Here is a 72,089-nt window from a genome sequence, read left to right as displayed (position 1 = left end):
CTACATAATCTAGTGATTAACTTGGCTGATATAAACAGTGCCAAAATAAATTTGTTCATTTCCAAATAAATCGATTTATTTTTTGTGTACTGTGATAAATACTGATTCTGCGAGAAACTTTTGAAAGGTCAATTCACCCCCCCCCCCCCTCTTAAACTTTGACACTATTAAACCCAACAATTGGTATCAGAGCTAGAACTTGTATTTTAATCAAGTTTGTTTGCAATAATGTATGAGTTCAAAGTGCTTTTTGCTGAGGGATCTGCTATTAATAGACCACCTATGTTCAATGGAATGAATTATGCGTTTTGGAAAATTAGAATATGAATTTTCATGGAATCTATTGATGCATTAATTTGGGAAGCTGTGGTCCATGGACCCTATGTGCCAATGCAGGTTGTCAAGGATGAAGAAGTGGTAAAGCCAAGATCTGAATGGAATGAGACCGAAAGGAGGAAGGCTCAATATGATCTTGTGGCCAAGAACATCATAACCTCTGCATTAACAATGTATGATTTCTTCAGGATATCCCAATGTAATTCAGCTAAGGAGATGTGGGAAGTCCTAGAAGTCACTCATGAGGGTACTGAAGATGTGAAGAGGTCAAGAAAACATTTTCTCATTCAAGAATATGAATTGTTTAGAATGCAACCCGAGGAGAGTGTGCAAAAAAGGTTCACTCATATTGCGAATCACCTTACTGGTTTGGGAAAGGAATTTGACAGAGAGGAACTCAACATAAAGGTATTGAAGTGCCTCGACAGAAGCTGGCAACCAAAGGTGACTGCCATATCGGAAAGCCGTGATCTGTCAAAGCTGGGAACTGCTGCACTATTTGGAAAGCTAATGGAGCATGAGCTAGAGCTCAAGAGAGTGAATAACATATATCTTTTGAATATCATGGAAACTAACTCTTCAAATGAGTGTTTGCTATCTAGAAGTGATGAGTCTTGGCTGTGGCACAGGAGATTAGCTCACATACACACTAATCACTTATAAAGATCTAGTTTTTGGTTTACCTAACATTAAATTTCAGGATAACAGGCTCTGTGATGCTTGTGTGAAAGGTAAACAAATCAGATCCTCTTTCAATTCAAAAGATATTGTTTCTACAAAAAATCCATTGGATGTATTACATATGGACTTATTTGAACCATCTAGAGTTGCTAGCTTGGTTGGAAATTTGTATGCTTTAGTTGTTGTGGATGACTACTCTAGATTTACATGGACTTTGTTTCTTGCACATAAAAATGATGCTTACATTGCTTTTAAGAAATTAGCAAAGGTTCTGCAAAATGAAAATGGTTGCTGCATAAAATCAATTTGAAGTGATCATGGGGGAGAGTTTCAGAATGCTAGATTTGAGAGGTTCTGTGAGAAGCATGGGATATCACACACCCTTTCAGCCCTTAGGACTCCCTAACAAAATGGTGTAGTTGAAAGGAAAAACAGGTCATTAGAAGAACTAGCTAGAACCATGTGAAATGAATCTAAGCTTCCTAAGTATTTTTTAGCAGATGCAGTCTATACTGCAGCTTATGTGTTAAACACAACCTTAATTAGACCAATTCTTAAGAAAACTCCATATGAATTGTATAAGGGCAGGAAACCTAGTGTGAGCCACCTTAGGGTATTTGGGTGTAAATGCTTTGTATTGAATAATGGCAAAGAAAATCTAGGTAAATTTGATGCTAAATCTGATGAAGGTGTGCACATTGGTTATGCTTTGAATGGTCATGCATATAGAGTCTTCAATAAAAGGTTGCTCATAGTATAAGAACCAATGCATGTTGTATTTGATGAAGCTGATCATAGCATAACTAAAACTACTGCTGATGACCTTGACAGTAATGAATTTAAATCTGTTTTAAATCAAAATGAATCGATTCATATTGATACTGTTGATGCACATGCTATGCAAGAACCTACTGTGTCTGCAGGTTTGCCAAAAGAGTGGAAAACCCCAAGAGACCTAACCCTTGATAATGTCATTGGGAACATTGAGAAAGGAGTATCAACTAGAAAGTCCTTGAATAACTTCTGTGAAACAATGGCCTTTGTATCTCAAGTAGAACCCAAAAACTTGAATGAGGCTCTCAAGGACAGCAACTGGATTTTGGCCATGCAAGAGGAACTGAATCAATTTACTCTAAATGAGGTCTGGACTCTTGTTCCTAGGATACCTGAGATGAATATAATTGGAACAAAATGGGTATTCAGAAACAAAATGGATGAGCATGGGGTGATTACCAGAAATAAGGCTAGGTTAGTGGCTAAAAGGTATAATCAAGAAGAAGGAATAGACTATGATGAGACATATGCACTAGTGGCTCGGCTAGAAGTTGTCAGATTGTTACTTGCCTTCTCCTGCATCAAAGGGTTCAAGCTATTTCAAATGGATGTGAAGAGTGCCTTCTTGAATGGTTATATAAATGAAGAGGTATTTGTTTCACAACCACCAGGTTTTGAAGACCATCAGCATCCAGGACACGTGTTCAAACTCAAAAAGGCTCTCTATGCAAGCTCCTAGGCAATGGTATGAGAGGCTAAGTGATTTCCTCACCTCACAAGGCTATAACAGAGGCACATCAGATAAGACCTTGTTCATCAAGAAGAAAGGGGATGACACAATTCTAGTATAAGTATATGTGGATGATATCATTTTAGGATCAAACAATGAAGAATTGTGTGAAACTTTTGTGGAAATCATGAAAAGTGAGTTTGAAATGTCAATGATGGGTGAGTTGAACTATTTTCTAGGCTTGCAGGTCAAACAACTCAAGGATGGAATTTTCTTGAATCAAGTTAAGTATTGCAAACATCTGCTGAGGAAATTTGAAATGGACAAGTGCAAACCAATCAGCACACCCTTCTCAACTAACTGTCACTTGGATCATGATGAAGATGGAATTCCTGTTGATGAAACCAAATACAGAGGACTCATAGGATCACTACTGTATCTCACTGCCAGCAGGCCTGACATAATGTTTGCAATGTGCATGTGTGCTCGGTTTCAATCTGCTCCTAAAGAATCACACTACAATGCTGCGAAAAGGATTTTGAAGTATTTGCAAGGAACTAAAGAAGTTGGCTTGTGGTATCCAGGTAACATCTTATTAAGTTTAACTGGATATTCTGATTCAGACTTTGCAGGTTGTAAAATTGATAGGCAATGCAAAAAATAGGCTTGTGTTGCTCTCTCCACTGCTGAAGCAGAGTACATTGCAGCAGGGAGTTGTTGTGCTCAAACCATATGGCTAAGACAACAATTGAATGACTTTGGTATCTTACTTAACCATATACCTCTGTTGTGTGATAACACAAGTGCAATCAACTTAACCAAAAATCCTGTCATGCATTCAAGAACCAAACACATTGAAATTAGGCATCATTTCCTAAGGGAACACATTTCAAATGGAACATGTGAGATTAAGTTCATTGGTACAGATTTACAACTTGCGGATTTGTTCACAAAACCATTGGTTAAAGATAGGTTTAATTTTCTGCTTAATGAATTGGGAATTATAAATGTCAATTGTACCTCGCAGTGAAAAATTAAATGTGTTTATTTTTGGTACTGATATGCTTTGATGACTAGGAAAGAGAAATTCTGATCTTTGACGGATTGACTGACTTAGTGGGCATTAACCACTGTACCTTTGACGGTTTTGGTCATGGTTATGTAACCGATTTGATGGTTTAGGTGCTCAATCAAGGTGTGGTATGTGTGCTTCGTGACCCTAAATATTTGCTGCATATTTTCAAATATTCTCTGCACAATTTCAGAGCATAAAATCTTCATGCATATCCATTCATAACTGCCACATCAACTCATTCATTTTACAATATAAATCTGTGTAAAAATCTGCTACCCACATTGGTTGTCCATTTTCGGTTCTCACCACTTGAAATAAAGAGAAAATTCTGGTTCAACCATGGCTTCTTCTTCAAGACAAAAAAAGAAGAACCAGGACAGGCAAAGCACATTTCAAGGAGTGCTTGAAGGCTGGTTAGCTGGAGATGAAGAGGGTATCAATGCCTACATCCACGAAATGACCAGAAAGCAGATTAACATACCCAAGGTGTTGGATTTCAACTGGCTGAAATCAGAAAAACTGGCAGAAACAAGGGTTGCATTGAAGCTCCAGAAACTGAAAAAGCTGCTGGAATTAACGGGTAATGTGTATCCTGATTTAGTCAAAGTGTTTTACACTAACCTAACCTTGGATGGAAAGAACATTGTCTCCTATGTGAAAGGGATCAAAATGAAGGTCACCAGTGATGTCTGAAATTCAGTGGCTGGAATCAAATATTTTGGTCTAAAGGTTGGAAAAGGGAACACAAGTGGGATTCAGGAGTTCAACAAACTTCAGTATTACAAAAGCTGTATGAGGAACCCTGCCCAGAGCATAAGCAGATTCCATGCAGGTCATTTGAACCTTACACCACGTCTTGTTGCCTACATTATAGCATGGCAACTCATCCCAAGAGGTACAAATCATGTTGTTTTACATGAAGAGGATTTAATCCTTTTATACTGCATTAGGAATCTGATCAAGGTAAACTGGGTGTATATAATCAATGAGCACATGCTGAAATCTAAAAGGTTAACTGATTATCGCTTTCCCTATGTTATACTTGTTTCAAAATTGATTGACCATTTTGTTATTGACACTTCCAATGAGCGAAATGAACCCATCAAAGCTGTGAGTGAGATTGACAACTCAACTCTCACAAAAATGGGGTTTCACAAAGTAGAGGACAGTTGGGTGATTCTCAAAGGTAAGGATCCTCAAGAAGAACGTCGAGCCTCAAACCTCAACAATGAAGATGGAGATGAGGTTGTTCCCATGGAAGATGACACGGTTCAAGCTGCAGAACACTCATGTTATGTTATCCATCATTCCTACGGGCAAGAGCCATCTGCTGGTCATGCTGGAAGTCATAGGACAAGCTCTCCATCTGTAGAAATCAGAGGAGATTCACCAGCTCCCCAATCAGTGCATGAAGAGGCTGCTGCAACTCATCAGAATGCTATTGTTGCCTATCAAACTCCATAATACCGAGGTGAACCATTATCCATGTTTGAAAGGCAAGTTCTGTATCGCCTTGATGTCATGACAACAGAACAGAGGGCATATTTTGAGATCACTTAAGCAAGGTTTCAACACCTTAATGATCAAATTGAAGGAGTTCAGGTGCAGCTTGCAGAGTTATACTACAAAGATTAGAAGTATCTTGCTTTCCATGCTTTCTTTTATCAGTTCTTAATTTTTGTAATGCTGAACAATTTGTGTTTGTTTCCTGGACTGTTATGGTTATGTTTCTATTTTATCTTTCCCTATGCTTAAATGCTTTTTAATGAATCCAAAGGGGGAGAAAAATAGCTCACCATGGTAGCTGAAGCTAGCTGAAACAGGAAGTTACATTTTGCACCTTAAAACTGATTCACATGTTATGCAATGGTTCAATTTTTTGGTTTAGTATTTGGTGCAGTACAGGTTCTTAAAGCAACAGAGCTATGGGCTTGATGGTTGCTGCTCCTTCAAGACATGTGTTTGATGAAGCCATTTATGTCCATTTCATGTATATTTACATTTGCTTTAAGAATGTCTTAGGTAGAGTTTAGAGGTTGTTTAAGAGTAGGTTTTTTGCTGAGTAACTCACCTCTTAACCCTTGACCATGTGATGAGAGCAAGCACAAAATTTCTTAAACATTTTTTCACATGTTTTACAAAAAACACGTTTACTGCATAAAAATAAATCTTTTCTTTTCTAAATAAACAGATTCTTTTTTAAACTCATGCTTTGGCTAAGTCTTGTGAAAATTAGATTTTGTGCATCAAGTATTTTGACTAAATCTTCTACCTTTCAAAACGACTGTGTTTCAATAGTTATGTTTTTTCTATTATCGTTTTGAAAAATAAATTTGTTCATCTGTAAATGAATAGATTCTTTTTAGTCTGGTGCAATGTTTATCTTAAACGATTTTTCGTTTTGTCCCTGCACCAGAAAGGTTGACTGAGTCACCTTCACATAACAAATTCTCTAACTGCTTTTTGAAAATAAATCTGTTCATTTTATTTTCAATCTGTTCTTTTTATAACAGCTTTAATTGTTTTTCAGAAATATGTTATAAGTTGTTTTTCTATAAAAAGAAAACTTGTTCCTGTGTTTAAGAATCAATCAGACAATTGAGAAAACAAGTTTTACATCAGAGAATTAAGGATTTACAGAGAATTAGCATGTGTTTTTGAAAGATTTCAAAAATCAAAGGTGTGCTTGTTCTTGTTTGGTTCCAAAGCTTGGTAAGAGGTGCTGCTACTGTTTAAGCGATCTGTTCTACAGGGTGAAGGCAGATTTCTGCATCCTCTATCAGGTGTATTCGTTTCACATTTCAATTCTTGTAAAAGTGTGGTTTTAAACTCTTCTTGATAGGGTTTCTTGAAGAGTGTGTATGCTGAAATAGTTTTTTTCAGCAAGTGTACCAAAGTTCTTGTAGGGTTCAAGAACAGTGGTGTTTGTGGTTGTTTGAATTGTGATTTAGTGAATTTCACCTTGGTTTAGGTGAAGACTGGATGTAGCTCATTGGAGTGAACCAATATAATTGCTTTATGTTCATTTTCCCTTAATCTCTGCACTCTAATTCACGCTTATCTGTTAATCTGCCAGAAATTGAATCTGTTCAATTAAAAATATATCTGTTCTTTCTGGGCTTGTTCATACAGTTCTTATTTTCTAGAAAATCAGCATGGTTCTGTGAAGAAGATATATGATCTGTTAAATACAACTGAAACAGGTTGATTGTGATAGGTTACCCAATTGATTGTCAAGCTAATAATTGAACCTTTATCACTTGCCTATAAAATTGAAGGTCACTGATTTGGGTGTTTCATAATATACTCCTAAAATAAGTGTGTGTGTGTGCATCTGGAAAATCAATCTGCATAATCTAGTGATTAACTTGGCTGATATAATGGTTTTCAAACATAAACAGTGCCAAAATAAATCTGTTCATTTCCAAATAAATCGATTTATTTTCTGTGTACTGTGATAAATACTGATTCTGCGAGAAACTTTTAAAAGGTCAATTCACCCCTCCCCCCCTCTTGAACTTTGACACTATTAAACCCAACAATTGGTATCAGACCTAGGACTTGTATTTTAATCAAGTTTGTTTGCAATAATGTCTGAAGACTTATAGAAAAAGGAGTTAGATCACTGATATTAAAAGTATGACTACCAAGAAAAGTATCAGGCATATCTAACTCACAAGCATTATCATTAATCCTCTTGATGACCTGAAAAGGACCACCTCCACAAGGCATAAGCTTTGACTTACTTTGAGTAGGAAAACGATCCTTTCTCAAATGAAGCGAAACCCAATAAACAATTTCAAAAACTAATGCCTTTCTCCTTTTGTTGGCATTTTCAGCATATTTGTCAACTTTCTTCTCAATTTGTAACTTGATGTGATTATGCAAATCTTTTATAAAATAAGCTTTTTCAAAACCATCTTTGTATAGAACATCATCAAGTATTGGAATTCGAAGAAGATCTAGAGGTGTTAAAGGATTAAATCCATACACAACCTCAAAAGGAGAATGGGAAGTGGTAGAATTTACTACTCTATTATAAGCAAACTCAACATGAGGTAGTAAATTCTCCCATACCCTAGGGTTCCCAGAAATAAAGCATCTTAGCATTTGATCCAAAGTTCTATTAACCACCTCAGTTTGGCCATCAGTTTGGGGGTGGCATGTAGTAGAAAACAAAAGTTTTGTGCCAAGTTTGCCCCATAAGGTCCTCCAAAAGTGGCTTAAGAACTTAGAATCTCTATCAGAAACAATGCTTCGAGGAATCCCATGTAATCTAACAATTTCCTTAAAGAAAAGATTTGCAATAAAGCACGCATCATCTACTTTGTGGCATGGTATAAAATGAGCCATTTTATAAAATCGATCCACAACCACAAAGATAGAATCCATTCCTTTTGATGTCTTGGGAAGTCCTAAAATAAAATCCATGGAAATATCTGCCCAAGGCATTGTTGGAATTGGAATAGGGGTATACAAGCCATGGGGTTGCACTTTAGATTTAGCCCTTCTACATGCTATACACTTATCACAAAAGCTATGTACGGATTTTCGCATGTGAGGCCAAAAGAAATGCTCATGCAAAGTATCTAAAGTTTTTGCTACCCCAAAATGTCCCATTAATCCACCCTCGTGTGCTTCTCTAACAAGAGATTGTCTAATAGAGCTTTGGGGAACACGAATTCGTTTACCTTTAAAAAGAAATCCATTTTGTAAGAAAAAATCTTTGTGTCCACCTTTAGCACACTTTTGAAAGATGAGAGAAAAATTAAGGTCATCATGATAAAGTTCCTTGATGTGATCAAACCCAAGAAATTGGACATCTAAAAGGTTTAACAAGGTATAACGTATAGAAAGCGCATCGGCAACAACATTAATTTTACCTTGCTTGTGTTTGATCACATAAGAGAATTGCTCAAGGAATTCCACCCACTTAGCATGCCTCTTATTAAGCTTGTTTTGGATTTTCAAATATTTAAGAGATTCATGATCACTATGAATCAAAAATTCTTTAGGAAAAAGATAATGTTGCCAATTATACAAAGCTCTAACAAGTGCATATAACTCCTTATCATAAGTGGAATAATTTAGATGACTTCCTTTCAATTTCTCACTAAAAATCCAAGGAATTCTATATGATCAAGCGCAAACATACATTTAGCAAGGTTAACATACAAATCTTCTTTCCTAAGGGTTTCCAAAACTAGTCTAACATGCATTTCATGATCACCCAAAGACAAGCTATAAATGAGAATGTCATCAATATAAACTACCACAAACTTGCCAATGAATGGTCTTAAGACATGATGCATGAGACGCATGAATGTACTTGGTGCATTAGTCAAACCAAATGGCATAACTAACCACTCACACAAGCCAAAGTTGGTCTTAAAAGCAGTTTTCCGTTCATCTCCCGGTTTAATACGAATTTGGTTATAACCATTCTTAATATCAATTTTGGTATCTCTTTTGTTTCACTTGGGTTGGTCCTATATGCAGGACGATTTGGCAAAGATGCTCCCGAAATTAAATCAATTTGATGTTCAATCCCTCTTAAAGGTGGTAAACCCTTAGGAGGATCTTGAAACACATCTTGAAATTCCTTTACCAATCTATTTAAACATGTTGGACTAACCTCATCCTTTTCTAACGCAAAAGTCCTAGGAATAGCTAAAAAAATCGGTTTGTGAGAAGCTATTACCTTATTTTCATTCTTCGAACACATCCTCCATGACCCATCCTTTTTAGGGACAAGTATGATAGGCATGGCACAAGGGCTCATATTATCTTGTACCCACCCTTTGGCAATTAACTCCTCAACTTGTTGGCGTATATCTTTTGTTTCACTTGGGTTGGTCCTATATGCAGGACGATTTGGCAAAGATGCTCCCGAAATTAAATCAATTTGATGTTCAATCCCTCTTAAAGGTGGTAAACCCTTAGGAGGATCTTGAAACACATCTTGAAATTCCTTTACCAATCTATCTAAACATGTTGGACTAACCTCACCCTTTTCTAACGCAAGAGTCCTAGGAATAGCTAAAAAAATAGGCTTGTGAGAAGCTATTACCTTATTGACCGCATGGCCAGAAATAAGAAGGTTCTTCTTAGAACTTTTTTTATTTTCATTCTCCCTTTTTTGCTTCATTTGAACTTGGTCCTCATGGACCTCTCTTGGAGAGAGAGACTTTAGTATGATCTTGTGTCCATGGAAGTCAAAATAAAGTTTATTGGTAAAGCCATCATGAAAAACTTTTCTATCAAATTGCCATGGCCTACCCAATAGAACATGTGTAGCTTCCATTGGAACAACATCACACAAGACCTCATCTTTGTATTTACCAATAGTGAAATTAATGAGGACTTGCTTGTTAACAATGATCTCTCCTACTTCACTTAACCATTGTAATTTGTAGGGCTTTGTATGAGAGATAGTAGACAATCCAAGATTATCTACCACTCTTGTACTAGCCACATTAGCACAACTACCCCATCCACAATCAAAGAACATAGCTTGTCATTAATGAGACATCTTGTATGAAAAATATTTTCTCTTTGACTTTCATCAAAGGGCTTTAAAACTTGACCAAGAAGACGTCTCACTACCAACAAGTTACCCTCAAGTGGACTTTCGCTTTAATGCTCACTTGGTGTTCTAGAAGGGGAAGAATGCCTAGAGGATGCAGAATCATGCCCACTAACCACTACCCCATCATGTATAAACATATTTCTTTTAGAAGGGAAATTAGAAGCTATGTGACCATATCCCAAACATTTAAAACACTTCTTACTAGACGATTTGGTTGGAGACTTATGATTAGACGTTGAAGGCTTATAATCTCTAGCTTTGGAATATGACTCTTTAGGAGGATACTTTGAAAAATATTTGTTTTTATTTTTCCAAGAGTTGTTGTAGAAGCCATCATTATGAGTGTTTTTGAAAGCATTTTTCTTTGAAATTTAAGTTTCAACCTTGATGGCAAGGTGAAGTAAAGTTTTTAAAGATGAATACTCATGAAGTTCCACAACATCTTGGATATCCCTCCTAAGAACACTTACAAACCTAGCCATTTTAGCTTCAACCCTAAACCCTAAACCTTAATTAAAAGCATATCTAATTCCTTGAAATATGCATCCACACTTAGCGTGCCTTGGTGAAGCCTTTGGAGCTTCAACAATAGGTCTTTCCTAAAGTGTGGTGGAACAAATCTATCACGCATACACTCTTTTAAATTGTCCCAAGAAACCACGTGAGCTCTCTTGTTTAGCCCAATGTTCATAAGAGTCTTATGCCACCATGACATGGCATAGTCTAAAATTTCTAAAGAGGCTAATCTAACCCTTTGGTCTTCTTGGAACTCATGTACATGAAAGATTTGTTCAAATTTAGGCTCCCAACCTAAATACAATTAGGATCACTATCCCTACTAAAACTAGACAATTTTACAATTGGAAAATAAGGCTTTGCCACATTTTGCCGCCCATCTTCATGATGATGCCTATCTCCATGATGGTGGTGATGCCTCCTCCTTCTATGTTATTTTTCATTGTCGTGAGCATTGGAAGAACTCCTTGAAGAATGTCTATGAGCATGGTGGCTTCCATGGGTGGAATTGGTTGATCTATCATGATTCATTTCAAGTCTTTGTAATCTTTCCTCCAACTTTTTTATAGCTTCATCCTTTTGTGCAAGGGAATGTTTTTACTCTTTCAATTCACCAAGAATAAATGCTCTATGAGGAGAGTGTGGTTTGGAAGAGTCACCACTTGAATATGCAGCCATTAGAAAAAAGAAAACAGCAAACACAAAGAACAAAGAACAAACAATTTCAAGAAAAAACAAGGTTAGAAAATGGAACAATTATGATGCTGTAATGAAAATTAAAAAGATAATCAAATCACTCCAAGAAAGAATACTTCCCTCAACCAATATGCTCTTGGGCTTTTGTTAACTCTAAAATGAAATATGTCAAAGCAAAGCACTCTCTCTTAAAGCCAATACACCACAAAACTTAAAGAACAATAAAAGACAAGCAGAAAAGGTGTAAACAAGAAAGGGCTATATCAAAAGGAATACAAGATATATAACAAACTCAAAGAATAGTGAAGAAAATACAAGCAAGAAAAATAAGGTACTCAATTAAAAGATGGCACACAAAAGAAACCTAAAGAAAAGCACTAGAGTAGATGAAGAAAACAAAAAAATAGAACTACTAGAATTTTATGTAAATTGTGCGTGACTTTACAGATTTATCTGGAACTGAAGAAATCAAACTGGATTATGAAATTTAAAACAAATAAAGTTCAAGATCTTATCTCAACAATGAAACTGGAATCACACAAAAATAGTGCACCAATTAATTGTGATAAATTTTGTAAAATTACTGCCACTTTACTGTATTTTTTTTGTGCCAGAATTACAAATTGGACGTATTTGATTTATCATTTTTTTTTTCTGTTTAGAATTTTGACTCACTTCTTTTTTTCTACTTTTTTGTAACACTCTCAAAAACTCAAATCCAGAATTTCAGAATTTTAGAGTAATCAATGAAATTTTAACAAACCCAAACAGTCAACACATTTTCAAGAAAACAGAGGAAACCTAATGGAAAATGAAAAAAACAGAATTGAGAACTTCAAAAGACATAATAGAATTGATATTTCAAGAACTTGTATAGATCTAAAATACAAGTAAGAACTCAAATCTAAAAAGAAAAGGCACAAAAGGATCAAGAAAACAAATACATAAAACTATACTCAATTAAAAAAAATCAAGAAACCAAAATTATAAACAAAAGGACTACATAGAATTGATAACTTTTTGGGAGAAACATGACTTTGACAAAACTTATAGAGATTCAAAAATCAAAATGACACAAAAACAATGTATTAAGAACAAGAAAACAGCAAGAAATACCCAAAAACAGTAAAAAACAGAATGCTAATGACAATAAAGGCAAGGTATATGAAATTAAAGAACAAGAATGTAAAATTCTTGAATTAAAAGTGCAAAAAACAACTCAAACACACAAGAACACACCTAAGACTCATGATACCACATGATATGAACATGTTATGAATTCAATATGAGTTGGAACATGAATAGGCACCTTTAGAATTGGATCAAGATTCTTTACCCATTCAAGAACTTAATCAAGAACACAATAACCAAGCCAATCTCACATAGAAACCCATTTTTCAACATATGAACTGCATGAAACAAGGAAAGAAAGCTAATGCACCGATTAAAACTTCAACAAACACATTTAGAACCACAAGAACAACGAACCCATGCAAACCACCGAACATAATCACAAACTAAACAAGGTCTACTGATTGAAAACAAGAAACAACAAAGACATGCTTTAGAGTTTGATTTGGAATGGGTATGGAAGAACAAGATGAAAAGGACAAGGAAACTTATGTGGTTGGAGCTCTTGGAATTGTGCACGCCACTTGAAGGATGGTTGGCTTCAAGATGAGTGTTGTTATCGCCACTTGAGAGCCCAAGAGATCTCCCAAGATAAGACTATAAGAGGAGAAGACACAAGCCTCTCACACCCACTCACCAATTCGGTAGAGATTTCTTTCTAAAAACTCAATTTCAAACTTTTTTTTTCAAAGACCCATGCACCCCTTTTATAATAGAGAGGGTTGGTCGCAAATTTACAAATGAGAAGGAGCTTGAAGGTTTACTTTCTAGTTCCTTCTAAACTAGCGCCTAAGCCATAAAGGAATAGAAAGAGTCATTTCTTCTATCCTTTTCCTAAACTAACGCCTAAGGTGCTACACAAATGGAGGTGTCTTTTTGGTTTCCCTTTTAGCACCTTCCTAAACACTACTCTTATATGTTTTACAATTTTATACAAGTGTAATTACAAAAAAGGGGAAAACATTTGCACCCTATTACCCAAAACTTTAGCTTTGCTCCTTGTAATCCTTTGAGGTATGAAGGGTGATGAGCTAATTTTCCTTTGAGAATCTTGAACTTGAGCCTTAGTCTCTTCTTCTACTTGATCTCCATTAGGTAGTGTGTAGTTTGAAGATCAATAGTCTAACCTTGAGAGGTTTTTGACAAGAAGTGAAATTGACTCAAATTTGGCAGCAATTCACTAGTATATTAATCTTGTGAAAACATGAACCAAGCCACTCCTTATATAGCAAGTGAGGGCCGATTTACATAAAAGCAAAAGGAGGGAAATTCAAACTTACTCTAATTGAAATTGGCCCAAAAAATGGGAGCACATGGAAGGCATGTTCAAGGATCTAGAATGTGCAAGGATTCTAGAACTTGCACTCCAATTGGGGTTGCTTTGGACCGGCCTAGGTTTAATTAGAAGTTTAAGAAACTCTAATTAAACCTAGGTTGGTATTTTAGGTACCAATCTTCATTTTAACAAAAATTACAAAAGAAATTTCCTATGCTAATTTTGACAAGAATTTAAATGCTACCTACACTAGAGTCTATGGCGTCTTGAACATGTATAAGAAAGTTTCTCGACCATCAGTAGCAGTATTCCAGTCTTCTTGAAGCTTCTTAGCCATGGCTCTAGTGGTTGGCCTAATTCTACACTTTGGTGGGCTTTCATTTGAGTTGCTGCTTGGGCCTCTTCCATCATCCCCTCCCTCTTGAAAAGGATTTGTCCTCAAATCTAATGCTTCTTCGTCTTCATTATTACCTACAAAAGGAGACAAATCAATGACATTAAAAGTATCATGCACTCCATATTCCACAGGTAAATCAAGTTTATATGCATTGTTATTGATTTTCTTGAGGACTTGGAAAGGTCCATCACCTCGGGGACTAAGTTTAGACTTTCTCTTAGTTGGAAATCTATCCTTCCTAAGATGAAGACAAACTAGATCTCCTTCCTCAAAAATGATTTTTCTCTTTCCCTTATTGTTATGTTTAATATATTTCTCAGTTTGTTGTTGTATTTGTTCTTTAACCCTCTCATGCATTTTCTTAACAAATTCAGCTTTTGTAGCTCCTTCCTTATGCACAAAAGTTTGTGGATTAGGAAGGGGTAACAAATCTAAAAGAGTAAGAGGATTAAATCCATATACAACTTCAAATGGAGAAATATTAGTAGTCTTGTGAACTACTCTATTATATGCAAATTCAATATGGGGAAGGTACTCATCCCAAGATTTGTGGCTACCCTTCATGACCGCCCTAAGCATAGTAGAAAGAGATCTATTGACTACTTCTGTTTGTCCATCCGTTTGAGGATGACAAGATGTTGAAAATTGAAGTTTAGTGCCAAGTTTCCCCCAAAGGGTTTTCTAAAAATGACTTATGAATTTTGGATCTCTATCCGATACTATGCTTCTAGGTAATCCATGAAGTCTTACCACTTCTCTAAAGAAGTGTTTGGAAACATTTTGAGCATCATCCACTTTGTGGCATGGAATAAAATGTCCCATTTTGCTAAAACGGTCCACAACCACAAAAATGGAGTCAAAACCTCTTGCCGTCCTAAGGAGCCCTAGAATAAAATCCATGTTAATGTCTTCCCATGGAGCACTTGCAATAGGTAAAGGAGTATAGAGTCCATGAGGCATTGTTTTAGATTTAGCTTTTAAACATGAAATACATCTAAAATAATGTCTTTGAACATCTCGTCTTATATGAGGCCAAAAGAATTTTCCTTTTAAAAGATTAAGAGTCTTATATACTCCAAAATGGCCCATGAGACCTCCTTCATGAGATTCCTTTACAAGAAGTTTTCTATGTGTTCCTTGGGGTATACAAAGTTATCCTTTCTTAAAAAGATACCCCTCAGACACATTAAATCCTCCTTGAGCTCTATGTTCACACTTAGCGAAGATGGATGCAAAATCATGATCTTCTTTGTAAAGTTCTTTCATGTTGTCAAATCCAAGAATTTGGGCTCTAGGTTTTGAAAAGCTTGTCATCTACCTGTGGAGATCGAGCAAAGCTTATTGGGCAATAAAGGCATGCAACATGAATTATGACAAGACAGGAGAGCAGCGAAAACTCCAGATGCAAGAGTTGGATGAGATCAGTTTGGAGGCATATGAGAACTCAAAATTTTACAAGGAGAGGACCAAGCGTCTCCATGACCACTTCATCACTAGCAAGGAGCTTGTTGCAGGACAACGTGTGTTAATGTTCAACTCCAGATTAAAGCTTATGCCTGGAAAGTTGCGCTCAAGATGGATTGGTCCATTTTTTATCACCCATGTCCATCCTCATGGTGTTGTGGAATTGCAGAGTCTAACGTCTACAAAGATATTTAAGGTGAATGGACATTGTCTAAAGCTCTTTCATGAGATTCCTCAAGAAGAGACGGTGGAAGAGATTACCTTGTGATCCAGTCGGTCATCGGTAGTCGATGACGTCAGCATCAGATAACCACGTGGACCACTCGCAGGGTGACACGTGGATCAGGTGGCAGAGAAATCAGGGAGGAGATCACCCAGAACGGTGATCAGTGGGTAGTAACCGAGTGGCCACCGACAGATCAGTTCCAAGATAAACACCTGGGGGGAGAACGCGAGAAGCAATAGAGCACAGATCATTCATCGGGTGCATGGTCATCGGGGTTTCGTGTTACACGCAGTTAAACTGGGACTGAGATTCCCAGCGAGAGCGTTACGCATGGACCTCGCATGATCATATCTCAGAGAAAGAGGAGCTGCTCGCCGGTAGAATCGTGCCCGAGAGTGGCCTGAGGGAGTTAGTAAACCGGTCAGTGATTGGTGACTCTCTTAACCCATTACGTGCATGACATCGTGAAGGGGAAATCGTTTATGCAGAGAGCAATGCTTGGTGAGTGTGCCTAGTCCAGCCACACCTGGCGTTCTCCTGGGAGTGTGCGATTCACCCAGATGGAAGAAATGCGCTAAGTTACTCCGCAAGGGAATAACTTAGGCGCACAAAGAGATGCGCTAGAGCCCTTCAGGTAGTGTCACGTGTACGGTTAGATGTGAGTTGCATGCCTCCACGTGTCACCATCTGAGAGAGGCGCGGCCAAGATAAAGGTGCACTCCGCGTCGTGAAAGGTACACCCCCACGTTTTTACTCATTTTGGTACGTTTTCGCACAATAGCGTAACAAAATTCTGACACACGCAGAGGATAGCGTAACAAAATTCTGTTAGGCACAGACACAGAGAGAGAGAGAGAAAAAAGAGAATCAAAGAGAGATTCAGTGACACTTTTGTTGGTGGTTCTGTGACCTAACTTGAGCGTCGGAGTGCAAACGGCCGCTAGAGGCGCCGTCTGTGTGTTTTGCAGGTTGCGTTTGATGTTCCCGGAGAAGGTTCTAAGAGCATTCTTGCGGATAACACAATTGCATAGGCGGGGTAAGGAAGCGACAAAGCAATTCCTCCACGCTTGAGTTGACGACAGGATCATTTGGTGCCCACCGTGGGGCCCTGTGAATGGTGGTCCCATCCACACCAAAGTTTCTGAAGTTTCTCAAAGTTTTTGCTGAGTTTTTTGCTGAGAAAATGAGGAGAACCAGACAAACATCACCTGCGCCATCTGCTGAGGAAGGAGCTGTGACAATGGCGCAGGTCCTGGAGATGATGCGTGCGCTGCAGGACAAAGTCGCAGCGTCGAGAGCTGAACAAGAGAAGATGCAGGCGGAGTTGGCTGCATCGCAGAGCAAGAATGATGAGCTGAATCGCGTTAATGAGGAGCTGAGAAGGACGTTACAGGCGCAGAAGGAACACGCAGTTGAAGAAAGGATGTCGATGCCACCATCGCCTCCGAGAGCGTTCCCTATGCCATTCTCCCCTGAAATCATGAAAACCGTGGTGCCTCCCAACCTGGTGGGAGTGAAGGCGTCGTTCAGGGGGGTAGAAGATCCAGAAGCGCATCTGACGGCGTTCCACACTCAGATGATGCTGTCTGGGGGCTCAGATGCCGTGTACTGCAAGATGTTCATGAGTACACTGAGTGGAATCGCCATGGAATGGTTCGTGAGTCTGCCAGAGGGTCAGATCACGTCCTTTCATCAGTTTTCGAAGCTTTTCACTGAGCAGTACATCGTTAACAGAGCACCTTCAGTGGTGTCGTACGATCTGTTCGATGTACGCCAATATCAAGGTGAGTCGCTGAAAGACTACCTCAACCGCTTCGGAGCACAAGTGGTTAGATTGCCCAGCAAGGACGAGGATATGCTAGTGCATGCGTTTAAGAAGGGAGTGCTGCCTGGTCCTTTCAGTGATTCGCTCATCAGGAGCCATCCCAGCACCTTTCGGAGATCCGGCGGCGCGCGGTGGCGCACATAGTGGCAGAGACAGAGGTTTCTGAGAAAAGAGGAAGTGTTGCACCACCGAAGCCGCGTGGAGGACAGGGGAAGCAACAGCAGCAAGCGAGGGTGCATGAGGCAAAGGAGGGAAAGAAGGTGCAGGGGAAACCTCGTCCTTATGCACCCAGGAAGGACCAGGGTAGGGGGCGTGCAAGGGAGAATAATGCACCCCCAAGATACGATTTCATGGTAGAGTTGGCGGATCTGATCGCCCTTCCTGCCATAGCTGCAAGGCTCCGAGTACCAGAGAAGACAGATAAGGTACTTGGGAGGAAGAAGAACGAGTGGTGTGAGTTTCACCAAGCCTTTGGCCACACACTCCACTCCTGCTTGGCGTTGGGACACTAGCTGGCGGAGTTGGTAAAGTCTAGGTTCCTGGCAGATTACCTGCGGGAGGCGCAGGGTGATCGCGCATCGGGGGCCTAGGCAGGAGAACAGCAGCATTAAATCCCTGTGCACGGAGAGGTGCGAACAATTGCAGGAGGCTTCTCCGGTGGGGGGTGCACCGCATCACAAAGAAGAAGGCATGCTCGATCGGTTATGGCCGTGCACTTGGTAGACGAGGGCCATTTCCCCGAGGTAGACATCACTTTCAAGAAAGCTGATCTACAGGACGTTGTACCGCACGACAACGATCCTGTGGTCATCTCCCTCATCACAGTAGGAAGGCGAGTGCACAGAGTGCTCGTAGACCAAGGCAGCTCGGCAGACGTCATGTTCTGGCCGACGTTCAACAAGTTGCAGCTGTCCCCCGATCAACTAAGGCCGTATACCGGGTGTCTTTACGGCTTTGCAGGGGATCAGGTATAGGTAAGGGGGTACATTGAGCTGAGGACGACGTTCACCGATGGAACAACAGCCCGCACCGAAAAGATAAAGTACTTGGTGGTGAATGCCCCTTCTGCGTACAACATCTTGCTGGGTAGGCCAACACTCAATAGGTTGGGTGCAGTGCCATCGACAAGGCACATGAAGCTGAAGCTGCCGTCGATGGAGGGGACCGTAATAACCATCAAGTCAGATCAGGCTGAGGCTAGACGCTGTTATGAGAACAGCCTCAGGCAGAAGAGAAGCATATGCCATGTCACCTCAACACCACCACCAGGTGTGCTCGAAGAGCGATCGGTGGTTAGGGGAACGCATGGCGATCAGGAGATGGAGGATGCTACGCTGGGGGGCTCTCAGGTAGCTCAGGTGGAAGTGGAGGAGGAGGGCATGATCACTCCTCGCGAGTCAGGGATCGCGAGGGCGGTCATCGCCAACGAGAGAAGACCCCACCCAGCTGAGGGGTGGGTAGAAGTAGATATAATGAGGAAAAGGTTCAAGTTGGGAGGATCGCTCGGCGAAGAAGAACGAAGGCTGATCGCCGGGGTGATCGAGAAGCACATGGGCGTGTTCGCATGGTCAGCATCTGACATGCTAGGAATCGACCCTGACTTCCTTTGCCATCGCCTATCGATGGATCCTAAAGTTCGACCTATGCGTCAGAGGCGAAGGAAATTCAACGAAGAAAGGAGGAAAGTGATCCACGACGAAGCGCAAAAGCTCCTTGCCGCAGGGACATCAGGGAGATCCAGTACCCTGAGTGGGTAGCGAACGTGGTACTGGTGCAGAAGCCAAACGGCAAGTGGAGGATGTGCGTGGACTTCACTGACCTCAACAAGGCATGCCCCAATAATTCTTACCCTCTGCCCAGTATAGACACTCTAGTGGATAGCGCATCAGGGGGGAAGCTACTCAGCTTCTTGGATGCATTCTCAGGATACAACCAGATCAGAATGCACCCCAGGGATGAATGCAAGACCGCATTCATGACTGAACGGTCTTGCTACTGCTACAAGGTAATGTCGTTCGGGCTGAAGAATGCGGGGGCTACCTACCAGCGACTTATGGATAGGGTGCTCTCGCCCATGCTTGGAAGGAACGTGCATGCATATGTAGATGACATGGTGGTCACATCCCGAGAGAAGGAGCATCATGTGGCCGATCTGGAGGAATTATTCACCACCATCGCCAAGTACAGGTTGAAGCTCAACCCTGAGAAATGTATTTTTGGCGTGGAGGGTGGGAAGTTCTTGGGTTTCGTCCTGACAGAGCGTGGAATCGAAGCTAATCCAGAGAAGTGCGCAGCAATCGTGGCGATGAGGAGTCCAACGACGGTGAAGGAGGTGCAGCAACTCACCGGTCGGTTGGCAGCATTATCCCGGTTTATGTCCGCTGGAGGGGAGAAAGGTCATCCGTACTTCCAGTGTCTTAAGCGCAACAACAGATTCCTTTGGACACAGGAGTGCGAGGAGGCCTTCATCAAGTTGAAGGAGTACCTGGCAAGCCCACCGGTCTTGCGTAAACCACAAGTGGGCACCCCTCTTCGTCTATACTTTGTTGTGACGGAGAGAGCAGTCAGTTCAGTCCTGGTGCAAGAGCAAGATCAGGTTCAGAAGCCTGTGTACTTTGTGAGTAAGGTACTGCAAGGCCCTGAAACAAGGTACCAAGCCCTCGAGAAGGCTGCCCTGGCGGTGGTATTTTCAGCGAGAAGACTCAGAAATTATTTCCACTGCTTCACAGTAGTGGTAATGACAGATTTGCCCATCCAAAAGGTGCTAAAGAAACCAGACGTAGCGGGAAGGATGGTCAAGTGGGCGGTGGAATTGTCAGAGTTCGACATTCAGTACGAGCCCCGAGGACCGATAAAGGGGCAGGTGTTCGCCGACTTTGTGGTCGAGCTGTCGTCGGTCGCGACACCTTCAGAAGGTTTAGACTTTCGATGGGTATTATCAGTGGATGGCTCCTCCAATCAGCAGGGGAGCGGCGCTGGGGTCATTTTGGAAGGCCCGAACGGAGTGCTGATCGAGCAGTCCCTCCGCTTTGCCTTCAAGGCTAGCAACAATCAGGCGGAGTATGAAGCCCTGATCGCAGGAATGTTGCTAGCAAGAGAAATGGGAGCAAGAAGTCTGGTTGTTAAGAGTGACTCTTTGCTAGTCACCGGGCAAGTTACAGGGGAGTTCCAGGCGAAAGATCCCCAGATGGCAGCTTACCCGGAATACGTACAGCTTCTGAAGACGTCCTTCACCGAGTTTGAACTAGTTCATGTGCCGAGAGAGCAAAATGCCAGAGCAGACCTGCTTGCCAAGCTGGCCAACTCAGGCAAGGGGGGAAAACAGAGGACCGTCATTCAGGAGACCTTGAAGGTACCGCGAGCGTTCGTGTCAGACAACCAGGTACTTCAAGTGTACAAATCGATGGAGCGTCTAACGATCGGTCATCGTTCACTGACTCAAGAAACGTTGAAAACGCCGAGGGTTAGAGCGCGACCGGCAAAGACCGATGAGGCGATGGAAGTCTGCGCTGTTAGGGAGCCCGACACGTGGATAACACCGTCCCAGTTGTACTTAGAAGATGGTGTACTCCCACTTGACCCGAAAGAGGCAAAAAGAATAAAGAGGAGCTCGAGTAAGTTTACTTTGATTGATGGGAACCTGTTTAGATTTGGGTTTTCTCATCCTGTGCAGATCTGCGTGTATGGCGAGCAATGCACTAGACTTATGTCAGAGCTACACGATGGGGTATGCGGAAGTCATGTAGGTGGTCGCGCTTTGGCAAGTAGGATCCTCCGCGCGGGGTACTACTAGCCAACGCTGAAGGAAGACTGCGTGAGGTATGCTCAACGTTGCAAACAGTGTCAACTTCACGCAGACTGGCATAAGGCACCTCCCGAGGAGTTGAAGTCCATCCATAGCCCGTGGCCATTTCACACATGGGGAATCGACATCCTAGGACCTTTTCCCCTGGCGATAAGGCAGATGAACTTCCTCATCGTGGCCATCGAGTATTTCACCAAGTGGGTGGAGGCAGAACCAGTCGCGCACATCACCGCACAGAAAGTCGAGCACTTTGTCTAGAAGAACATTGTCTGTCGTTTCGGAGTACCCAAGAGGCTGGTCTCCGACAATGGCACCCAGTTCACAAGTCATCAGCTAAGGAAGATGTGCGAGGAGTTAAAGATACAGCAGGTTTTCGCCTCGGTGGAACACCCACAAATCAATGGGCAGGTGGAGTCAGCCAACCGAGTACTGCTCAGGGGGCTGAAGCGAAGACTAGAGAAAGCTAAAGGAAACTAGGCAGAGGAGGTCCCCAGAATCGTATGGTCCTACCGTACCACTCCACAGTCCAGCACCCATGAGACACCCTTTAGCCTTGTCTACGGGACAGATGCCATGATTCCCGTGGAGATACAGGAAAGCTCCCCCAGGTTTTTGAATTTCATTGCCGAAGAATCCAACGAAGAACGAAAGGTGAATCTCGACCTACTGGACGAAGTGCGAGAAGAAGCCAGAGTTAGTGCTGAAGCCGTCAAGAGAAGAGTAGAACGGAGGCACAACTCCAAGGTGAGGCTCAGGCGTTTCCAGGAAGGTGATCTGGTGATGAGAAAGGCGCATCAGAATGAGATGGAAAACAAGTTGTCTCCAAAGTGGACAGGTCCATACAGAGTGGTTAAGGCATCGGAGAATGGAGCTTATCGGCTGGAAACTCTGGATGGAGGAGCAATCCCCAGAACGTGGAACGCCACCCACTTGAAATTTTATTTCAGTTAAGTTGTAAAGTAGTTGCGTTCTCGCGCTAAAGATACACTCAATGTATATACTGAAAACAGTTGAACAGATAAGGGGGCACTCTTTTCCCTAAGGAGGGTTTTTAATGAGGCCACCCAATGAAGAGATTATCAGCATATCAAGTGTGCGAGAGTTTTCAAGGTAAAATCCTCCTCGCCCCAGGTGCGAGTGCAGGTGATCGGTTACGCCTTATTCACCCTAGGCGCGAGTATGGGCGCTAATCTAAGTCCTCCTCACCCCAGGCGTGAGTGCAGGCAACTAGGGTTTGAAAAGCCAGGGGTGCTAGTAAGACCAAGAGAGGGAAAGGAAGGATTTCGACAAACGTCCTTACCCACTTGGCATATACCAATGTTGGCCCAGTAAAGCTCTTAGTTTAAACCCTTCTCAGCCCAGGAGTGAGGCAGGGAAAGAACGACCCGATCCGTCCAAGGTTGATGACCTTGGGGAAGGTAAAAGGGGCTATCGAGAAACACTCTTCTTCCCCCAAAACAAGGCATCACCTCTGACGATTGGTGTCAAAGTCCTCTATGCACTTAGCGCTAGAGCGACAGAGAAGCAAGGTGAAGACCGAAGAACGATGACTGATGAGTTGTTGGTGGATATGCTAGTGGGTAGTGCCTTATCGGAGGAAGCTTTTCCAAACAAGTTCTTACACAACAAGCCGAAGCAGACAGACTATGCCTAGTCAGTCATCTAGTACGAAGCTGTGCATAAGAACTGTTAAAGACAAAGCTAAGGGAGTTGTTAGTCGTGATCAAGGTAGAGGCCAAGATCAAAGAGTACAGATCGCGCTAAACCTAAGCTAGTTAACAGTTAGTTGTGTGAAAAAAAAAGATGAAGCTTAAGAAGATACGAGAGAAGAAACATATAGCTGAAGCAAGTATATATTCACACCAAGGTCTATACAAGTTTCAAGTACAAGAATTGTGCAGAAATATGAAATTACGAGAAGAAAACTCAAGAAGGAGGAATCAGCTTGCCATCTACCACTTTGTGGTAGATGCTGAACTGCGTAAGGTCCAAATCTGGAAGAACGCAACGAATATGCTCGAATGCCAGCTCGAACCCATCAGCAAGGGCGTCAGCACCCACGTTCATAAGTTCGGCGTTCTCAGCTTCGAGCTCTTGCTTTGAAGTCTCCAAGGCGTTCTTCTCAGTGGTGAGGGAAGCAATGGAAGAGGCAGCTTCTTCCAATTTGCCCTTTGCTTCGGCAAGCTCGACCTTAACTGCAGAGAGCTCGCTCACTGCCTTCTCAAGTTTCTTCCCCCCATCAGTGGCCTCCTCCTTGGTAGACTTGAGATCCCCCGCTAGTTGTGAGTTCAGTTGGCGTAGGGAGGAAGTCTCAGCCTCCAGGTTGATTATCTTGCTCCTCAGCTCCACCACTTCGCTGTCCAGAGTATTGACAGCTTGCCCCATCAAGATCTTAGTCTTGATGGTCTCCTGGACCTGCGATAGGTACTCTTTCCTGGATTTTTCCACCGTATCCCTCATCAGGGCTATGGACCCTTGGGCAGCCTCAAAGTCACTCTGCAGTGACTCCTTGTCGTGCTCAAGCTCCTTGACCCTCTTCTCCAGGACCAGGTGCTTGCGGTGCTGGGTGGAAAACTCTAGGGAAAGCACTATCTGCTTGGCCAAGTGCATGTCCACCTCTTGCCCACTCCATTCGAGAAGCTCCCGGCTGCGTATGAAATGTTGAACCAAGGCAATGACTCGACTGAAGTTTTCATTGCTAGCACCAGAGCTGCTTGGCTGCGAGCTGGCCTCACCACCTTCAGCAGTAGCAGCAGAGGTTGGCGGTGGTGGTGATGCAGGAAGTCTTGGGAAACCCCCCGAGTGGGCAGAATCACTCCCAGCAGGTGGAGTGGGTTGACCAATAGCTTGGCCCGCTGGGGGTGGGGGTGGAAGTGATGCTGGAGACGGAAGTTGGGGCGTTGGAGATGGTAGGCGCTGAGGGGAGGGGGAGGAAGTTGGTGCTGGGGCAGGTTGAGTAGGAGGAGGTGGGGGTGAACCCTCCTCGATCTGCACCACTTCGATTTCCCCAGGCCTAAGGGATGAAGCCCCCCCAACCTCTTGGTGTTTCCTCTTGCGATGTATAAGAGGAGAGCCAGAACTCTCCTCCTCGGTTGAGGGGGTAGGACCAGCAGCGGCCGCAACAGTTGCGGGAAAGGCCTTTGCTAGCCTTCTTCTCTTCTTCTCTGGCTCGGGGCCTTCAGCTGGCGCGGCCGAAAGAGGTGGAGCCGCGATGGGCTCGGTGGTAGAGGAGGAAGAACCAGTCTCCCTGGCACCCCTGGTCCGGGCAAGCTCCAGTAGTGCCCTCCTCCTATCTTTCCCTGAAGTCATGTCTACAATAAGGGTAAAAAGAAGAGTTAGATGGCATAATTATGCAAGTGGATAAAATGTTATGCAAGTATGCATGAGAGTGTGCAAGTATTCTAAGAGGTGCAAGAAGAAGAGCCTACCTATGTACTTTTTCAGAGACACCACATCAAACTCGTGTTTGATGAGAAGGGCCGAGTTATATTTTGCCCCTAGGAGCAACCTACACAGCTCGCACTCGTAGGGAGCCATGGCTTCAAGGCCCCGGGGCTTCTTAAACTCGACTCCAGGAACCCAATAAAGGGGAAACCCCTCGAGCAGCGTTGGGCTTTGCTAGGTAGCAGATATCATGTAGAACCTGCCCTTCCAATCTTTAAACGATTGCTGGTACAGGCCCAAGATCACTCGTCCAGCAACTCCATTCAGGCTGACCCAGGACCTATCCCAAGGGTTCTTCGCCTCGAAGAAATGTAGGAAGACGTCTACAGAGGCGTTATGCCCAAAGTAGTTGCAGAGGATCTCGAATGCCCGTATGAAAGCCCAGGCATTCGGATGGAGTTGGCAAGGGGCGACGTTCAACTCCATCATCAGCTCCTTCTCAAAGAAGGTGAAGGGCAAGCGCAGCTTCAACCTTTTGAAGATGGCGGAGTATATGAAGGTGAAGGGCACCCCATTGGTAGCCCTATCGTCCGCGCAGATTGGCATCCCTCGAGGAGGAATGCGTATACACACGTTGAAATCATTCTCCCTGTCGATGGCGCAGGAGGGCTCATAAGGGTCGTTGCTCATAAGGGTTTTGAGGTGGCCTTTCGGTAGTTGAGTGGAAGTTTTGGCCAGCAATGCCAGGGGAGCCCAGTCATGGACCCTGGCGTTGTCCTGATAGGAAGTTGCATCAGGTGGAGGTGACGCTGGTGCACTTGCTGAAGGCTGTGCACCAGAGGATGAGGCGACGATGCGAGTAGTTTGCTTCAAGCGAGCCATTGCGAGATAACTGCAATGGAGGAAAGCAAAAAGTCAGATGAACGGAAGAAGAGGGAATGATGAATGGTTCGGTGAAAAACAGAGGAAGGGAAGAAGAAAGAAAGGTCCAGGCGAAGAAGAGGAAGAGGGAGAAGTAGAGAGCGAAGTGAGAAACGCAAAAAACCCTAGCGCGGGTTGAGAAGAAGAAAAACAGAAAAGATGAATGCATGGTAGTGAAAAGGGTGAATGCAATCGGTGAAAAGAACCTAAATGGATCAAGGAAGAAGAAAAGTCATACCTTTAGATGATCGCGGAAGGTTTTGAGGTAGAAAGCTGGAAGAAAGTTGGGCGCGCAGAGAGGAGATTTGAAGTAAGTCTGAGAGTTGGAGTATTGAAGAAGATAATGAAACAGTGAAGGCGCGCGCCTATTTGAATAAGGGAAGCATTAGCGACACTCCACGCTGACCGTTGATGCGTCCACGTGTCGCGAGACTAAGGGAGGAAATCATAACGTTAGGTGGCACGTGATGTGGCCCCACTTGCCACGTGGACCGAAGGCGCAACCACTTAGTCTCTTCGATGAGAACGAGTTCACAGCTCGAGACTGGGGGGCTTGTGATCTGGTCGGTCATCGGTAGTCGATGACGTCAGCAGCAGATAACCACGTGGACCACTCGCAGGGTGACACGTGGATCAGGTGGCAGAGAAATCAGGGAGGAGATCACCCAGAACGGTGATCGGTGGGTAGTAACCGAGTGGCCACCGACAGATCAGTTCCAAGATAAACACCTGGGAGGAGAACGCGAGAAGCAATAGAGCACCGATCAGTCATCGGGTGCATGGTCATCGGGGTTTCGTGTTACACGCAGTTAAACTGGGACTGAGATTCCCAGCGAGAGCGTTACGCATGGACCTCGCATGATCATATCTCAGAGAAAGAGGAGCTGCTCGCCGGTAGAATCGTGCCCGAGAGTGGCCTGAGGGAGTTAGTAAACCGGTCAGTGATTGGTGACTCTCTTAACCCATTACGTGCATGACATCGTGAAGGGGAAATCGTTTATGCAGAGAGCAATGCTTGGTGAGTGTGCCTAGTCCAGCCACACCTAGCGTTCTCCTGGGAGTGTGCGATTCACCCAGATGGAAGAAACGCGCTAAGTTACTCCGCAAGGGAATAACTTAGGCACACAAAGAGATGCGCTAGAGCCCTTCAGGTAGTGGCACGTGTACGGTTAGATGTGAGTTGCATGCCTCCATGTGTCACCATCTGAGAGAGGCGTGGCCAAGATAAAGGTGCACTCCGCGTCGTGAAAGGTACACACCCACGTTTTTACTCATTTTGGTACGTTTTCGCACAATAGTGTAACAGAATTCTGACACACGCAGAGGATAGCGTAACAGAATTCTGTTAGGCACAAACACAGAGAGAGAGAGAAAAAAGAGAATCAGAGAGAGATTCAGTGACACTTTTGTTGGTGGTTTTGTGACCTAACTTGAGCGTCGGAGTGCAAACGGCCGCTAGAGGCGCCGTCTGTGTGTTTTGCAAGTTGCGTTTGAAGTTCCCGAAGAAGGTTCTAAGAGCATTCTTGCGGATAGCACAGTTGCATAGGCGGGGTAAGGAAGCGACAAAGCAATTCCTCCATGCTTGAGTTGACGACAGGATCACCTTGCAAGCCCCCAATTACCTTCAAGCTTGAAGAGGGAGTATTCCTTCTCTTACTTTTATCGTATACATTTGTTAACTGTTTTTACATTGAAGACAATGTTTTATTTAAGTGTGGGGAAGGAGAATTATAGTTTAGGATTTATTTTTGTCTCTTGCTTTTGTTTGCTTTGTTTGAGTTTAATTTTCTGCTTAAATAAAATAAATTAGCTTTTTAGGATCGTCTAATGATTGGCATGTTTCATAATTCTTCCAAATCTTGGTTTCTTGATATTTGTTGTTTTAGTCGTTTTGCTATCAAATTAATATGAATCAAGCGTAGATTTGTTCAATGCTAGAAAGATGATAGTATAACAGTGGTCAGATGACCCCAAGTCGTCTCCCAAAGAATCTAATAGTGAGTCTAGTGAAAAAACCTTCATAGCTAATTAGATATCAATTTAGAAACTATTTAACAATAATAGAAACTAATTTTTGTAAGTCTGTAGTCTCTAATTTATAAACTATAGCAACTAATTATTTTTTGTCTCTAAAATTAGTTTTTATTAGTAGTGATGTTTCACAAAAACTAGTTAGAAATTGAAACATGAAAGTAATTAGCTTATAAATTTTACGTTTTGAGATTTTATAGTTTTGGTTTTTAAAAATATATATTTTAAATCTTTAAATTTTTATTAATAGATTAATTATTTTAATTTCAATTTTTTTAGTTTCAATTACTGCTTTTATTTTATATTATCTTATTAATCTTATACTATTTCATAACATATTTTTAATCAAAATTTTAAAAATAATATTAGTAATACTATATCAATTAGTGTATTGGAGTAATAAATATTATAATAAAGTCAAAATAAGTACGTATAAATGGAGGGAAATAAGTTAAATAAATAATAACTCGCTCTAGTTGAAAAAAAATCGGATGTTTTAATAAATATTTAAAAAATAATAATAGACTAAATATAAAAATTAGAAGTTAATATTTTAAAAATCTACTTAAAAAAAAAAAATTGATTTGCAAACAGGTTCTAATAAGGTTAAACAAGCTTCTTAAATAGTATAAGTTAGAAACTATCTAAATAACCTGGTAAAAATATTATATCTAAATTGAGTTTTACAAAAATTAATGAAAAAGTTACGCAAACTTTAACCTTTTCAATTAACATTTAAATCTTCCACGTTAATACTCTAGAAATGAACTTATTCTATATATTTATATATAAATCTTTGTTAGTAAGAACACTTTAAAAAGTATAAATGATAATATTTAAGTTTTTTCATGTAAAATTTGATATTCAATTATATATTAATTTATTATGAAAATTATATATTAAAATTATTTTATTCATTAAACTTCTATTAGATTCACGCCTAAACCCTAAACCAGATGACTACCTCTCTTATCATAAAGTTATTGACATTAACATTACAATGTCATAGATCTATTACACCTATCAGACTACCTTCACTAAGTTGTCTCACAATAATACTACATAATGATAATAGAAAGAATTTACTTGTGTTACAAAAAAAAATCATGAGTCCTACCATACACAATTCTTTTCTCACACCACATAAAAATTTCCTTATACTCTTAGTGTTTGTTTTCTTATGTGAAATGTACTGTTTACAAACAAATAAGTGAGGGGATAATAACTATTTGGATTCAGAATTTTGTGGGGAAAATTATGAGAAGATATACTTGTGAACAGTAAATATAATTTTCTCTCAAAATGAATAGATGTAGAGGAAAAGTCATGTCAGCATATATTATTTTTGAATTCACACTCATTTATTCTCCTGTTATAGTATTTTTTTATTTTCCATTACTGTAAGGTTTTCTAATATTAAAAAATATTACTTTTTATTTATATACGATTTGATTTATTTTTTAATTTTATACAAACTTCTTGGATTTGAGTGCTCTTCCAACACCAGTGAACGGTGTAACTCTCAAAAAGACATGATCACCTGTAGAGAATTCTAAAGGTCTTCTTCTTTGATCCGCATAAGATTTTTGCCTGCTAAGAGATGTTTTCAATCTTTCTTGAATCATTTTGACTTTCTCATTGGTTTGTTGTATTGATTCTGGTCCAATTAACACACTCTCACCATCCTGAAACCAACACAGAGGTGTCCTACACTTTCTTCCATATAATGCCTTGAAAGGAGCCATTCGTATGCCATCTTGGTAACTGTTATTGTAAGTGAACTCTACCAAAGGTAGAATTTCATCCCAACTACCCAAATGATCTAACACACAAGTCCTAAGCAAATCCTCTAAGGACTGGATAGTTCTCTCTGATTGTCCTTCATTCTGAGGATGATATGTTGAACTAAGTCTTAGTTTAGTCCCCAAAGCTTCTTGAAGTGTTTGCCAAAATCTGGACGTGAATCTAGGATCTCTATCTGAAACTATGTTGGAGGGTACACCATGCAATCTGACTATTTCATCTATGTAAATTTGGGCCAACTTTCGCATAGAGATTCTCAAATCTATAGGTAAGAAGTGTGCCGTCTTTGTCAACCTGTCCACTATGACCCAAACAGAGTCATGTTTCCTCAAAGTACGTGGTAAGTGGGTAACAAAATCCATTGAGATACTATCCAACTTCCACACTGGAATGTCTAACTGAATTAACATGCCTCTAGGTCGTTGATGTTCAATCTTTGATTTCTGACAAGTCAAGCAAGCAGCTACAAAGTTAGCTACATCATTCTTCATGCCATGCCACCAATAAGACTTCTTGAGATCTTGGTCATTTTTGGATGTAAACTGAGTTTGCTTTTATGACCTTCAAATAACATTGTTTGCTTTATTTCATTATCTTGGTATGCATATTCTATTCCTAAATCTCAAAATACCATCCACTCCTAAAGAGAAGTCTTTAGCTTTCTCAGTATTTAATAAGCCCATGAAGTTCTTCAATTTTGAATATTCCAACTGCTTCTCCTTCACCTTCTCTAGAAATTCATTAGTTATAACAAGTGTATTACAACTAATGCAATTTGAAGACACGGAAACCTCCAAATTCATACTCCTTAAATCTTCAATCAATGTTAGCTCTCTAATCATAAGCGACAACATTTGTATCTTTTTACGACTCAACACATCTGCAACAACATTTGTCTTCCCAGGATGGTATATTAGCTGGAAATCATAGGCCTTTAAAAATTTGATCCACCTCATCTGTTTCATATTAAGCTCCTTCTGGTCAAACAAATACTTCAAGCTTTTATAATCACTGAACACATTAAAACTAACTCCGTAAATAAAATGTCTCCATATTTTTAAAACAAAGACAACTCCTGCCAATTCTAGATCATGAGTTGGATAATTTATTTTATGGACCTTTAACTGACGAGAAGCATAGGCAACAATTTTCTAATTCTCCATCAGAACACAACTCAATCCCTGATAGGAAGCATCACAGGAAACTTCAAAAGACTGATTGGTATCAGGGATTGTCAATATAGGAGCATTAGTCAACCTTCTTTTCAACTCTTCAAAGCTTCTCTCACATTGTTCAATCCATGCAAAAGGATGATCCTTTCTAGTCAATTGGGTCAAAGGAGCCACTATTTTAGAAAAGCCTTCTATAAATCTCCTGTAATATCCTGTTAACCCGACAAAGCTTCTAATTTCTGTAACTATTTTAGGACGTTCCCACTGAAGTACAACCTCCACTTTAGAAGGATCTACTGATATTCCCTGTGCAGAGATGACATGTCCTAAAAATTATATTTTTGACATCCATAAGTCACATTTTTAAAGTTTAGCATATAGTTGTTTTTCTCTCAAAATGTTCAGGACAGTTCTAAGATGTTCTGCATGTTCTTCCCTTGTATGAGAATAGATCAAGATATCATCTATGAACACTACCACAAACTTATCAAGAAAAGGATTGAATAACTGATTCATATAATCCATGAAGATAGCTAGAGCATTGTGTTAGAATATATGGCCTTAAACGAGACGGGGGGTGAATTGTTGATATGATTCCAATAACATGATATGGATATAGAATGAATGGTTAACTCTAAAACAACAAGTAAACCCCAAGAACTACTCAAGAACAGTTCAGGAATCACAAGAACAGTGCCAAAAACAACAAGTTAACGCAACATACAAGGATCTACCGAATGAAATGAGCAAAAGAACAAAAGCCATGTGGAAGAACTTGAAAACAACAAGATTTCGCATGTAAAATGATACCAAAACGAAAACGAACCAAGAACAACAAGAGTATAAGAGATCTGCACTGATTATATGGGGAATAACGTGCAGAAAAAGATAGAAACACACCAAGGACAGATTGCAGCGAACAAGGAATAGGGAAACCAACAAAGAACACAAAACGGGAGAAAAAGGAGATGGAAAGAAAGACTTATGTGGTTGTTGATCAAGGGATGATCTTCACGCCACTTGGAGGGTGGTTTCTTCCAAGATGAGTGGTGGTGCCGCCACTTGAGAGTCCCAAGAGCTCACAAGATGAGACTAAAGAGAGAAGAAGAGTCAACACTCACAACTTTCTCTAAACTTCACTAGAGTTTCATTACTTCCAATTTTCAAATCTGTTTTACAATGAGGCAAGGTTCTCCTTTTGATATGATTCCAATAGCACATTATGAATGATTCTTGACATTCTTAGGAATCATCTTGAGTTGGATATGAGATAGGCACTTTATGATAGAATTGGATCAAGGTTTTATGCTCAAGAACTCACCAAGACTAGTACCAAAACCCAAACTCACATGGAAGATCCATGTATTGTCAAATTGAATCAAAAACAACAACTAGAAAATTGAAGAAGAAGCAAAGAGGATCGGCAAAAGCAAAAGGAACCGAAGCAAAACAGCAAAGGAACTAAAATACCAAACTGAAAATGCAAGAACACAAGCTAAGACTTGAACATAAAAGTAGAATGAAGGAAGGAGAAGAGAAAGCTCATGAAGATGGAGGAATTGGTTGGATGATCACGCCACTTAGAGGATGGAGACTCCAAGATGAGTGTGCTATGCCGCCACTTGAGGTAACCAAGAACTCTCAAGATAAGACTAAGTGAGGAAGACACAAAGCTCTCCAATTCTCTCTCAAATTGAGTAGAGTTTCACTAATACAAATTTCCAATCTGCATTGTACAAGCTAAGCACCTTTATTTATAGCCTAGAGGTGTTGAAATGCAAAGCTAATTAAATTCAAAATTCCCCCTAAATTACATGAAAGTGGAGCCAATCCTAGAGCATGATGAAGGTGTGACTTCCTCTCTTAGTTTGGCACCTCCCTATTACATCTACACCTCCCTACTAAACGCACACCCCCCTAAGTTTCCTAAACTAAAGACCTAAAGATGCTTTTACAAAAGAGGTTTCTTATGTTTCCCTCTAAGCACCTTCAAACAAAGAAATTACAAAAAGAGAAAACAAACGTCCATTAGCTCCTAAAGCCTTGAACATGCTCCTTGTAAGCCTTTGAGGTGGGCTATTAACTCCATGAGCGTCCTCCATTTGAGCCTCAACCTCTTCTTGCTCTGGATGATTGGCCTCCATGTCCACTTGAGCTTGATCTCCATCACCTTTTATAGAATGGGAGATGACCATCCCTCTAGGTAAGGAAGGAAGGAAAGGCTCCTTCAAGTTCCTTCTATGAACAAAAGGTACCTAACTAGGCCAAAAGGTGACCTTCCTAGCCATTTCTAAGTAACTAGTGACTAAAAGTGCCTTTACATGTATAGTTTCTTTTATTTTCCATTTTAGGCACTTCCTTAAGGCTATCCTATCTTATTTACAATTTAATACAAGAGATATTACAAAGAGAGATTTTATTTGGCAATCTCTTCCCAAAGATCTAGCCATGCTCCTAGTGATTCTTTGATTGGAGTGGGCTTTCTTGGGCTTGGCCTTCTTGGGTTTGGGCTTTGGGCTTGGGCCTCATCTTTTGCAAAGACTAATAAAAATAACTTTAAATGCTTTGGCCCTTGTCCATTTCTTCTATTGATGACATCTATTTGATTCGCATCATACTCCCCATGTTGGAGAGAATTCGTCCACAAATTCAGTACTCCTACATAAAACAAAGTCAGTTTGCAATTAGATAAGAGAATACAAGACGATATAGGCAAAAATTGACTTAGCATTTGAAAATGATGGGAGTTCAGAAAAAGATGTCCTATACAAAGACCATGTAGGAAAAAATTGTTTAGGAATGATTTTATTTGAAAAAATAGGCGGTAAGAAAAAATCATCCTTAACATTCTTTATCCAATATGGTGTATAAGTAGGAACCTTGGGTAATGAAAAGGACAAAGAAGAAGGATACCTTGTAGGCGTAGCACGAGTCAACAAAATTGATTTAGTTGAGAAGGTAATATGACTCGGTTTATCATGTACTTCATTTGCTTTTTCATTTTCTCTTTTAGTTTTTATTTTTATTTGGTCCTCTTTGGGATTGGTCCTATATGCAGGGCGATTTGGTGAAGAAACCCCGGGCATGAAGTCTATTTGGTGTTCAATCCCTCTTAGAGGTGGTAAGCCTTTAGGAGGATTTTGAAACACATCATGAAATTCCTTTACCAAATCATCAAGCAAGTAGAATAAACCTTATCCGTTACACACTCAAGGGTCCTAGGCATAGCTGAAAAGATAGGCTTTTGGGATACTATTACCTTGTTGACCTCTTTGCTAGTCATTAGAAGACTCTTTTTTGAACTCTTTTTATCTTTTTCATTCTCTCTTTTTTGCTTCATTTTAAGTTGGTCCTCATGGACTTCTTTTGGAGAGAGAGATTTTAAAATGACCTTGTTCCCATGGAAGTCAAAAGAAAGTTTGTTGGTAAAGCCATCATGAAAAACTTTTCTATCAAATTGCCATGGCCTACCTAGTAAAATATGCGTGACTTCCATAGGTACAATATCACACAAGACCTCATCCTTATATTTACCAATAGAAAATCTAACGAGGACTTGTTTATTTACAATTATTTCCCCAACCTCACTTAACCATTGCAACTTATAGGGCTTTGCATGAGAGATAGTAGGCAATCCTAGTTTGTCTACCACTCTTGTGCTAGCCACATTAGCACAACTACCCCCATCCACTATTAAAGAACATAACTTGTCATTAATGAGACACCTTGTATGAAAAATATTTTCTCTTTGTGTTTCGTCAAAAGGTTTTGAAAGTTGACCAAGCATACGTCTCACTACTAACAAGTCACCTTCATTTGGACTTTCGCTCTCATACTCACTTGACGACCTACGAGGTGTGGATGATCTAGAGTTTGCGGATTCATGTTCACTCGCCACTTCCCCATTAACATTTATCATCATATTTCTTTTAGGAGGACAATTAGCCGCTATGTGACTATATCCTAAACATTTAAAACACTTTTTACTTGAGGATTTGGTTGGTGATTTATGATTAGAAGTGGAAGGCCTAGAATCCTTAGCTTTAGAAGATGAATCTTTAGAAGGGAACTTTGAAAAAGATTTGTTTTTATTTTTCCAAGAGTTGTTGTAGTAACCATCATGAGTAGAATTTTTGAAAGCCATTTTCCTTGTAATTTGATTTTCAACCTTGATGGCAAGGTGAACTAAGGTTTGTAAAGATGAATACTCTTGAAGTTCTACAACATCTTGTATGTCCCTTCGAAGACCACTTATAAATCTAGCAATCTTTGCTTCCTCACTTTCATCTAAATTTATTTTAGGCATAAGCGTCTCTAATTCCTTGAAATAATTATCCACACTTAGCGTGCCTTGTTGAAGCCGTTGGAGCTTCAACATTAGGTCTTTCCTAAAGTGTGGTGGAACGAACCTATCGCGCATACATTCTTTTAAAGCTACCTAGGAGTCCACGTGAGGCCTCCTTCTAAGTCCAATGTCCATGAGTGTCTTATGCCACCATTGTAAAGCATAGTCTAGAAATTCTATAGTGGCTAGATGTACCCTTTGGTCTTCTTCGACCTTATACACATCAAAAATTTGCTCACATTTCTCTTCCCACCCCAAGTACACATTAGGATCTCCTTCCCCATTAAAGGGAGGTAATTTTACATAGGGTAAGTAAAGCTTTTCTTCACGGTGCCTTTTTTCTCTATGATGATGATAGTGGTGTTGGTGGGTTTGGAGGTACCGTCCTCCATCCGATTCTTCTTCATGGCCAAGATGATTAGAAGCATCTCTTGAAGGACTTCTATGTGAATGGCGCCTTCCATGTGCAGAATTGTTGGATGTTGCATGATTTTCTTCAAGCCTTTGCAACCTTGCTTCTAATTGTCTTATGGCTTCATCTTTTTGTGCAATGGTCTTTTTGGCATCCTTCAATTCACCTTTAATGTATGCTTTTGGTGGAGAATTAGACTCGGATGAACCACTACTTGAATAATGCTCCATTTTAATAACAAAACAGTACACAAATGAACAAACAATTAAGAGAAAACAAAGTTAGTAAAACAAGTGAAAAATGGCAAAGATGCTTGCAGTTTTGTGACAAAATTTGCACTCAATTCACTCCAAAAAGAATTCAATTCTCTTCCAAGCTAATCTTGTGGTTTGGTGATTCTCAAATGAAAGATGTCAAAGCACTCACCCACTTTATCCAAAAGCATCCACCACAAAACTTAAAGAACAATAAAAGACAAGCAAGAAAATGTGTAAACAAGAAAGGCTATATCAAAAGGAATACAAGATATATGACAAACTCAAAGAATAGTGAAGAAAAGACAAGCAATAAAAATAAGGTACTCAATTAAAGGAAGACACACAAAAGAAACCTAAAGAAAAGCACTAGAGTAGATGAAGAAAACAAAAACAATGCTACTGGAATTTTTTTGTTAAAACTGTGCGTGACATAAAATATTTAACTGTAACTGTAGAAAGCGAACTGGAATGCGAAATTTTAACCACTGAAAATTCAAGATGTTATCTAAAAATTGGCATTGGAATCACTCAAAAACAGTAAGCCAATTAATTGTGATAAATTTCCGAAAATTACTGCCTAATCACCGTTTTCCAGCGTCAGAATTTTACACACTGTACGTATTTCATTTATCATTTTTTTTGTACCTGGAATTTTGATATACTTCTTGATGTGATTCCAATAGCCACATAGAACAAGATTCTTGACATTTTTAGGAATCACCTTGAGCTGGAAAATATAGAGGCACTTTTCTTAGAGTTGGATCATGGTTCTAAGACAAGAACTCACCAATTACTAGTACCAAATCCCAAACTCATTTGGATGAACCAAATATTGTCAAATTGAATCAACAAAGAGATTATAACTTGGAATGACCGAACAGAATTAAGCAAGAAAACATATGAACCGAACAAAATAGAAATTAAAAACAAAAACAGAACATAGGTGCTGGAAAATGGAAAAACCGAACCAAAACAACTCAAGAACACAAGGCAACATGAACAATTGAAAAAGAAGAAAGGAAGGAGAAGAGAGTGCTCATGAAGATGGAAGAATGTTGGATGATCTCGCCACTAGAAGTGTGGAATGCTCCTAGATGAGAGTGATGCCGCCACTTGAGGACTCCAATGATCCATCAAGATAAGACTAGAGAAGAAGGCTCCAAAAGCTCTCCAAAGGTCACTCAAAATTTGAGTAGAGTTTTCTTAGATTAATTCCAATCTGAATTTTACAAAGAGAGCACCTCTATTTATAGCCTAAGGTGCTGAAAATGCAAGCTAAAACAATTCAAATTTCCCTCCCAAAGCTAGCTAAAACCGGCGCCTATTTCAAGCCATGAGGAAGGTGTGACTCCTTCCTTCACTTTGGCACCTCCTATTCTACTTCTACACCTATCTACTAACACACCCCCCTAAAGCTCCTAACTAAAGCCTAAAAGATGTTATAACAAAAGAGGTTTCTAAAGTTTCCCTCTAAGCACCTTCAACTAAAGAAACTACAAAAAGAGAAAATAAATGTCCTCTAGCTCCCAAAGCTTTGAACATGCTTCTTGTAATCCTTTGAGGTGGACTTTGACCTCCATGGGCGTCCTCCATTTGTGCCTCCACCTCTTCTTGAGCTTGATGATTGGCCTCCATGTTCTCTTGAGCTTGATCTCCATCACTTCTTTTTTTTCATTCTTTTGTAACACATCAATACTGGAATGAGGAACCTATACTAGAATGAAAAACATAATTGAGAAACTTCAAAAGGCACAATAGATTTGATGTTTAAGAACTTGTATAGATCTAATACACAAGCATGAACTCAAAGCTAAAAAGAAAATGCACCAAAGGATCAAAAACAGAAACACAAAAACTGTACCCAATTAAGAAAAACAAAATCAAGCAACTAAAATTATCAACAAAAGGACTACATAGAATTGATAACATTTTTGGAGAAACATGACTTTGACAAAACTAATAAGGATTCAAAAATCAAAATTACACAAACACAATGTAATAAGAACAAGAAAACAACAAGAAATAGTCAAAAATAAACCTAAATAGAAAGGTAAAGACAAGAATGTAAAGTTCTTGAATTAAAAGTGCCAAAACAACTCAAACATACACAAGAACACACCTAAGACTCATGATACCACATGATATGATTCCAATAACATGATATGGATATAGAATGAATGGGTAACTATAAAACAGCAAGTAAACCCCAAGAACTACTCAAGAAAAGTTCAGGAATCAGAAGAACAGTGCCAAGAACAGCAAGTTAACGCAACATACAAGGATCTACCAAATGAAATGAGTAAAAGAACAAAACCCATGTAGAAGAACTTGAAAACAACAAGATTTCGCATGTAAAATGATACCAAAACGAAAACGAACCAAGAACAACAAGAGTACAATAGATCTGCACTGATTATAAGGGGAATAACGTGCAGAAAAAGATAGAAACACACCAAGGACAGATTGCAGCGAACAAGGAATAGGGAAACCAACAAAGAACACAAAACGGGAGAAAAAGGAGATGGAAAGAAAGACTTATGTGGTTATTGATCAAGGGATGATCTTCACGCCACTTGGAGGGTGGTTTCTTCCAAGATGAGTGGTGGTGCCGCCACTTGAGAGTCCCAAGAGCTCACAAGATGAGACTAAAGAGAGAAGAAGAGTCAACATTCACAACTTTCTCTAAACTTCACTAGAGTTTCATTACTTCCAATTTTAAATCTGTTTTACAATCAGGCAAGGTTCTCCTTTTATAGAATGGGAGATGACCAGCCCTCTAGGTAAGGAAGGAAGGAAAGCCTCCTTCAAGTTCCTTCTATGAACAAACGGTACCTAACTAGGCCAAAAGGTGACCTTCCTAGCCATTTCTAAGTAACTAGTGACTAAAAGTGCCTTTACATGTATAGTTTCTTTTATTTTCCTTTTTAGGCCCTTCCCTAAGGCTATCCTATTTTATTTACAATTTAATACAAGAGATATTACAAAGAGAGATTTTATTTGGCAATCTCTTCCCAAAGATCTAGCCATGCTCCTAGTGATTCTTTGATTGGAGTGGGCTTTCTTGGGCTTGGCCTTCTTGGGTTTGGGCTTTGGGCTTGGGCCTCATCTTTTGCAAAGGCTAATAAGAAGAACTTTAAATGCTTCGGCCCTTGTCCATTTCTTCTATTGATGACATCTATTTGATTCACATCAATTGTTCAAGAGGGATTTTCGCAAACTTTGAAGGTATAATAAAAATCAATGCTCAATTACAGAGAAAAGAATCAAGGAAATAAATACCCAAAACTGTTTTAAGATGATATCAGAAAAATAATTGGTTGTTTTGTCGAAACAATCGGTTGTTTTTATCAGTAGTTTATAAAAAACAACTTAAAAACAGAATATAAAGAGTTAAGGGTAAGAGATAAGCACACAAACAATTTATACTGGTTCACTCTTACACCAAGAGCTACATCTAGTCCCCAGAAACCACTGGATATTCCACTATGCAATCAAAACCAGATTACAAACACCACACACCAAAGTAGTGACCTTGAACCCCTAAAGAAACACACTACCTTTGGCAAACCACACCAAGAATGTTGATCTTGAACACCTCAAGAACACACAACATTCCTTGGCAACACAACTACAGAAATACAATAATCAAGGAAGAAGGGAATAAAATATACCTGAGTATTACAAAGCTTAAAGTTGAGAATTACAACCCAATCCTATTACACACACTTAAGAATGATCCAAAGCTCTTTCAAATCTTGGAAAAACTGTTTTGATAAACTCTGTTTGTTACTCCAAGATTAGGAGTGTAAAACCACCTTTCTATAGACCCACCAAGTGGTCAAAAGCATTTAATAAAGGAGCCAAGTTAGTTAGGATCATTTAAAACATATTAAAACCGCTTAACATAATTTTGTTAAGGTTTTCAGGAAAACAATCGGTTGTTTTGTCGAAACAATCGATTGTTTTGTTTTGAGAACAAAGTCAACCAAGTTTTTCAAAACCTTTTCAAAAACTGCTAAGGTAAAACAACCTGTTGTTTTGAAAAACAACCTGTTGAATTTTTGACAGCTTTTTAGAAAACACATATTTTCAAAAGGTTAAAGATTCAAATGAACATGGATCATCTTAAGGAGTGAATTAACAAGTTTCAAACAACTAGACAACACACACACACCCAGCAACAAGGTTTTCAAGCTTTCCTTTTGGATTTGGAGACATCAAAACATCTTGTTCAACACATTGGTCAAACCAAATGGCATAACCAGAAACTCATAGTGACCATACCTTGAACTAAAAGCAGTCTTCTGAACATCTTCCACTTCCACTAAAATTTGATGATACCCTGAGCGCATATCTATTTTAGAAAAGACAACTGCCCCATGCAACTGATCCATCAGATCGTCAATTCTAGGAAGAGGGTATTTATTTTTTATTTTTAACTTGTTTAATTGTCTATAACCTATGCATAGACATGATGAACCATCATTCTTCTTCACTAATAGCATTGGAGCTCCCTATGGAGAAACACTAGGTCGAATGAATTGTTTCTCCAAGAAGTCTTCTAGTTGTTTCTTCAATTTAGCTAACTCTGCTGGTGCCATTCGGTATGGAGAAATTAACACCGGGCCTACTCCAGGAATCAAGTCTATTGCAAACTCTATCTCTCTTTTAGGTGGAAGTCCAGGAATCTCATCAGGAAATACATCCATAAAATCTTGAACTACAAACATCTCTTTTTGTACTTTATCTGTAAATATAGAACAAACCAAGAGCGTACAAAATTTTGCACCTTCTTGTATCTCTCTTTCAAACTGTTGAGCTGAGATATCCTGCATTCCTTCTAATCCAAGGAAAATTAACTTCTTCCGACCACAATCTATAAGGATATGATTAGTAGACAACCAATCAATTCCCAATATAACCTCCAAACAACAAATATCAAGAAACTAAGATTTGCAAGAATTATGGAACATCCCAGTCATAAGACGATCCTAAAAGGCTAATTTATTTTATATAAGCAGAAAATGAAACTTAAACAAAGCAAACAAAAACAAGTGACAAAAATAAATCCTAAACTATAATTCATCTCCCCCACACTTGAATCAAACATTGTCCTCAATATAAAAACAGTTCATAGATGTGTACGATAAAAGTAAGAGAAGGAATACTCCCTCTTTAAACTTGAAGGTAATTGGCGCCCTTGCTGGGGAATCCAATTTGATTTTGGTTAACACTTTTTTTTCTTTATCTGCAATTTATTTATTTATTTATTTTTACTTTTTTTATTTATTTTTATTTTCCAATTTTAATTTAATTTACTTTTTTTTGCATATTTAAATTTTATTTTATTTTTATTAGTTTTTATTCATTTAGTATAAGCTAAAAAAAGAAACGAAAAAAAAAACTAAAAAACAATCTGATATTCAGGAATTTTTCTCCTTCTTGTTTAATTTTATAAAAAAAACAATTAAAAAAAAGAAAAAATAAAGAAATATAATAGTCAAGATTTTTCTTCTTGTTTTTATTTGTTTTTATTTTATTCGTTTATATCTTTTATCTTTATCTTATTTTGTTTTGCCTTTATTTTATATCTTTTCTATTTTTTTTTATTTTTTTTATTTTGTTTTGTCATTCTTTATTTATTTGTGCTTTTGTTTTAATTTTTATAATTATTATATTTATTTTCTATATTTTATTTATTTATTTATTTATTTTTGCATAATATTTTTTTCTCTAACTATTTTTTTAAAGCATTAAGTGTAGCATTTTTTTATATAGGATTTTGCATTTAGGGTAGATACTTCAATTGCTACTCTTTGTTTTTTTTTTGTTTTTTTTATTGAAATTGGGGAAGACTCTGACTAGGAAAGACTTGGTTTTTAAGTTTGTCCATTTGTCACTCACCTCTCTTTCCTGGGAGTTGACTTGGGTTGTTTCTTAAAAAAATATATATATATATTTTGCTCTGAAGGGTCTAATAGGAAATTCAATTAATACATGTCTAGTGATACAACCTCGTCTTCTAGTTGATCACCAACTACTGCTGTAAATCCTAGTTCATCATCGACTGCTACCGTAAGTCCTAATTTTGGAATTATGGAAGCACGGACCCTCAGAGAACTTGCTGCTCCAGATGTTTCCTTCCAAACTATGTGTATCCAATACCCAGATGGGCAATGCGAGCTTAAATCTGGTTTGATACACTTGCTCCCTAAATTTCATGGCCTTGCAGGTGAAGACCCACACAAACATCATAAGGAGTTCCACATAGTGTGTACCACCATGAGGCCAGCTGGGGTCACAGAGGAGCGCATCAAGCTTAAAGCATCCCCTTTTTCACTCCAAGATGCAGCTAAAGATTGGCTATTTTATTTGTCGGCAGAATCAGTGACTAATTGGGAAGGGTTGAAAAGAGTGTTCCTTGAAAAATTCTTTCCAGCATCTAGAGTCACATCAATAAGAAAGGAAATATGCGGGATTTGGCAACAAGACAGAGAAAGTCTCTATGAATATTGGGAAAGATTCAAGAGGCTATGTACAAGTTGTCCATACCATCAGATTAACGAACAACTTCTAATAATATATTTTTACGAGGGTCTGATGGCTAGTGATAGACATATGATAGATGCGGCCAGTGGAGGAGTGCTAGTTGACAAGACGCCAGCCGCTGCTAAACAATTGATTGAGATCATGGCTTCTAACAATCAACAATTCCACACACGTAGCAACTTTGCAACACCTGTTCGTGGAGTTCATGAGATGACAACGAATTATGCAGTTGATCATGCTCAGATGAAGGCACAATTACATGTGGAATTTGCACCGCTAACAATGTCACTGATGCTTGCCCCACTCTTCAAGAAGTTGAAGGAGGAAACAATGTTGAATGTCCTCAAGCCTATGCTGCAAACATCTTTAATGGTGGGGGACAGTCTAACCCACCTCAACAACTATACAACCATTATTTGTCCACTAATAAGTATAATCTGGGTTGGAGGAATCATCTGAATCTTAGATGGGGTAACTCACAGCAACAACAACCATCCCCACCACCAGCTGTTGTATCAGAAAAATGTGGATCTTCTCTGGAGGATGTAATAAAGCACATGGTTGAAGTTAATACGCAATTCCAACAGAGAACAAGTGAAACAGTACAAAGAACAGATGAAAGAATACAAAGAACATATGTAAGCATTCATAACATGGAAAATCAGATTGGTCAGTTAGCCACTCGTATGAATGAGATGAATTCCAAAGGGTCTGATAAGCTTCCCTCCCAGACGACCATCAATCCACATAATGTCAGTTCCATCACTCTGAGAAGTGGTACTCTGTTGCAAGCACCTGTGCGAAAATCCACCAAAGTAGACGATCAGCTTAAATCGTCTAACACCTCTAGCGAATGATGATCAAAGAAGGATCAACACAAGGAATAATGACATGGATGCTCCTCCTAGACTGTCTAATGAAGATGATGTACAAGGAGAAATTGTTAGTCTTGACAAACCATCTATTCCTCTTCCTTTTCTAAAAAGAGTTGTTCAGACAAGCAGAAAAATGGAAGAGGCTGACAAGGAGATTCTCGAGACATTCAGAAAGGTCGAGGTGAACATTCCTCTGTTAGACGCTATTAAGACCCATGCAAAGACCCATGCCCATGGCAGCAATACCTGAAAAGCCGTTGGCAGCAATACCTGAAAAATGCAAAGACCCATGCACTTTCACCATTCCTTGCATAATAGGCAGTAACCAATTTGAAAACGCGATACTTGACTTGGGAGCATCTATAAATGTTATGCCTTTATCTGTGTTTATTTCTTTGTCTCTTGGTCCTCTTAAACCCACAGGCGTAGTCATTCAACTCGCGAATAGGAGCATAGTTCAACCTGCAGGACTTATTGAAGATGTCCTTATTCATGTAAATAAACTTGTTTTTCCTACAGATTTTTACATTTTGGACATGGGTAGAGAGGATTCACATTCTGGTGCAACATCAATCATCTTGGGCAGACCTTTCTTGAAGACAGCCCGCACCAAGATTGATGTTCACGTAGGCACACTATCTGTGGAGTTTGGAGACAATCTAGTCCAATTCAATATCCTAGACGCTATGAAACACCCAGTTGAAGATCACTTTATGTATCATCTTGACATTTTGGATGATATTGTGTTGGATTTTTTAGAGGATTGTGATCTTTCTGATTTAATTGATTGGACAGACTCTTCGATAGATGAGTTTATATCATTTGATGGTCTAAACTGTTCTAACATTTGTGATGCAGGTTTTGCAACTAAAGCAAATGTTGTTGATACACACTTGAAAACATTAGATGATTCTAACCCCGATAAATTGCAGGTTGCTGAAGTTTCTCTCAGTAATAGACCATTACCGTCCATCATCCAACCGCCCTCACTTGAATTGAAGCCACTTCCAAATCATCTTAAGTATGCCTATTTGGAAAAAAAAGGAGCAACTTCCAGTGATTATCTCCACTGCTCTATCTGGTGAACAAAAGCAAAAACTGTTACAGGTGATTAGAGAGCACAAGAAAACCATTGGCTGGACGGTGGCAAATATTCTAGGTATCAACCCTTCTATTTGTATGCATAAATTCTATTAGAAGAAGGGACAAAACCTGTGAGACAGCCTCAACGTCGGCTTAATCCCCAGATTCTTGATGTGGTGAAGAAAGAGATCAACAAGCTGCTACAAGCTGGTATCATATACCCTATCTCTGACAGCACTTGGGTGAGTCCAATTCAAGTTGCTCCCAAGAAATCTGGGATAACAGTGATAAAGAATGAGCGTAATGAACTTATTCCCACTAGAGTGTAGAACAACTAGAGAGTCTGTATTGATTATAGACGTTTGAATCAAGCCACATGGAAGGACCACTTTCCCCTTCCTTTCATCGATCAAATGCTTGAGCGCTTACCTGGTAAGACACACTACTATTTCTTGGATGGTTTTTCTTGCCATTTTCATATTTGGGTTGCACCAGAAGATCAACACAAGACTACCTTTACCTGCCCCTTTGGAACCTTTGCTTATAGAAGGATGCCCTTCGATTTGTGCAATGCCCATGGAACCGTCCAACGTTGTATTATGAGCATATTTTCTGACTTGATTGAACATTGCATTGAAGTTTTTATGGATGATTTCAGCATTTATGGTTCTTTTTTTAATGATTGTTTGACTAACCTTAGTAAGGTACTTGATAGGTGCATAGAAAATAATCTTGTTTTAAGCTATGAAAAATGTCATTTTATGGTGTCACAAGGCATAGTCCTAGGCCATATAATTTCTTAAAAAGTTATTCAGGTAGACTCTGCTAGATTGAATGTTATTTTACAGTTACCTTACCCCTCTTTTGTTAGAGAGGTTAGATCTTTTCTTGGACTGTCTAGCACATTTGAACTCATACCTTGGTATGTTGACATAGTGAACTACCTTGCTACTTCAATTTTTCCACCATTGACAACCAAGGCATATTGAGACAAACTCAAGAGTGAGTCCAAGTACTGTGTTTGGGATCATCCTTACTTATGGCGTTTTTGTAGTGATCAAATCATACGTAGATGTATTCCTGACCATGGGATCCCATCTGTGCTGAATTTTTGTCATGCCTCACCCTTTGGAGGACACTTAGATGCACAATATACTGCAAGAAAAGTATTGGACTGTGGTTTCTTTTGGCCAACAATGTTTAGAGATGCATGGATCGTCTCATCCATGTGTGAGAGATGTCAAAGAGCAAGCGCTGCTATCTCCAAAAGACAACAGATGCCCCAACAACACATGCTCTTTTGTGAAGTCTTTGATGTGTGGGGTGTTGATTTCATGAGTCCCTTTCCTGTCTCTTTTGGATTCACTTATATCTTACTTCTTGTGGACTATGTCTCCAAATGGGTGGAGGCAATAGCCACAAGAACTAATGATTCTCATGTTGTTGCAGCTTTTATTCACTCTAACCTCTTTTGCAAATTTGAGATTCCTAAATCTATCATCAGCGACCAAGGCACACATTTTTGTAACAGGTTACTAGATGGTCTATTTAGGAAAAATGGCTAAGTTGAGGTCTCCAACAGAGAAATAAAGCGCATTCTGGAGAAGATGGTTAACCCAACAAGGAAGGATAGTAGTAAACGTCTTAACGATGCCATTTGGGCCCATTGTACAGCCTATAAAGCACCTATTGGGATGTCTCCCTTTAGGGTCGTCTTTGGAAAAGCTTGTCATCTACCTGTGGAGATCGAGCACAAAGCTTATTGGGCAATAAAGCCATGCAACATGAATTATGACAAGGCAGGAGAGCAGCAAAAACTCCAGCTGCAAGAGCTAGAAAAGATCCGTTTGGAGTAATATGAGAAATCAAAATTTTACAAGGAGAGGACCAAGAGTCTCCATGACCACTTCATCACTAGCAAGGAGTTTGTTGCAGGCCAACGTGTGTTAATGTTCAACTTCAGATTAAAGCTTATGCCTGGAAAGTTGCGCTCAAGATGGATGGGTCCATTTTTTATCACCCATGTCCATCCTCATGGTGTTGTAGAATTGCAGAGTCTAACGTCTACAAAGACATTTAAGGTGAATGGACATCGTCTAAAGCTCTTTCATGAGATTCCTCAAGAAGAGACGGTGGAAGAGATTACCTTGCAAGCCCCCAATTACCTTCAAGCTTGAAGAGGGAGTATTCCTTCTCTTACTTTTATCGTACACATTTATTAACTGTTTTTACATTGAGGACAATGTTTGATTTAAGTGTGGGGGAGAAGAATTATAGTTTAGGATTTATTTTTATCTCTTGCTTTTGTTTTGCTTTGTTTGAGTTTAATTTTATGCTTAAATAAAATAAATTAGCTTTTTAGCATTGTCTAATGACTGGCATGTTTCATAATTCTTGCAAATCTTGGTTTCTTGATATTTGTTGTTTTAGTCGTTTTGCTATCAAATTAATATGAATCAAGCGCAGACTTGTCCAATGCTAGAAAGATAATAGTATAACAGTGGTCAGATGACCCCAAGTCGTTTCCCAAAGAATCCAATAGTCAGTCCAGTGAACAAACCTTCATAGCTAATTAGATATCAATTTAGAAACTATTTAACAATAATAGAAACTAATTTTTTTAAGTCCTTTGTCTCTAATTTATTAACTATAACAACTAATTATTTTTTGTTTCTAAAATTAGTTTGTATTAGTAGTGATGTTTCACAAAAACTAGTTAGAAATTGAAACCTAAAAGTAATTAACTTATAAATTTTACGTTTTGAGATGTTTATAGTTTTGGTTTTTAAAAATATATATTTTAAATCTTTAAATTTTTATTAGTAGATGGATTATTTTAATTGCAATTTTTTTAGTTTCAATTACTGCTTTTATTTTATATTATATTATTAATCTTATACTATTTCATAACATATTTTTAATCAAAATTTTAAAAATAAATCAAAGTTTTAAAAATAATATTAATAATACTATATCAATTAGTGTATTGGAGTAATAAATTAAATATTATAATAAAGTCAAAGTAAGTACGTATAAATAGAGGGGAATAAGTTAAATAAATAATAACTCGCTCTAGTTGAAAAAAAAACGGTAGATTTAATAAATATTTAAAAAATAATAATAGAATAAATATAAAAAATTAGAAGTTAATATTTTGAAAATCTTCTTCAAATAAAAATTGATTTGCAAACAGATTCTATTCAAGTTAAACAAGCTTCTTAAATAATATAAGTTAGAAACATTTAATACATATTTAGTTATTTTTAATTATAATTTTTAAATTTATGAATATGTGAAAGTTATTTATTTTTTAAAAAAAGAAACTCATTTGATTATTAATTTTTTTAATAGGTAAGGGTAAATTTGTAAAGTAACATTTTACACCTTTAAAATAATTCAAAATTCCCTCACAAACATCACATTACTCAGAAACTCCTATAAACTTTCCTCATAGATTCACTCTTACATATCTCAATCCAAACATTTCACACTTCACTCTCTCATCCTCATAAATTCACCCCCTCAAATCCCCACAAATTCTCTCTTTAATCCAAGCACACCCTTAGCACATAATATTTTTTTCTATATGAATTCAATATCAAGGGAGGATCATCTCCTTCATAATCTCAATTTGAATACTGAACCTAAAAATTCCTATATAATGTTCTTTTTTGAAAATAAATATATAATAAATTATAAACTTACCAATCATTCCCCTATAATAATATTAAGCATAATATATTAATAAAATATAATAAATATAATAACAATATAGTGAAAAGATAAACAAATTATAACACTTATAAACATACGCATAGTAATTGAGGTGTCAGTTTAGCTGAAATGTCAAGTTGCACAGTGATGCCTAACATGAAAATTTTTTATAAAAAAAAGGTAAACATAGTAAGACATGTTTTTATTCTATGATTTTTTTAATTATAACTCTCATTAATCTCCATTTCATTGTACTATTGTTTTCTTTTTTATTTAAAAAGTTTCAATCTTTGAGAATCTATAATATTAAAAATTAGTATAATAAATGTTACTTATAATATTAGTAATAAGTGATATTGGGTAGTGTTAAAGATATGTTTGTAAAACATTTCTCTCTTCACTATTTTTCTACAACCAACTAATTAAAAATAAATAAAACTTACAAATATTGTTAGGATGATATTAAATTGATAATTTATATTCCTATTTTTCACTTGATATACACAAAACCCATAATAGAAACATTTATAATACTTTCTTTTTTATAAAAAACTTTCATGTTATGTATAACTATGCAACTTGACATCTCAGCTAGACTGACACCTCAAACAACCACAATCATCTATCATCATATGAAAAAATATATATTATTAAAAAAGAAAAAATACAAAATTAAAGAAGGACTAATCCAAAATTTCATATGTTAAAAAAAAACTTACATAGATTATATCTATTTCTTATTTATAAATATTAAAATGAAATTTTTTCTTTGTACAGTAATAATTAGCTTTTAAAGGATATATTGAATTTTACAAAATCAATGAAAGTCCTGTTAATTTTTATTTTCTAATTAATATTTAAATATCACACATTAATAGTTCATATATAAACATATTTTATATAATGACGCGTAACTCTTCATTAATGACCATATCTTAAAAAGATATTGAATCTTTAACATATACACTGAATTTTACAAAATTAATAATTAATAAAAATCATGTAAATTTTTATTTTTCAATCAATATTTAAAAGCTACACATTAATAATCTTGAATCAATATGAAATTTATAAATTAATTTTTAAATTGATATATAATTAATTACCAATGTTTTAACTACAAACTTTAGGATTTAAATTAATTGTTAGCTATCAATTTGAGAGTAGTTTATGGATAATAAAAATTACTTTATATACCAATAAATTATTTTAGTCTCTAAAATAATATCTAATTTAATCAAATAACTAATTATTATTTTTCTCTGAAATCAATTTCTATTTAATGATTTTTTTAATGGAAATTAAAGAAAATCATGTAAATTTATTTTTTAATTAATATTTAAAACTTACACATTAATACTCATAAATATTCAATTATATTACAGTATTATGAAAATAAAGTTTAAAGTTGAGTATTAGAATATGTTGAATTTGAATTCACATGTATATAAAGACAAATGTATATTGGCAAATCATATAAAGCATATTGAGGGAAAAGCTGGAAAAATTGTAAGAATGGTTGGTTATTCAGTAATGTGGATGATTTTGTTCAAAGTTCTCCTTGCAACAACAATTGTTATTGTCATTTCATCTGGTATGTATAAATTATTATATTATATTTTAGAACATATATTTGTGAAACATGTGTGTCTTTGAGTTTTGGTTTTGGTGAATTGTTCCTAATTTTAGTTTTGAAAATCCATAATGTAGGTGTGAGGAGTCAAGATCCACCGAAGTGTCCTGGAACATGTTCTCAATTTCCTGACTGTGATGCTCAGTGCAGGTTCATAGGTTATGGTGCAGGAAAATGCACAGGCAAATTGTGTTGTTGCTCCTTTGATCTTCAACAATTCTCTTAGTTCAGATCTTACTAGATCTGGTTGCAACCAAACAATCTATTCCTTCAATAATATTGCAACATCACGTTTATAAAACCTTGTTTACAACTAAACTATCTCTCTCTCTCTATATATATATATAATATTACATATATTCTTATTTTATCTTAAGAATTATAATTCACCGTAAAATTTTAATTTCTTTTATTAAACAAATCAGATTTTGTATTCATACTAAAAAAACATCCGTTAATTTATTATGATGTTTGTTCAAGCATTATGTTGAATTTTGTCTTTGGGGTTGCCATTGTTGTTGTTATTGTTAAAAATAGAGAAAAAAAAGATAGACCATTTACTAAAGATAAATTTTAACTTTATCCTATACTTTAGATCCAACATTTTTTATCTGCAAATTTAATTTATTACTTTTGTACTATGTTCCAATATTGTTGATAAAATTTTATATGATTATTTTTACTTTCTATGTAAAATATATCGGTCAAACTTCATAATACCAATTATTGGATAATTTGTTCTTAGGTAAAAAGATTTATAATTGATAAGGTAACTTTTTACTTAAGAGTATAAAATGACTTGACTAATATAGTCTATACCGTAAGATAATTCATGCAAAAAGAACCAATATTGTTTATAATTTGTTTTTTAAATGTTGTCATATAAAATTTCAATATCAATTTTATATAGACCACACATTGATCAATTTTCAATCACAATCATTGGATTTCATTTTAATCTCACTACTAAACTTAAATTTATCGTCTTCCGGAAGACTCATTAAGTATGAACATCTAATCCAAAGATTACCGGTGTGTAGGTTAAACACCGGTGTGTAGGTTAAACACCGGTGTGTAGGTTAAACACCGGTGTGTAGGTTAAACACCGGTGTGTAGGTTAAACACCGGTGTGTAGTTTTAACACCGGTGTGTAGTTTTAACACCGGTGTGTAGTTTTAACACCGGTGTGTAGTTTTAACACCGGTGTGTAGTTTTAACACCGGTGTGTAGTTTTAACACCGGTGTGTAGTTTAAACACCGGTGTGTAGTTTAAACACCGGTGTGTAGTTTAAACACCGGTGTGTAGTTTAAACACCGGTGTGTAGTTTAAACACCGGTGTGTAGTTTAAACACCGGTGTGTAGTTTAAACACCGGTGTGTAGTTTAAACACCGGTGTGTAGTTTAAACACCGGTGTGTAGTTTAAACACCGGTGTGTAGTTTAAACACCGGTGTGTAGTTTTAACACCGGTGTGTAGTTTTAACACCGGTGTGTAGTTTTAACACCGGTGTGTAGTTTTAACACCGGTGTGTATATATCCATCTCAGCTATTCTTAGTCTATATGAATTAGATCATAAGAAGCTAGAGGATCTTTGTTAAACATAGGTTTTTTATACTAATTGTACCACCTAACAAAACTCATACATCATCCCAGATCTATGACATAAATTTCTTACAATTTTCATAATTCATATATAGTACTTATATAATACGTATCATGTAATTTAGATTCTAACTACCAATTATTTAGATTATAAATTTGGTAGAAAAACCTTCAAAGGTAATTAGATACCAATTTAGAAACTATTTAACAATAATAGAAACTAATTTAAAAACTAATTTTTTTAAGTCTCCAGTCTCTAGTTTATTAACTATAGCAACTATTTATTTTTTGTCTCTAAAATTAGTTTTTATTAATAGTGATGTTTCACAAAAACTAGTTAGAAATTGAAACCTAAAAGTAATTAGCTTATAAATTTTACGTTTTTATAGTTTTGGTTTTTAAAAATATATATTTTAAATCTTTAAATTTTTATTAGTAGATGAATTATTTAAATTGCAATTATTTTAGTTTCAATTACTGCTTTTATTTTATATTATATTATTAATCTTATACAATTTAATAACATATTTTTAATCAAAATTTTAACAATAATCTTAAAAATACTATATCAATTAGTGTTTTGGAGTAATAAATTAAATATTATAATTAAGTCAAAATAAGTACGTATAAATGGAGGGGTTTAAGTTAAATAAATAATAACTCGCTCTCGTTGAAAAAAACCCGGAATATTTAATAAATATTTAAAAAATAATAATAGAATAAATATAAAAAATTAGAAGTTAATATTTTAAAAAGCTACTTCAAATAAAAATTGATTTGCAAACCTGATGGCATTCTCATGGAGCTCTTCTTGGATGTTGTGAAAAATGGTGCGGAAGCTATGGGTTGAGATGTGCAAGGTCCTCCTAAGAGGTGTGGTGACCTTGAAGGTGCATGATGTGTATGGAAAGAAGGGAGGTTCGGCCAGCCCTTTGATAGATGGTGAGGATGAAGATTAGGTCCTAGAAACTAGGCAAAAGCAATGTATGGCACAATGTGGGCAGCATAACATTACTCTCATTAATCTTGAAAATACATGAGCCAAGCCCTCTTATTTATAGTGTTTAGGGGGATGGAAATTAAAAAGAAAGTGGAGGGAAATTCAAATGAGAAGCATTTGAATTTGGAGCCAATTCCTAGTCACAAGGGAAGTGTGACTTGGTTTCTATTTTTGGCACCTCCTAAATCTATACCTACACCTTCTTTTGTGTCACATGGAAGGTGTGACTTAGCTTTATACATTTGCACCTCTTATATTTATATCTACACCTCCCTTTATGTTCTACTAAAAATAGTAATTACAAAAGAAAGACATCCAATGATGCTTAGTTTGCCCATATCTTCTATTTGTTGACTTGAGTTGAAGTTTGAACTTGTATTTGGGCTTGGGCTTTTTCTATCATGGGCTTGGGCCTCTTCCATCATCCCCTCTCTCTTGAAAAGGATTTGTCCTCAAATCCAATGCTTCTTCTTCATCATTATGTGGATGTATGTGGCCGGATGATTTCCATCATCCCCTCCTTCTTGAGAGGATATGTCCTCAGATCTACAGGTTTGATCTCGAACAACAACCTTATTCCTATTTTGAAAACTAGGCTCGTCCTCCAGGATCAAATGTCCATCTCTGTGAGTCATCAAAAACATCAAATGTGTTAGTTTGAGCAGTTGTGTAAACATTAATTTTAGGAAGTTGCCATTCCTTTTGTTTTTCTATTGTTTTTGGCAACTTCTCATAATATTTCTCTATTTGTTGTTGTATTTGTTCTTGAATCCTCTCATGCATTTTCTTAACAAAATCATCTTTTGTAACTCCTTCCTTATGCACAAAGGTATGTGGATTAGGAATGGGTAATAAATCTAAAGGAGAAAGAGGATTAAGTCCATATACAACTTCAAATGGGAAAATATTGGTAGTTTTGTGAACTACACTATGGTATGTATGCTCATCTCTAGAGTTGTATTTGTCCTTTATGATTATTCTAGGCATAGTAGAAAGAGCTAGATTTTCAAATGTATTTTGACCATGCTTTTGAGGATGATAAGAATTTAAAGTGTACAACTTAGTTGCAAGTTTTCCCAAGAGAATCCTCAAATCATGGTTTGCGAAATTTGGAGCTCTATCCAACACTATGCTTGAAGATAAACCATGAGGATGTATCACTTCTCTAGAGAAGAGTTTATCCATATCCATGAAAATGGAATCAAAACCTTTTGTTGTCCTAGGAAGCTCTAATATGAAATTTGTGTCTTCCCAATGATCATTTGCAAAAGGTGAAGGAGTATAGAGTTCTTGAGACATTGCCTTAGGTGTAGTTTGAAAACAAGAATTGTACCTAAGGTAATGTCTTTGAACCTCTTTTCTCATTGGGGACAAAAGTTTTCCTTTTAAAAGCGCTAGAGTTTTATCAACTCTAATTTGACCCATGAGTTCTCTTTCATGAAGACTTTCTCTCTTATGTGTAAAGATAGTCTCGATGTTACAACCATTGTTTATGAGAATTTGTACACTTCGCAATGGTTGTCTCAATAAGACATGACAAGTTTCTTTAGGCACTACCTCACATAAAAAAATTGGTTTGGTAGTTACCTATAGATAACTTGACCTTCACTTGGGGATATCTTGGTATATATGTAAAATAATTGTACCGCCCTGGTAGTCGGAAGTGATGACGTGGCACCAAGCTACAGTGTAGGCGTGTTGACAAGGCGCCAGGTTTGCAGAAGGGAAGGAAGTCGGGGGGTTCGTGTAATCGCCAGTTATTAAGTTGGCGCGCTCCGATCTCCAGCATACCAGGCGATCGCCCAGTTGAAGATGAAGTCGCCAGATTGTAAACTCAGGCGACCAAGTGCTTGGAGATCGCCAGAGCAAGCACATCGCCGAAGATGAAGGTGATGCAGATTATGAAGGCGGCCGGCGAGACCACAGGGAAGGTGTACGAGAGCACCCTAACTCGCCAATTCCAGTAGAGATCGCGCTCCCAAGTTAGCTATGCACTGGGCAGTACCATGCATAAATAACTTAGCCAAAAAGAGAGTCAGAAGCAGCGCCCAAGTCAAGGAGGCTCCAGATGATGGCACGTGTACGACTGGATGCGAGCCACGTGTCCAGGTCTGTAACTGCCAGGAGAGAGAAAGTGACCAGGTATATAAGAGTTCTCAACGAACTTTATGAGGTACGCACGTTCAGATTATACTCTTTACGCTTGCGAGTTCCAGAGCTGACTGTGAGAGAGAACATTGCACGGTTCCTTGAGATTTCTTGAGTGTTCTTGCTCTTAGTATTTGGTGGTTCGGTCACTGACTTGGGCGTTGGAGAACGATCGGCCGCAGCGGCGCCGCTCTGTTCTTTTGCAGGTTCTTGAGGTGGATCTTGAAGAAGGACGGAGGTTTGAAGCGGTGCACGCGTCGATCCTTTGACGAGGCAGTTTCCAGCGTTCTGGTCAACAGGCAGGATCATCAAGCGCCCACCGTGGGGCCGTGTAAAACTGGCTCCCATCCACAGCGTGAGTTCTTGGAGGTTTTCGTAGTTTTCTGCGTGGTTGTGTGCTGGTGCAACCATCGTTCGCTGTTCGCTTGAGATTTGTTCGGTGATTTTGCGTTTTATACCGTTCATTTGGATTTTCGATCGGTGAAGTGACGTTTTCTGCTGTTTACGCGTGATTTGTTCGGTGAAAGTTTGAGTTCTTTCACTCGTTTGGTTATCCGCGAGAGAAGTGTTGGTTTCTGGTGGAGTTGCAGGTTTCTCTGAAGGTTTGCGGTGTTCTTGAGTTTTCTTGCGGAGTTTCGTACAGTTTTTTTCCGATTGATCGCTGAATCGATCGTAGCTGAAGTGAGTGTTGTTCGCTGCATTCTGTGATTCGCTAAGTTTCATGAGAAAAATGAGAAGCAATCGTTCAAGTCCAGTTGCGCCTGTCGCCGCTGAAGGCGCCGCCGCCATGACCATGGCGCAGATGGTGGAGATTATGCGCTCGTTGCAGGCAACTGTGGAAGCCTCGCGCATAGAACAGGCGAGAATGCACGAGGACCTGGTCGCCTCTCGCGCCAGGAATGATGAGCTTAGCAAGGTGACTGAGGAGCTGCGTCAAGCTCTTCAGGAGCAGCAAGGGCGTTTTGTTGCTGAAGAGGTCGCGCCGTCGTCGCCACCTCGCGTTTTTCCTATGCCTTTCGATCAGGCGATTACTGACACGCCTATTCCTGCGAGCGTGGTTCCGGTTAAGGCTGTTTTCACCGGCGTGGAGGATCCTGAAGCTCATCTCACCACGTTCCATACGCAGATGATGCTGTCAGGGGGATCAGACGCCGTGTATTGCAAGATGTTTGTGAGCACGCTCCAGGGGACGGCGCTGGAATGGTTTGTGAGCCTGCCTAACGGTCACATAACCAGTTTCCAACAGCTCTCGAAGATTTTCGTCGAGCAGTACATCGTGAATAAGGCACCGCCCAGGGTGTCTTACGACCTGTTTGATATAAGGCAGTATCAGGGGGAGTCCCTCAGGGACTACCTAAATCGCTTTGGAGCACAGATGGTCAGATCGCCGGCCAAAGATGAGGAAATGCTAGTCTATGTATTTAAGAAGGGCGTGTTGCTGGGACCATTCTGCAAGGCGTTGATCAGGGCGCACCCCGCCACGTTTGCTGAGGTTAGGCGACTCGCGGTGGCCCACATCGCCGACGAGAGCGAAGTCGCCGAGAAGAGAGGAAGCTTGGCCCCCACTAGGCCACGCGCCCAGACCAGGATTCAGCCACAGAGGGTGCTGGAGACAGCGGCGGCCAGGAGGGATCAGAGGACTCACCATCCTTATGATCCAAGGAAGAACAAGGGTAGGGGCCAAGGACGCCAGCAACCAGCACGCCGGGAATACAATCGCCCGCCTAAGCACAAGTTTGTCATGGGATTGGCGGACCTGATCGCCATTCCCAATATATCCGCTAGGTTGAAGGCGCCAGAAAAGGTGGGCGACAGGGTGCTGGGACCAAAGCCAGACGCCTGGTGTGAGTTTGACCAGGGCTTTGGCCATACAGTGGACTCGTGCTTAGCATTAGGATACCAGCTCGACGATCTGGTAAAGAGCGGGTTCCTAAATGACTATTTGCTGGACAGAAGGACGGGGGGTGCGTCGAGCTCCCAACCAGCAGGTGCTGAAGCTCAGCAGCACGAGATGCCTACGCACGGAGAAATCCACACCATTGCAGGGGGTTTCTCAGGAGGTGGATGCACCGCATCACAGAGGAAGAGGTACGCGAGGACTGTGATGACGGTGGATATGTTTGAAGACCACTCGCCGGAAGTGGATATTACATTCACCAAGCAAGATCTCCGGGATGTTGTGCCTCATGACAACGATCCCATAGTCATTTCGTTGATAACAGCAGGAAGAAAGGTCCACAGGGTGCTGGTGGACCAAGGAAGCTCGGCAGATGTGATGTTTTGGCCGACTTTCACGCAGCTAGAGCTGCCCCTTGACCAGCTGAGGCCCTATGGAGGGTGTTTGTATGGGTTCGCTGGTGACCAGGTGGAGGTCAGGGGGTACATAGAATTGAGGACAACGTTTACAGAGGTGGCGGGCTCAAGAACGGAGAAAATCAAATACCTCGTTGTAAACGCTCCTTCAGCATACAACATCCTATTGGGAAGGCCCACGCTCAACAGGATAGGTGCCATACCGCCGACCCGGCACATGAAGGTGAAGTTGCCGTCCATGGAGGGGGTGGTTATCACCATCAAATCCGATCAGAAGGAAGCAAAGAAGTGCTATGAGAATAGCCTGAAAAACAAGAGATCGGTGAGTTATGTAACGACCACCCCGCCTCCTGGTGTGAAGCCCAGATCGACGGTAACGGAAGAGACCGCCGGAAGGGACGTGGAGATGGTGGACGCTGAGCTGGGGGAGGGGAGTGCCGGTCTGGAGGAGGAAGAGGCAAGGAATCGCCCTGAGGAAGCGAGAGAACTGGGAATCGCCAGGGCGGTGATCGCCAGAGAAACCAGACCAAAACCCGTCGAGCAGTGGCTCGAGAGAGAAATCGGGGGAAAGATCTTCAAGCTGGGAAGATCCCTGGAGGTTGAGCTCCAGGACCAGATCGCCAAGGTGATTGAGCGGCATCTGGACGCGTTTGCATGGTCCGCTTCGGACATGCCCGGGATCGATCCCGACTTCTTATGCCATCATCTGGCGATGGATAACTTGGTGAGACCAGTGCGACAAAGAAGAAGAAAGTTCAACGAGGAGAGGAGGCAGGCGATCAGGGACGAAACACAGAAACTCCTCGCTGCAGGCCACATCAGGGAAGTCCAGTACCCTGAATGGCTGGCAAATGTCGTGCTGGTGAAGAAGAGTAACGGGAAATGGCGCATGTGCGTCGATTTTACTGACCTGAACAAAGCTTGCCCAAAGGATTCGTATCCTTTACCAAGCATAGACGCCCTGGTAGATAGTGCTGCAGGGTGTAAGTTGCTGAGCTTCCTGGATGCGTTCTCGGGATATAATCAGATCAAGATGCATCCCATGGATGAAGAGAAGACAGCCTTCATGACGGAGAGGTCGTGCTATTGCTATAAGGTGATGCCGTTTGGGCTGAAGAACGCGGGGGCCACGTACCAGAGGCTGATGGATCGAGTACTTGCACCGATGCTAGGAAGGAACGTGCAAGCGTACGTCAATGACATGGTCGTGACCTCGCCGGAAAAGAGCAAGCACGTTGCAGACTTGGAAGAATTGTTCACGACGATCGCCAAGTTCAGATTAAAGCTTAATCCAGAGAAATGCATTTTCGGCGTGGAGGCTGGAAAGTTTTTGGGTTTCCTCTTGACTGAAAGAGGCATAGAGGCCAACCCTGATAAGTGTGCCGCCATCTTGGCGATGAGGAGCCCAGCTACGGTGAAGGAAGTTCAACAGCTAACAGGTCGGATGGCAGCCTTGTCTCGCTTCGTGTCAGCTAGCGGAGAAAAGGGCCATCCCTATTTTCAGTGTTTGAGGCGCAATAACAAGTTTGTTTGGACGAAGGAGTGCGAGGAAGCCTTCGTCAAGCTGAAGGAATATCTGGCGAGCCCGCCGGTTTTGTGCAAACCGCTAGTAGGAACCCCTCTCAGGTTGTATTTTGCTGTAACTGAGAGGGCGGTGAGTGCGGTGCTCGCCCAGGATCAAGATCAGGCTCAGAAGCCTATTTATTTTGTGAGTAAGGTGTTGCAGGGCCTCGAAACGAGATATCAGGCCCTGGAAAAGGCTGCGCTAGCTGTGGTATTTTCGGCGAGGAGGTTGCGCCATTATTTTCATAGCTTCACCATATTGGTGATGACTGACCTGCCCATCCAGAAGGTCTTGAAGAAGCCTGACGTTGCGGGAAGGATGGTGAAGTGGGCAGTAGAATTGTCAGAGTTTGATATTAAGTACGAGCCCCGAGGACTGATCAAGGGGCAAATCTTTGCAGATTTCGTGGTCGAGCTCTCATCTGAGGCGACACGAGTTGAGGGGGACGATTTCCGTTGGGTACTCTCGGTGGATGGATCGTCGAACCAGCAGGGTAGCGGTGCTGGAGTCATTTTGGAAGGACCCAACGACGTGCTGATCGAACAATCTTTGAGATTTGCCTTCAAAGCCAGTAACAATCAAGCAGAATATGAGGCGCTGATCGCCGGGATTTTGCTGGCCAAAGAGATGGGAGCCAGGGTGCTAATGGCTAAGAGTGACTCGCTGCTAGTCACAGGGCAAGTAACAGGCGAGTTCCAGGCTAAAGATCCACAAATGGCGGCTTACTTGGAGTATGTGCAGGAATTGAAGAGTTCCTTTGCCTCCTTTGAAGTAGTGCACGTGCCCAGAGAACAGAATGCCCGAGCTGACTTGCTAGCTAAGCTCGCCAGTTCAGGCAAGGGGGGTAGGCAGAGGACGGTGATTCAAGAAACTCTGAAGACGCCAAGAGCATTTGTGGCAGATCACCTGGTTCTTCAGAAAAGCAAGTCGACGGAGAAAGCAGCGAGAAGTCATAAGTCGCTGACGCAAGAAACTTTGAGATCGCCGAGAATTAGAGCATGTCGAGGAGAGAAGGTGAACATGACGCAGGTTTGCGCTATCCATGAGCCAGACACCTGGATAACACAGTACAAGCGATGCCTGGCAGATGGCCTTCTCCCACTGGATCCAACAGAGGCTAGGAAGGTAAAGAAAAATTCTAGCAAATACACATTGATTGATGGCGATCTGTACAGGTTTGGGTTCACTCACCCACTCCTGGAATGCGTACATGGCGAGAAGTGCACGAGAATCATGGCAGAGCTCCACGAAGGTATATGCGGAAGCCACGTCGGGGGTCGAGCTCTGGCCGCAAGGACCCTTCGTGCAGGTTACTACTGGCCATCGATGAGAGAAGACTGCAAGAAGTATGCCCAATGTTGCAAACAATGCCAACAGCACGCCGATTGGCACAAGGCGCCTCCCGAGGAGTTGAAGTCGATCTACAGCCCTTGGCCGTTTCATACTTGGGGAATCGACATCCTGGGACCATTCCCGCTGGCGATCAGGCAGATGAAGTACTTGGTGGTGGCGATTGAGTATTTCACCAAGTGGATCGAAGCAGAACCAGTGGCCCAGATCACCGCACACAAGATCGAAGGTTTCGTGTGGAAGAACATTGTGTGCCGGTTTGGGGTGCCTAAGCGTCTGGTGTCGGACAATGGGACTCAGTTTGCAAGCCACCTGTTGAAGAAGCTGTGTGAAGGGGTGGGAATTCAACAAGTGTTTGCATCCGTCGAGCACCCTCAGACAAATGGCCAGGTGGAGTCAGCTAATCGGGTGTTGCTGAGAGGTTTGAAGAGAAGGCTAGAGAAAGCCAAAGGAAGCTGGGCTGAGGAGGTACCCCGTATAGTCTGGGCGTACCACACCACCGAGCAGTCAGGAACCCATGAGACCCCGTTCAGCTTGGTCTATGGGTGTGATGCCATGATTCCAGTAGAGATCCAGGAGAGCTCGCCGAGATTCCAGAACTTCGTAGAGGAAGACTCGAATGAAGAGAGAAGGCTGAACCTGGATCTACTGGATGAGGTCAGGGAAGAGGCGAGATTGAAGGCTGAAGCGGTGAAGAGAAGGATTGAACGAAGATATAACTCGAAGGTGATGCCGAGACAGTTTAGAGAAGGCGACCTGGTGATGAGGAAAGCCCACCAGTACGAGATGGAGAATAAACTGTCGCCCAAGTGGATTGGACCGTTCAGAATAACTGAAGCGCTCGGGAACGGCGCCTACCGCTTGGAGACACTGGAAGGAGGGGCGATTCCTCGCACCTGGAACACCACGCACCTGAAGTTGTATTACAGTTGAGAACTTTGTAAGTAAAGATAAACACAAAGTTACATTACAATGTCTCTGCCAAAACAGTTTGAAGGGGGCACTCTTTTTTCCCTAAGGAGGGTTTTTAATGAGGCCACCCAATAAAGAGAAGTTTTTAAAGTACAAGTTGTTTTAGATTGCGTGCCTGTTGTTTTCAGAAAGTTTTGAAGAAAGACCTTGTCACTTATATGTGACTTAAGGCAAGTTAAAGATATATTGCATGCTTTCTAAAAAGTTTTAAGTCCTCATCGTTTTTCGGCGATCGGAGGCATCAGTTAAAGTTTTAAGTCCTCATCGTCTTTCGGCGATTGGAGGCACGAGTTAAGGTTAAAGTCCTCATCGTCTTTCGGCGATCGGAGGCACCAGTTAAAAGACCTCAACGCCCTCGCGTGTCCTGAGGCGAGTTAAAGACCTCCTCGTCGTCGAGCGAGTGCAGGCGAGGAAGAGCGAAAAGTCCTCAGTGTTTCTGGGGGCGAGAAGATGTAAACCCTGGGGCAATGTAGAGGCACCAGAGAAAAGTCCTCAGTGTTTCTGGGGGCGAGAAGATGTAACCCCTGGGGCAGTGTAGAGGCACCAGTGAAAAGTCCTCAGTGTTTCTGGGGGCGAGAAGATGTAACCCCCGGGGCAATGTAGAGGCAAGTAAAAGACCTTCTCGCCTATGAGCGAGTTCAGGCGAGTTAAAGACCTTCTCGCCTATGAGCGAGTTCAGGCAAGATAAAATCCTTCTCGTCTCGAACGAGTTCAGGTATGGTGCTAAGGGTGGACGAAGTTTGGAAGGTGGCTAAGGTAGGTTCGAAGAGAGCGCCTAGCCACCCGGTCTTTTGTTCTAAAGTTCAGGAAGGTAGAGGAGGATCCGAAAGGCGCCTCTACCCCCAGATAAAAGAACAATGGCCAAGGTGTGAAGCCAGAAAGAAGCTGATATCGCCAAGAGTCTTTGGCGACCAGGGAAAGTTCAAACAGTGGCGAGAAAGTTAAAGACCCGTTTTGGTGAAGCAGATCGGGTGAAGCAATATTTTGAGCCAGTAGTTGAGTTAAAGTTCGTTGCTTGAAGAGTAATTTTACGCTAAGGTTGATTGCCTTAAGATTACGAGTTGTTAAAGTGGTTGTTGTTTGAAGTTAAAATGGTTCGAAGCAGTTAAGTATAAGATCGTGCCTACAATTTCGCTAAGTCATTCCTTTGAAGTAAATCACGCCGGGAAAGTTAAAAGCAGTTGAAGAAGTTATAAGAGGAAATATACAGACTTTTGTCATTAAAAATAAATATCAGTTCAGAACGTATGTGCGGGAAGATATAAAGTTTATTACAAGTTATACACAAAAGGAAAGTATAAAGGCAGTGGATGGAGTAAATTGATCAGTCTTCGGCGGGAACCACTTTTCCATCCACCACCTCATTATTAAGAGACACCATGCTGAGATCCAGATCGGGGAACAAGCAGGCGAACTGTTCCCGTGCAGCCTCGAATCCAGCAGCCAGAATTTGGGCAGAACTCAGATTAAGTTCTTCAATCTGCTTCTTGAGTTCTTCAATTTGCTCCTCGAGTTCTTCAGTCTGTTCTTTCAGCCCCTTGTTCTGCTGCTCCAGCTCTTCAACCTGTTTCTTGAGTTTTTCGTTGATTTCTTGAGCCTGGAGAAGGTCTTCAGCAACCTTCCTGGATTCTGCTTGCACCTTGCCCAGTTCAGCTGCAAGCTCCCCTTTTTCCTTGTTGGCTTCGTCGAACTCAGCCATGGCGTCATCCCTCGCCTTCTCCACCTTGCCAAGGAAGATCTCCCGGTCGGCTGACCTTTGCTCCAGTTTTTTCACCTTGGCGGCGTCAGTTTTTATGAGAGCCTCCAGGTCAGCCACCCTGACGCGATAAGGCACAATCTTGCTCTCTAGTTCGATCTTTTCTTGAGCCAGTTGCTGCACCTTATGGCGGAGTTCAGTGGCCTCCTTGCGCGCCATCCTGAGCTCGGTGCTCATTGCGTCTTCTACTCGGGAGTGTTCAATCTCCGCGAGTGTCAGATTGAAGGACAACTTCTCCACCTCAACCCTCATGGTGCTATTCTCAGTTCTAAGGTTGAAGAGGTCATCCTGGAGCTTCCTGGTGGAGTTCTCCACAGCTCTGGTTATGATGGCGGGGATGTCTTCTGCTATCGTCTTCAGCTTGGCAAGTAAAGGCTCCCACATCCTCGTGACCTCAAGAGGGAGGTTTGCTGCTTGTAGAGGCGCTGGGTGAGCCTGTTGTTGGTTTTCGTCGCCACCTTCTTTAGTTGGTTCTTCAGTAGGCGCTTCTGGGTGTGGTGGCGACGTCGGGGATTCGGTAATCAGGATTGGAGAGGTATGGGCAACCTCATCCCCGATTGGAGCAACATCTGCGGCTGAGGCATTTGAAGGAGGACCCCCTCCAGCTGATACATATGGCGTGGAGGCGCTCGGGGGGTCCTCCATGAAGTCTGGCTCGGGGGCCTCAACCGCAGGTGGCGCAGTTGCCAATGGAATGGCTTGGACTGGTGAGGCAGGAGCTGGTGGAGATGGCAAAGTTGGAGGTGGAGCAGGCGTGGATGGCGGCGTTGATGTGGGAAGAGGAGGTGGTGCAGGTGGTGAAGAAGGTGCCACCCTTTTCCTCTTCGTGACAAGGCCATCTTCAGTGGCCTCGTCGTCTTCTTCCTCCTCCTCGTGGACTACTTGGGGAGCTTTCCTCTTGGGCCTTTTGAGGACAAGTTTTTTGCGTTGGGCGGCGGGTTGGACGTCGGAGGGAGCTGGGCCCTTAGGTGGCGATCGGCCCTGTGCGGCGGCGATCTCCACCACCGAATTTGGCACTGTTTGAGAGCCCGTTGCCAACCCGTGGGCTCGGGCGAGCGCCCTCAATTCAGCGAGTTTGCCCTGGCCCAACATATTATCTGCATAGAGCAAAAATGCATGGGTTAGTTCAGAGAGAAGATGAATGCATAAGGCAGTATGCAACAGCAAAGCAGATAAAGTGTGCAGAAAAATAAAACCAAAGTCTTGTGCACAACGCACAAGACGCCCAGAAACAGTTAACAGAAGCAGTATTAGAACAAGAGCTTAAACGTTCTAACCTATTCGAATTTCGAGTTGGTCTTCGAAGAATTCGAAGCAGATGAGCGTGGTGGTGAGGAAGGTGATGTTGGCATCTGCCACGCTCTTCCAAAAGAAGCAGAGATCTCTGTCCAAGGCGCCCATGCTATCAGGACTTCTGGGTCTCCTGAAGCAGCTCTTGGACTCTTTGTTCCCCTTGTTCACCCAGTACAAGGGGAAACCGTCGAGTAGGGAAGTGTCCTTGTCGTTGGGGCGCACTTGGACGAACTTTCCCTTCCAATCTTTATAGGATTGCTGGAAGATGGAGAGGATCGACCTCCCAGCAATCCCATTCAAGCTTACCCACAGGCGGTCTCCTGGGTGCTTGGCTTCAAAAAGGAATAAGAATACATCTACGGATGCTGGCAACCCCAGATGGTCGCACATCACTTGGAACGCTTGCACAAACGCCCAGCTGTTGGGATGGAGCAGGGCGGCGGCGATGTTGAGCTCGGTGAGGAGCTCCCTCTCGAAACGAGTAAAGGGAAACTTTAGTTTCACCTTCTTGAACAGAGTTGTGTAGACGAAGCAGAAGGGCCCGTCATTGCTCGCCTTGTCGTCAGCACAAACTGGCAGGCCAGGGGGCAAGGTAGCACTACCATCTTCTCATCGTGCTCCTTGTGGAATGTTTGGTGAGGCTCATCCCCCTTAGTCAACCGCAAAACTGCCCCAGCAGTGTTCACAGAAGATGTTTCCCTCAAGAGGGTCGAGTTGGCCCAGGGATACAGATTTTTGAAGTCTGGTGGGGGAATGGAGGCTCCTCCGGTGACAGGTGGAGTAGCCTGGGCCGGAATGGGGCGGGAAGGTGCAGGCCTCTCAGCCTGGGAAGACGAAGCACCGCGTGCTTGCGGTGGGTTGAGTGCTTGAGAAGAGGGGTTTCGCGATGAAGGAGGAGGATTCGGGGTGATCTTTGAGCGAGTCATTGTCGAAGCTGCAAAGGAAGAAGAAAAGGAAAAATGATCAGGGTTCGCAGAGGCTGACTCGATCATGGGAGAAGGGTGAAAAACGAACGAACGTAGGTTCGTTGCAACGATTGACGAAGCCCTAAGTTACGAGAAAGGAGAAATGGAAAAACAACCCACAACGTATGCACCAGACAGTTACAGGATGATGCGAATCGGTTAAAATGTAGGAGAAACCAGGAGAAGAGGGAAAGGAGGTACCTTTTGATGATCAGGAAGACGATGAAGGATGCTGGTGATTCAGAATGTTGAAGAACGCTGAGAGCTTTTTTGCAGAAGAAAGTTAGAGCGTTTGAGAATACGAAGAAAAGTGATGGAACAGTGGAGCGAAAAATGGGTTTAAGGGTTTTTCGAAGCGGGTTTGGGAAGCGCAAACGGTAGCTGAAGGTAACCGTTGATGAAGCCACGTGTCGAGCGATGGGTGAGGGGTTTGGTGGAGCGTCAGAGAAGCAGAAAGTACAACCGCTTGGAATTCTGCGTCAGTGCCACGTAGATCGGTATTGACGTGACTCTTTCAGTCTTTTCGCTGGACAAGTCTTCGCTTAAGACTGGGGGGCTTGTGTACCGCCCTGGTAGTCGGAAGTGATGACGTGGCACCAAGCTACAGTGTAGGCGTGTTGACAAGGCGCCAGGTTTGCAGAAGGGAAGGAAGTCGGGGGGGTTCGTGTAATCGCCAGTTATTAAGTTGACGCGCTCCGATCTCCAGCATACCAGGCGATCGCCCAGTTGAAGATGAAGTCGCTAGATTGTAAACTCAGGCGACCAAGTGATTGGAGATCGCCAGAGCAAGCACATCGCCGAAGATGAAGGTGATGCAGATTATGAAGGCGGCCGACGAGACCACAGGGAAGGTGTACGAGAGCACCCTAACTCGCCAATTCCAGTAGAGATCGTGCTCCCAAGTTAGCTATGCACTGGGCAGTACCATGCATAAATAACTTAGCCAAAAAGAGAGTCAGAAGCAGCGCCCAAGTCAAGGAGGGTCCAGATGATGGCACGTGTACGACTGGATGCGAGCCACGTGTCCAGGTCTGTAACTGCCAGGAGATAGAAAGTGACCAGGTATATAAGAGTTCTCAACGAACTTTCTGAGGTACGCACGTTCAGATTATACTCTTTACGCTTGCGAGTTCCAGAGCTGACTGTGAGAGAGAACATTGCACTGTTCCTTGAGATTTCTTGAGTGTTCTTGCTCTTAGTATTTGGTGGTTCGGTCACTGACTTGGGCGTTGGAGTGCGATCGGCCGCAGCGGCACCGCTCTGTTCTTTTGCAGGTTCTTGAGGTGGATCTTGAAGAAGGACGGAGGTTTGAAGCGGTGCACGCGTCGATCCTTTGACGAGGCAGTTTCCAGCGTTCTGGTCAACAGGCAGGATCAATAATCTATGCAAGCCTCTTTTAAGGATTCTTCTTTTTTTTTCTATGCTTGCAAGTGTTCCTTTACAAAAGGTAAGGCTTTGAGGTTGTTCAACAAGACACATATTTTCAAAGGTATTTTTAAATCTTTTGTCTTGTTGAATGACCTTGTGGGAAGGAACACTCTTCTCCCACGCCTTTTGTTTCTCAAGGGTCTTCTCATGCTTTTCTTTTTCTTTTTCTTTTTCTTTTTCTTTAGCTTCCCTTTCGACTTCCTCTCTTTTCTTTTGTATTTTTCTTTCCTTTCTTTCCTTATGGGAAGCAAACAATTTTTCTACCCTCATTTCCCAATCTAGGAAAGCTTCTATATTTTCTTTTCCATGGAAATGGGGTTGGTCTACCCTAACCTCTCTTGGGTTTTCTTGTTCTTTTCTATCTCTTATATGTCTTCTAGGGGGTGCTTGATAATAATCATTTATTCTAAGGCTTCCCTCCCCAAAAGAATCATGATCTTTAGAGATAGATGCATGAGAAGGTAATTTTTTTAAAATGTGAGACTTCTCATCCTTTGCTTTAGTCAATTCATTGATTTTAGTCTCATTCTCCAATCGTCCAAATGAAATCATTTGCACAGCTTGTGAAACTTCTTTCAAAAGAGTTTTCAAAGATTTAACTTCACTTTCAATAGACTTTGCAGAATGAGAAGAAGAAGACATGATTAGAGCTTTGTGTGTAGAAGTATTTTACCTTGAAAAAATTTAGGGAAGTCAAAGAAGGTAGTCTTCCAGGTAAGGGAGGTGAGTCACAATGGACTACTTAAATACCAAGCCTTGCCTTAGCCAAAGACTATCCCTCAATGTCTTCACATAAAGCTTTCTCTTAGTAAACCACTTAAAACACAATTAGGTTGGAGAAATCAGATTTTAATGCAAGAAAACAATGCAAACTAGCTAATTAACCAAACAAGAATTAACAAAGCTTTAAGCAAGACAAAACAATTAAAAACATAACTAGCTAAAGAAAAAAGGTGCAATTAAAACAATTAACAATTGCTAAACTAGATAATTCTACACTAGTCGGCCTTAGGTGAGGCTTCTTGGACACTTGGAGCCCTTGAAGACACACTCACCGTCTAATCACGTAATTAAAGAAGTAATTAACAAAAGTTAAGTTGCAAAGAATAAAGAAAACTCCCTTTGTTGATCTTTTTTTTGCTATTGGCACTTCCTTGGTTGTCTTTTCTTTGTTGGGCCTTCCAATGTTTGTGGTGTTTTTGGTAGGTATTTGTTTCTGGCCTTGCCTTTGTTCCTCTTAGAATTAGGACAATAATTCTCCAATCCAGCACCTATCAAGCAACTAGACCTCACTCAAGTCAAATTTCTACTCAAATAAGCACCAATTGAGAATCAATCCAGCACCAAATTTAGAGGCCAAAGAATTAAAGCAAGAAACAAATTAATTGGAAAAACAGTACCACACAAATGGAGTTAAATTGTGACAACTAGAAAGAGTTCCAAAGAAATATTAGACAAGCAAATAAAGGTACTCAAAGAAAGGTAGGCACACAAAATGGATCCTAAGAATAGCACTAGAATTAATTTCAAAATAATAAACAACACCACTGAAAAATTGTTGTGGGCCAGAGAGCGTGATTTCCCCCGATTTATGCTGAGCTGTCCTTTTAAGATTTTCTTCTGAAAATTTATATGCAAATAATTCAAGATCTTAAATAAATTCTGGCGTTGGTTTCACTCCAAACGCATGAACCATTTTGTTTTAATAAATTTTCTAAAATCAATGTTCAGTTACGCCAACTGTAGCGCCAGATTTGCACACTGTTTTTATAATATTTATCATTTTTTTTCTATTGACTCTTTTGAGCTGATTCTCTTTTTTTTTCTTTTCTGTAACACCTCAATCTTGCATAATCCAGAGAATCAGAAATTTCCTATGTAGGAAAATAATTTTCTTAAACAAAACAGCCAGCACAGAGTTATGTAAAACAGGGGATTCTGTAAAAAACTGGTTGGTAACGTTGTATCCATGATCGCTTGTGAGAGCGACATGATACGTGCCCTGAGTGGTACAGGTGGGGCACGTTCGTCCACCGCGTACTCCTCTACTTCCTGCAAATCCCGACATAGTTCCTCATTGGCTCTACGCAGTTCTTCGTTGTCCGCTTGTGATGCGACAATTTCAACCCTATATGCTGCCACCTCTGCTTGGAGGGCACGAATAGTCTCCAAGATTTGTTGCGTTGTAACATTGTCCCCTCTAGGGGGCACAACTCCTGTGGGAACAGTTCCTTGCCTCATACTCCTCATATCGCTGGTAAAGACTCTTAACACGATTGTGAGTGGGACCTTTCTTTAACGGGCCCCACGGTGGGCGCCAAATGTTCTTGCCGGTTGACTCGCTCCGCCGGTTAATTCTAACAAAAGCCTTTGGCCCTTCTATCTCCGCTTGAGAATGGTGTTTCCTGATCAAGAAATCTCTCACCTGGAAAGACAAAGGGGCGCCTTGATAGCCGTTTGCACTCCGACGCTCATGTCAGTATAAGGGCAAAGAAACACCAAGTGTATAAAGTAGTTTCAGTCTCAGAAACTCTGTACCTTGCTAGGGTTCTTGGCACCCTTTATATAGGTTGAAACTAGGGTTTACCTTTGTGTTGTTCCCATTGTGTAAGGTTCCTTGGAGAATGTCCCTACGTCGCTATTTACATAATCTTAGCCTATCTGGCACATAAATATTCCCTTAACTTGAATACAACGAATAACAAAGTGATCGCTTGGGTACCAACATCTGCACCTAATCTCTAGCGCCATCTGCTTTGTGGGTGACCTAAGCATTCATGTGCCATGCATGCAGCTTTCCCTGGAAATCCTTGTTGAACCAAGTGGTGTTCAAGCTTTGAAGAATCCAAAACCCTTTGAAGGATGTTGAAGGCTAGGCTGTGCTTGCTGTTGCTGAGTTGTCTTAGATAGGATCTGGGGTAGATTGAGTTTTGTAATCCACTCTTGATTGAATCCAAAGCATAGGCATTCTCAATCTTTTTAAAAGAAAAAGTGTTTTTCAAGCTAAGTGAAAAACAACCTGTTGTTTTGTCGAAACAACCGATTGTTTTATATTTAGGTGTTTTTAGAAAAGATTGAAAACTGTTTTTCAAATGGTTGAGCTGTTAAAACCAAACAACCGATTGATTCGAGGAAAAAACTGATTGTTTGTTTTGGTACCATGACAGAAAAATGGTTTTTGTTTTGACTGAGCTTTAAATTATTTTAACTGATTACGCTCCAATCTTTAATGCTTTGACCAATCTTTAAATGCAATGAATAGTTTGTTAAGATTTGGTAACAAACATCATCTTTGATCTTCTTAAGAAAAAAAAATTTAAGTAAGAATAATTAACACAAGTTTTTGAGTTTTTCAAAGAGTTAAGATTTCTTAGAGATTGAGATTGATCAAAGTGTGTGAGATAGGATTTTTGCTTGTATTGATTTCAGATTTGCTTCTGTAACAAGTGTAATCCTTGTATCTGTTGAACAAGAATCTTTGTGTGTTTGGTGAGAAGTGTTGTGTGTTCTTGAGGGGATCAAGATCAACATTCTTAGTGTTGGTGTATTGCCAAGAGAAGTGTGTGTCTTGAGGGGATCAAGGTCACTTTCTTGGTTGTGTTGTAAGTGATCTAGGTTTGATTTCTTAGTGGTGTTCCTCAGTGGTTTTTGAGAAGACTGGATGTACCTCTGGGTTTAGAGTGAACCAGTATAAATCTCTGTATGCATTTTCTCTATCCCTTAACTCATTAAATTCAGTTTTGATATTTGTAGACTGATATAAACAACCGATTGTTTCTGCGAAACAATCGATTGTTTTGCTGGTGTTGTGCTTTTAGCTTTGTGTTTTGAAAAACTGATTTCTTAATCAAGATATTCTCGAAGTAATTTCATTCAAAGCTTAAAAGTTTTCGAAATCCCTCTTTAAACCATTCACCCCTCCTCTAGTTTAAAGCCATATATTCTAACAATTGGCATCAAGAGCTTGGTTCTTGAAAGTTATTTAAGTTGATCCAAATTTTTTTTCTATGGCTGGAAAACAATCTTTTGGGGAAGGTGCTTCAATCTACAAACCACTTTTATTTTGTGGATTGAATTACAAGTATTGGGAAGCAAGAATGAAAATCTTTGTGTAATCTATTGATCAAGGAATTTGGGATTCAATTGAGAATGGTCCTTACATTCCAAAGTTTAAAAAGAATGGTTCTTTCATTGCAAAACCTTTGTCTCAATGGACCAATGATGAATGTAAAATGGCCAAGCTTGATTGTACTGCTCAAAACATAATAGCTTATGCACTAGATACTAATGACTTTTTCAGGATATCAAAATGCAAAACTCCTAAAGAGATGTGGTACACACTCAAGGCTGCTCATGGTAACAATGAACTAAGGGAGGCAAGGTCAAAAAGTCAAGCAAGAAGGAAAAGAAGGCAAAACAAGAAAAACCTCAACCTCTGCTTCATGACCAGAAAGAAGGATGACTCAAGTAGTGTAAGTTCATCTAACTCCTCAAACTGTAAGAATTATAGTCAATTACTTCAAGCCTTTTAAGAAACGCATGAAGAAGCGAACTGATTGGCCCTCTTGAACAATCGGTTAAAGGGAATGAATAGCTGGCTAGAAAATAGAGTAAAATCACTGGAAGAGGAATTAGAAAATTCAAAAACAGATTTTGAAAACCTTGAAATTGTTTACAAAATCTCCTCTTGCAAGTGTGATACTCTTATTTGTGAAAATTGCGAAAATCTTGAAAAGAAGGTCCATTATCTTGTTAAAACTGTGGATAAACTTTCCAAAGGTGAATCCAACTTTGAGAATGTCTTGGCATCTCAAAACTGTGTTTATGGAAAATCTGGATTGGGTTTTAATCCACAAAACAAGCAAGATAGATTTTCAAAGTCATTTTCGAAAATGCCACAAAAACAACCGATTGGACCATCGAAACAACCGATTTTTACATGCTTTTATTGCATGAAAAGAGGTCATTCTGTGAGGTTCTGTAAAATCAGAAAATTTGTTGTTCCTAGGGGCTTTATGAAGTGGATTCCTAAGTGCAATAAAGATTCAATTGATGAATGTAAACAAAATGGACCCACATTCATAAGGGGACCAAATCTTTGTACTTGAAAATCTTCTTTGTAGGAAATCTTGGAGGAGAGCAAGCAACAATGGTACTTGGACAGTGGATGTTCCAAGCACATGACAGGGGACAAAACAATGTTCCTGAGCATCTACTTTAAGCAAGAAGGGCATGTCACCTATGGGGACAACAGTAAAGGAAGGATTCTTGGGAGAGGATCCATAGGAGACAAAGACATCTTAGTCATCCATGATGTGCTCTATGTAGAAGGTCTAAAGCCGATGTCCGATCTCTCCCTCTGTTGGCGAGGTCTGATGTCTATCTCCAACGTCGGGGTCTACGATATCAATATCCGAAGACTAACCAATTCCCTGGTGAGTGTGTTTGGGCCCGCCCACCTTACGTGGCCCCTTCCACTATCAGGCACCAGTGTGCGATGTCTGAGGTCAGTCACTAGGATCGATGACCGAGGACTGGTCGGGAAAAATTCTTTTCTCACACCACATAAAAATTTCCTTCTACTCTTAGCGTCTGTTTGCTTATGTGAATGTACAGTTTACAAACAAATAAGTGAGGGGATAATAACTATTTGGATTCAGAATTTTGTGGGGAAAGAAGGAAAAGATATACATGTGCACAGTAAATATAATTTTCCCTCAAAATGAATAGACGTAGAGGAAAAGTCAAGCCAACATATATTATTTTTGAATTCACACTCATTTATTCTCCCGTTATAGTATTTTTTTTATTTTCCATTACTATAAGGTTTTCTAATATTAAAAAATATTATTTTTTATTTATATAAGATTTGATTTATTTTTTAATTTTATAATATATTTTTAATATTTTAAAAAATTATTTAGAATTTTTGTTTTTATTTAATTTGTTGTTGTGTTTATATTAATATATTTTTGTGTATAATCATTATGTTTATG

At 40.2% G+C, this 72,089-nt stretch overlaps 4 protein-coding genes and 1 pseudogene across 4 annotated transcripts; 3 read left to right on the top strand and 2 right to left on the bottom strand.

Annotated features, from left to right (window-relative positions):
* Positions 1-7,164: 7,164 nt before the first annotated feature.
* Positions 7,165-10,107, bottom strand: LOC137837740 (uncharacterized). Its single transcript, XM_068646852.1, has 4 exons — positions 8,961-10,107; positions 8,752-8,865; positions 7,274-8,419; positions 7,165-7,190 (listed from the first exon to the last, which is right to left on the bottom strand). Exons 1-4 carry the CDS (start codon positions 10,105-10,107, stop codon positions 7,165-7,167), a joined length of 2,433 nt encoding a protein of 810 aa, XP_068502953.1.
* Positions 10,108-15,465: 5,358 nt separating this feature from the next.
* LOC137837733 (uncharacterized) lies at positions 15,466-15,933 on the top strand. Its single transcript, XM_068646841.1, has one exon. It carries the CDS (start codon positions 15,466-15,468, stop codon positions 15,931-15,933), a length of 468 nt encoding a protein of 155 aa, XP_068502942.1.
* An 18,062-nt stretch (positions 15,934-33,995) lies between these two features.
* LOC137837714 (uncharacterized) lies at positions 33,996-35,210 on the bottom strand. Its single transcript, XM_068646819.1, has one exon. It carries the CDS (start codon positions 35,208-35,210, stop codon positions 33,996-33,998), a length of 1,215 nt encoding a protein of 404 aa, XP_068502920.1.
* An 8,293-nt stretch (positions 35,211-43,503) lies between these two features.
* On the top strand, positions 43,504-45,918 carry LOC137837703 (uncharacterized; annotated as a pseudogene).
* A 42-nt stretch (positions 45,919-45,960) lies between these two features.
* LOC137837694 (uncharacterized) lies at positions 45,961-46,530 on the top strand. The gene is made up of 2 exons (XM_068646800.1): positions 45,961-46,205; positions 46,317-46,530. The coding sequence occupies exons 1-2, from the start codon at positions 45,961-45,963 to the stop codon at positions 46,528-46,530; spliced, it is 459 nt and encodes a 152-aa protein (XP_068502901.1).
* Positions 46,531-72,089: the final 25,559 nt, after the last annotated feature.

The sequence above is a fragment of the Phaseolus vulgaris genome, chromosome 11, assembly GCF_000499845.2.
Source record: "Phaseolus vulgaris cultivar G19833 chromosome 11, P. vulgaris v2.0, whole genome shotgun sequence".
NCBI lineage: Eukaryota > Viridiplantae > Streptophyta > Magnoliopsida > Fabales > Fabaceae > Phaseolus > Phaseolus vulgaris.
This window is presented reverse-complemented; position numbering and strand designations above follow the sequence as displayed.

Coding starts and splice junctions, on each gene's coding strand:
- LOC137837740 (XM_068646852.1), bottom strand. CDS start 10,107: ATGTTCTTTGATTGTGGATGGGGTAGTTGTGCTAATGTGGCTAGTACA. Junction 8,866..8,960: donor AACTTTGGCTTGTGTGAGTG/GTTAGTTATGCC, acceptor AGTTTGTGGTAG/TTTATATTGATGACATTCTC. Junction 7,191..7,273: donor GAGGATTAATGATAATGCTT/GTGAGTTAGATA, acceptor ATAAGTCTTCAG/ACATTATTGCAAACAAACTT.
- LOC137837733 (XM_068646841.1), top strand. CDS start 15,466: ATGTTGTCAAATCCAAGAATTTGGGCTCTAGGTTTTGAAAAGCTTGTC.
- LOC137837714 (XM_068646819.1), bottom strand. CDS start 35,210: ATGTTGAAGCTCCAACGGCTTCAACAAGGCACGCTAAGTGTGGATAAT.
- LOC137837694 (XM_068646800.1), top strand. CDS start 45,961: ATGGTTAACCCAACAAGGAAGGATAGTAGTAAACGTCTTAACGATGCC. Junction 46,206..46,316: donor CTAGAAAAGATCCGTTTGGA/GTAATATGAGAA, acceptor GTTCAACTTCAG/ATTAAAGCTTATGCCTGGAA.